The 72,089-nt window shown below is 36.5% G+C and overlaps 4 protein-coding genes across 5 annotated transcripts; 2 read left to right on the top strand and 2 right to left on the bottom strand.

Annotated features, from left to right (window-relative positions):
• The first annotated feature begins 20,270 nt into the window (after positions 1–20,270).
• On the top strand, positions 20,271–28,232 carry LOC132626046 (uncharacterized). The gene is made up of 9 exons (XM_060340767.1): positions 20,271–20,732; positions 22,720–22,825; positions 23,246–23,338; positions 23,421–23,616; positions 24,751–24,929; positions 25,958–26,208; positions 26,693–26,862; positions 27,669–27,844; positions 27,915–28,232. The coding sequence occupies exons 1-8, from the start codon at positions 20,393–20,395 to the stop codon at positions 27,834–27,836; spliced, it is 1,503 nt and encodes a 500-aa protein (XP_060196750.1). The 5' UTR covers positions 20,271–20,392; the 3' UTR covers positions 27,837–27,844; positions 27,915–28,232.
• A 913-nt stretch (positions 28,233–29,145) lies between these two features.
• Positions 29,146–36,743, top strand: LOC132626045 (uncharacterized). The gene is made up of 9 exons (XM_060340766.1): positions 29,146–29,365; positions 31,542–31,860; positions 32,712–32,837; positions 32,916–32,955; positions 33,046–33,128; positions 34,116–34,184; positions 34,298–34,351; positions 34,676–34,804; positions 34,960–36,743. Exons 2-9 carry the CDS (start codon positions 31,591–31,593, stop codon positions 36,472–36,474), a joined length of 2,286 nt encoding a protein of 761 aa, XP_060196749.1. The 5' UTR covers positions 29,146–29,365; positions 31,542–31,590; the 3' UTR covers positions 36,475–36,743.
• Positions 36,744–37,621: 878 nt separating this feature from the next.
• Positions 37,622–43,684, bottom strand: LOC132626047 (uncharacterized). Its single transcript, XM_060340768.1, has 4 exons — positions 43,282–43,684; positions 40,203–40,271; positions 38,322–38,494; positions 37,622–37,955 (listed from the first exon to the last, which is right to left on the bottom strand). Exons 1-4 carry the CDS (start codon positions 43,583–43,585, stop codon positions 37,761–37,763), a joined length of 741 nt encoding a protein of 246 aa, XP_060196751.1. The 5' UTR covers positions 43,586–43,684; the 3' UTR covers positions 37,622–37,760.
• Positions 43,685–47,148: 3,464 nt separating this feature from the next.
• LOC132626044 (E3 ubiquitin-protein ligase BRE1-like 2) lies at positions 47,149–61,632 on the bottom strand. Of its 2 annotated transcripts, XM_060340763.1 has the most exons (19): positions 61,276–61,632; positions 55,833–55,994; positions 55,647–55,734; positions 55,312–55,542; positions 55,026–55,193; positions 53,934–54,127; positions 53,773–53,856; positions 53,541–53,660; positions 53,273–53,459; positions 53,034–53,194; positions 52,619–52,690; positions 52,469–52,545; positions 51,966–52,160; positions 50,544–50,616; positions 50,376–50,462; positions 50,116–50,253; positions 49,831–50,033; positions 48,656–48,818; positions 47,149–47,970 (listed from the first exon to the last, which is right to left on the bottom strand). In XM_060340763.1, the coding sequence occupies exons 1-19, from the start codon at positions 61,387–61,389 to the stop codon at positions 47,839–47,841; spliced, it is 2,649 nt and encodes an 882-aa protein (XP_060196746.1). In that variant the 5' UTR covers positions 61,390–61,632; the 3' UTR covers positions 47,149–47,838. The 2 variants fall into 2 exon arrangements, with proteins under 2 accessions (XP_060196746.1, XP_060196747.1); XM_060340764.1 differs by lacking the exon at positions 61,276–61,632 and having other exon boundaries at positions 55,647–55,730; positions 55,833–55,943.
• Positions 61,633–72,089: the final 10,457 nt, after the last annotated feature.

Genomic DNA, 72,089 nt, shown 5'->3' with positions numbered 1-72,089 from the left:
AGGGATCCAAAACTTTAAAATGACATCTAAACCCCAATTATTTCATAATGACACCTAACTTGGATTTATGGGATGTTACATTTCCCCCCCCCCCCCCCCCCCCCTTAGGATCATTCGTCCTCGAATGTTGAAGTAGAGTTCGCTCTGAGGTGGAGGTCAACGTTCTCACTTGCATCAGCTATAATTTACTTTACTTACTTGCAATTTGACTCGTTCATTAAAACTGAACCTACTTGAATTGCGCAACTCATCCTTCTTCTTTTGTGGCAAAACTTATGCTCGTGCTCAAGGTCGCCCTTTTTCTTATTATCTGTCTGTCTACTCATTCTTCACACTTTATCATTCTTGTTGTCTTCTCAACCTCCGTCCTTTACATTCTTATGTGCTCTTTTGTCCAGTACTTACCACATACTTTTATCTAATTTTGATCCCTTCTTCTTGTTATTCAGAAATTCTTGTTCTCTTCGATCTCCACGTATCTTTCTTACGTTTCACAGATATCCCAGGCCTTTGTATTCTTGGAGTTTACTTATTCTTATTCTTCCTCCCTTAAATATTACCTTAAGACTGGTCACATTTTAGCATCATTTGCTTTTTATAGCAGTCGAATTAATCTTTGCAGTACTTTATCTTTCAACTAGTTTAACACCGAAATGTCTCGCTTAATTTCTCTTTCCTTCAATTGGACTTCTGGCACTTGGCTAACTAATTGTAATTCTTGTACTTATATCAAAAACACCTCAAATCTCTTCTTTAATGATTCCTTTCCTTCAATTTACTCTTAAAGTTTCTGATACTTAGTTCGCCTAATAATTTAGGGGTGAATTCAGAAGTTTTCCTTTGTTTGTAACCTTCATTCATCCCTTTTCCAATAAAAGCCATCATGTTGTTGTTCCACAAGGTTTCATTGTCACCCGCTTATTCCAATGAAACGTGGTATCCTTTGGTCATTTCCTTTGGGGTTCTGCTTCAGCTTTTAACCTTTGCCCAACTCTCACTTAATAAGTCTTTCCCATAGTTTGACGCATGTCATTTCGGTTTATCAATCAAGCAGATCTCTTAATATCTTAAATTTTCATCTCTTTTATTTATATCCTTGAATCCTTTACTATCTCTATTCATGTCCTTCGCTCTTATGCTCCCTGGTTAAAAGCAATCAGTCCCTAGTTCTGACTCCCGTCCAGCGAATGTATTGTATCCCGCAGTCAAACTCCTTACATAGCTTTGTTACCCTGCCGATACATTTCATATCTTGCTGCCGTATCCATTCTTACTTCACGTTTCTTTTATTTACCAAACTCTTTAGTTTATTCCTTTCTGTATCATTACGGGAAACATTTTGTATCTTCTACCTCGGAATTCAATTGCATCAATATCCTTAGCTTGTATGATGAATCCATATTCCAATGGTTATGTCATGTTTATACCTCAATCCTAGTATACCTCCGTATGTGTGTCTTTATTGTTCTGTTTCTTAAGTATAACAATAGCCTTTCTCGGTTCGCTTCTGTCTGTCTTATTTACTGGTCAATGTCTGAAAATTCAAATTGCTTTCTCGAATATGTATCTGCCTTGCTAATACGATTACTTTCCCTTTTGTTAGTTCCCTTTCTCAATAATGGTTTCATTTTCCTTTACGTATACTTCTTCTGACGTCGCATATTTATAGAGTAGATTAGGCTCCTATTGACTTCTTCTTTCTGATAACTTCCCCCCTTTTAGGGGTATCTTCACTGTAATATTCTCCGAAACTTCACTTTATTATAGTTTTGGTTCCTATCGTCCCATTCTCTCATGATTTTTCTCTTACTGACAATTCAGCCTTCTTTCACCCGTATCTCTCTTATCGAAGTAATTTCCTCTCACGTAAGGCTAATATCAATATTCACTGCTGTTTTTCTTCCCTATGTCTATCTAAACAGGTATACTTTCTCTAGTAGTCATCAGATGCCTTAATTGTCTTACCGAATTTCTGGAGTTTCTAATTCTCATCATGATACTTCATTAATATTGATTACCTTTCACACTTTTATAATGTTCATCCCCTATATTTTGTCCAAGCATCATTGCCGTAGTTTATTATTGCACCAAGGGTATCCCTTCCTAAATTCGTTTTATCAAACTGACTTTTCGCTAGTTTACCAACTGGAATCTTATAGCTTGCCATTTTTGTTATTTCCAATTCTTACCGTTGTCCCACACATATCGAGTCGTCAACTCCCTGTATCTCACTCTTCTTTCACTTACTTCTTGTCATAATGTCCTCATGTTATTGACATCCATTCTATGGCCTCGCTAGGGGTCTTGAAATCACATTTTCGTATATAGTGTCGAATATGCCCGGGGTTAAAGGAGGGTTAGTTCAGGAGTCTATTTGCTCAGAGATTGAATATAGCTATAGTTTCATTTGCCACCTCCCACTCCTATTTTCCAGTTGCGTCTACACTCATCTGCATAACATACTGCTTATAATAAATAATAGCCAAGCTAATTGGAAACGCAGCACAGTTAGTCCCCTAATAAAATTTAGTATACCTGCTTGGTTTCGTAACTCTGGATAACGTAAGGATCTATAATTCCCCTTGAATCAATCTTGGGCATCTATATACTATGTGACCTTTTCTTCCGCACCAATAACATTCCTTAGCATCACTCGGACATTGCCCATAATGCACTTGCCCACATTGGTGGCACAGCGACTGAAGTTCCTCGGGGCATTCTCTGGCTCTATGGCCCATGGCTCTAGATCCAGAACATAACTCGGTATCGCGTAACATAACTCGATATCACGTAACATAACTCGGTATCGCATAAACATGTCCCATCATCATACCTCCTCCTGCATTATTGACAGCGCAGTCTAATACTTCCAACATTGCTTTGTGTTTTCCTTAATTCTACCCGGGAGCTTCGATCTGTCACGTCAGTCCAGTTTCCTGTTAGCAGTACTTTTCTTTGATATCCACATTACTTAAAAAGGGAACCAATATGAGAAAATAAAAATTCAAATACCTACGACTTCGCTCTAACGCACGATCTATATTTCAAGGAAGGTAACATCCTAAATTCCCTGTAGCCTCCTGATTAAAAATGTGGCGCGCTACACATTTATAATCAAGACTCTACTAGACACGGCTTATAGACATCCCTAGGACAGACCTGCTCTGATACCAAGTTTGTCACACCCCAACCTTGGATGGGTGTGGCCAGCACCTGGCACCCAAAGGCCCGAGCGAACGAACTATGATATCTGAACTTTATCACATGAACCGTAGGCCGACATGCCCGCCGCATGACAATAGTAAAAATGAAACGTGACAACCTGCAAGCAGAAAGGCCCAACAATACATATATACATATCCAAGGCCGACAAGCCATAACCGAGAAAGACAACTATCTAGAAGGCCGACAAGGCCAAACAGAACATGCACTGACTGATAGTCTGTAAGCCTCTAAGAGTACCAAGATGTGTCAACTGGTCGGGACAGGGCCCCACCATACCCTGAACCATATATATATATATATATATATATGTGTGTGTGTGTGTGTGTGTGTGTGTGTGTATGTGCATGCATCCTACCCAATGACTCTGACCAATAACTCCGGAGAAGTGGAGCGCGACAACCAACTACTGAACTCTTATACCCTACTAGGGAGGCGCACCTGCCTGGCTATCTGCACCTATGGGCATGATCACAACGCACAAAAGGGCGTCTGTACGACAGACATACCGAGTATATGAGGCGGTAAGCATAAGCATAAAGTATGTAAACAACATGAAAAGAGATGTAGAGACAACCTGAAACTGGGAACAAGGCCACTGAGGGCAACCATAACCATAATATGAATATAAATGTATGCACGTAAATTCATTCCTCACTGTGGAGGCATATATCATATCATATAATAATAATAATAATAGTAATAATAATAATAATAATAATAATAATAATAATAATAATAATTAATCCCTCTGTGGGGTGAGCTCATCATCATAACATCATCTCGACCCAACTGATCGGTGACATGCCCAGCTACGTGCCTATCCACCCGTCTATGACACAGTGCGGTAGAGAAAGAAATACATCTAGGTGAACATCTATGTGCCTACCCGACCGACTAATAAGAGGTTCCATGTTAATAACTCAATCAATTCTTCGAAAATATATTATATTACCTTCATTGGGGAAATGAATAACTGAAAGAAAGGCAATCAATTAGTTATTCGTCAAAGTTTCATTTATTCAATGACCATGCCTAGATACCCGAAAACCGGTTTTCCCGAAAAAGTCAAAACGATATACCCAGCAAGCTCCGGCTCGAAAGCAAGAAGCAAGGGCGCAGCAGCTGCGCGAAAGCCGTCACGAGTGAGCAGCTGCTTCTCCTAAAGACTGGGCTCCCAAGGTACCATGACATATCTGAAATGGTAGTAATTAGTGAAATAAAAAGACTTATACAAACTATAGATATTTGGACTAGAGTTGACAAACAAACAAAACCAGCAATATACTTTATTAGTATCGAATAGAAATCTAAATGGGGCGCAACCCCAGAACCAGAAGTAGTAGGATTGATTCTCATAATAATAAAATAAATAAATATGTCGAAATGTTTTTTCAAAAATTATCGAATTCAAAAAAAATGTCGTGGCTCGGTAATGATAATAAATACATATATATAAGTGCAATGCAAGACCGACCTCAAGAGAGATATCATGGAAAGAGTCGGAGTGACCTATCGTCGTGATACTCCGACCATCGTTATTTTCGCTACATTCATCATTCTTAATCAATAGGCCAAAGAAATACAAGTACAGGGAATTATCTTCTTATGAATTATACACGAAGCCGAAGTTAGCAAAACTCTTATGAAATATGATCGACAAAAATTTTACCAGAAAGAGTGTACCAACGGGAGGTTTGTCACCTTTGAGCAATCGACAAGAAGATAAGGATTAACTCAATTAATGGAAGTTCAATCAACTCAACTTTGACGTGAAGAGTACCGTAACAAATATCATTCTTCATTTGGTAAACAAGAGGGATACGAAATGTCAAAGGTCCTTCAACAAAATCTATTCATGAGAAAAGAGTAAGCTTAACCATTTTGGAACATAATCGACATAAGTTGAACGGAAAGTCTTCGAATTGATAACAACTAGGAGATATGGAACGTGGAACATACTTTTATACAAGTCACAGATGAAGTATGGTCAGCTCAATTGTCTTGGAACACGATCGATCCAAGTTAATGGAACAAATTTTCAATGACGGGTCATTTGAAATCTAGTCATGCCACAAAGAGAATAGAAAGCCCTACATACCTTGTTGAAGAGAATCCCGTCACACGAGCTCTAGTATCCTTTAAAACTGATTATCCACATTACATGAACAATTCGGGATCAATTCCAGGTTCATTCCTTGTAGGAACTTTCATTGAGACATTTTGTCGAACAACTTGTGGCCATAAGTTTATAGAGTCATTTGTAGTTCAATTCCTCCATATAAAACTACCATTTTCTTCTCACTTACTCCTAATCCTCATTATAAATCCATCTATACTCCATAACTCCAAGAAATGAAATTAAACCTTATGAAACAGTCTAAAAAATCAAGTATGTCCATAAGAGTTCATAAAAGATTCATAAGGACTTGTCCTAGGGAATTCTCCTTCTGATTTCTATGTAAAACACTTGTAGCTTAGGAGGATAATTAATATGAGGAAACATACCTTACTTTATGAAAAATACCCCATCACCAATATTACTTCAAGTTGAAGAATCCTTCCGAAAAGCGAAACGACAGAGAAACGACAATTCTACGAGTACCACGTGATTACTTACGTTATAATTACCTGTTTAGCTCTTGGACCTGGTCATGATTCATGGAGGAGAGTTTGAGAGAGTGTAGGAGATGTATAAGGTTTGGAGTTTGGGAGAAATGAAGTTCCAATTCGTTTTGGGGACTTATTATATGAGATGATTTAAGTTGCCACTGACCATGCCCTGTGTCCCGCGGCAGTTTGCATCCTTAGACGGAAATATGAATATTTCTCTACTCTAACTTTGTATTAACAAACGGTTAAATGCGATGGAAACTAGATGCGATGGAAACTAGACTTTTAGATCTTCAATTTGGTGGGTGGATCATCCCATAACTCCTATTAGATTGAGAGAAAAGTTGTGCGACATCTGACCCTAAATTCCAACAAATTTACAACCATAACTTGCGACGACTTTCGCCGACTTCCTTATTATAACCCGTTTGACTTAAAAACTTAACATACGACTCTAATATTATTTAAATAACCTCATGATATTACCTTATTGTCATATTAGCCATCCTACAATACGATGACGCATTAAAACACGAGGTGTAACAAAATGGATAAAGGTATTAGGGTTGTGTTCCCAAATAAAAGGTAATGCAGTTGGTTCGTTAATCTAACTTATTCATTTGCCACCATGTTTTGGACAAAGGTTTATTTTTTGTTTCACCGAATGTTTTCCAGCAAAATCGATAATTTTCATTCTAAGTTTTTCCAAGCCTTAGAATGTGAAAAACTTGAACTACCAATTTTATCCTAAGTTGGCTTTGCTATTCCTAGCTCAAGCCATCAGATGGGGTTTAAAGCCCCAAATCCCCACTAATTGTTCTTTTCCTAACTCTTATTTTCTTTTCCAAGCAAAATGAAGATATTTAGGCACATTTAATGTTGACAACCATTAAAAGACTTTGAGTAATGAAGAACAACTAGAAAACAACTATGGCAAATAAAATAGCTTAGATATCAAGACCCATTTACATAACCAACATATTTTGGTCTCACAACCCTAGCTAATATTCATAGCTACTCATATTCAATAAAGTAAAGACAATGAATAAATAAAACTTCATAGAAACTTACAAAGTTATGGAAAGATAAAGCCAAAAAGGGAAGATTCTTCTATTAAAAGCCTCCAACAACCAATATTTAATGTTATCAATGTTAGGAGACAAAACCTGAGTAAAGAATATCCATTACAAAACCCTAGGTATGTATTTATAGTGGTCCAAATGTGAAAGAATAATTTTGACAAAATTGCCCCGGTGTCAAGAAATACAGACCGTAAAACAGAATTACGGTCCGTGAAATGTAGCTCCCACTATAGAATTGTAGTTCTTCAAAATTAGGTCTTCCCTTTACGCTCCACTTTTACGGACCGTGAAACAAAAACACGGTCCGTAATTCTCCCCCGTAGAACAACTTTTCATTTTAGAACTATTTGTTGCAGATTATACGGTGGGCTTCACGGACTGTAGAATTGTTTTACAGTCCGTAAAAGTGTCTTCCTTAATCATGCTTCTGTTGAAGTTTGGGATGGAAATACGGTCCGTAGAGCATTTCACGGTCTGTATAATCCACCGTGAATACTCCCATGTGTCTGCACTTTCTGAACTTCATTTTCTTTGGCCCTTTTCATGCTATATTTCATGTATTTGCAATCACATGACAAAAATACCTACAACAAGGTAATTAACATTAGAAATGGCACAAAGTTACTTGAAAAAAAGTAAAACTTTACGTACAAAGGCACAAAATGTGCCGTATTTCTACGGCACATCAACACCCCCAACTAAAAGTCTTTTCTTGTCCTCAAGCAACTTAAAATGACACTTACGACTTCACAACAAACAATCAATCATTACAAAGTATCTATGACTACAATGAGGATAACAATTAGTTATGAGCATGTTTTCAAGGCAAAACTCCCCTCAATTTCCTTTGAAAAATCTTGTGTAGCAACTCAAGGGTAAAAGATTAGTCATGCTGCTTCATTTAATGACACAATGTTATTAGCTTAAAGGAAGCGATCCAGAAGTGTTTTTTGAACTAAATATTGCAATCCATGCGGCCTCACAAAGACCAAAGAAAGTCCCTATTCACACACATTTACAACGACAGAAGGGACAAAAGACAAAAGAGAAGAGAACAACTCACACTCACAAGGATGTAAAAGTGCACTAATGCGGTACCAAAGGCTTGCCCTCCAAGTATTTCTCCAATAATATAAACACACTTAGTTTGAAATCAATTAAGACTTGCGGGACGTAATGTTAATGCTTTTGGCTAAGGTAGGGTAAATTTTTGGAAATAGTGACTCAAAACCTCCTTAAGCGCACCCTTCCTCCACGAATTCACCTATTTTTTTTCATTTTTCATTCCCTCCTTTTTGCCTTCCCTTTATTCACAAATCTTTTTCATTTTTGTTTTTGTTTTTTGACATGTCAAGGAAGGTTTAATCCCCAATTTCATTCATTCTTCCTTCCCTAGAACCATTTTTTCCATGTTGTTTTCACCTTTTCAGAGCCTTCCACATCACTACTTTCCTAACCACCCCCAATTTTGGATTTTTTAGCCTTAGTAGTACTTTCAATGCACTTAAGGAAGTAAGGTACCAAAAGATTGATATATGACAAACAAAGGGGGTAAAGCTTGTAATATGGGTGTAAAACAAAAGGCTATAGGCTCCAATGGGGTTGACTAGGGACAAATTACTAGGATAGGCAATTTAGGGCACAAAAGAGGTACACTAAGAAAGCCTAACATCCTTTTTCAAACCAAGCATAGTTTAGGATTTCGCCTTGAAACCCTTTCCAAGAAAGTTGTAGACTCCACTAATACATAAGACGTAACACAAAACCTCACAACACATGGCACAACGATAATTTCACTAATTCAACATTACTTCCCCACCGAGTGCTTAAGGCAATAAATCATTACAACTTGATTCTAATGCGCAAAAAGTCACCAAATGAGTCATTCATGCTATTCATTCACCGCTCAAGTATTTATGCACAGCTAAAAATTTTGGAGGGAACAATACCATTTCCAAAACATAAGTAACACAAACATGCCATAAACTAAATAAACTAACATCACATAAGTCATTACACTTTGCAACACTTGACTAAACAAAATACTACCTAAATATTTCAGGTTCAACATAAATTAAACGCCCTAGGGAAAAGAACAATGAATAAAATCCGAGGGGAGTATACTAACATATATACGTGAGATACAAGAAAATGAGCTACCTCACCCCTAACCAAAAGTCATGAATTGTCCCCAATGCATAATAAAGTGAAAACAGAGGGTAAGAGCTCCCTGAGGTGCACTAGGCATTGTGATCATCTCGAGGTGTCTCCACCTTAGTAGTGTGGGAAGGAACTAGGTCGATAACTGAATCAGTGACCTTGGTAGGTGGGGCTGAATGGCTCGGGCCTATCAAATCTGCCTCTAGAGCAAGAGTGAGACCTTCAAGTGGGGTGGAATGACTGGCCAGGGTCTCATCTGCTATCGATGTACTAGAAGAAGCCCCGGTATGGTGTGTTTCAAATCGGGAGCATTGAATGGCTCTCCTAAAGTCCACTTCTTCATCCACGTACTTATCCTCTTAGTCCTTCTCGGTCCTCTTCTTCTTTTCTCTACCATCCGGTGATGTCGGGATCTCTTCTAACAAATTCACAATGTGTCCTATCTCTAACTCCACCATCGGTGCCAAAATCGCACTTCCCAAAATCCCCATATCTCTCGCCTGCATTGCCAACATGTCATACATCAATTTGTTCAACTTTTCTTGGAACTTCCCCATATCAGTTGTGGGACCTTCTTTTGCCAACTCAGCAAACTCATCTCGAGTCCATAAATTCTTGAGTGAAGTTGTTGATATAAATTTTCAATGGACTCCTTCAACTATTTCAAGTCATGCTCGATCTCCCGAGTCAAGAATGGCTGCAATGGGCTCAATACTGTAATGACCCATTTGGTCGTTATAGCGCTTTTGACCCATTTACCACCTTTGACCCTTTTTCGAGCCCTATTAGTATGATTTTGAACTGCAGGGATGGGTGTTATGATCCATGAGGTGATCGGGCAAGCTTTATGAAGACTTATGTGAAATAGAGCCTTAAAATGAAAAATGTTTGACCAATAGTTGACTTTTGGGTAAATGACCTTTTTTGGAAATCCGTCAATACTGAGAGGTTTGGATAGTCGATTATAACTTGGTGGGATGTTCAGTTTGATTCTCGAGGCACTCAGGAGCGTTTCAGGTTATTGGTTGGAAAGTTGGTCTTTGGCCATTGGGTGTTGACCTGGTCGAATATACCTCCATTGGGAATCCCGAGACTACGAGTGAGTCTGTAGAGTATTTTTATGTATGATTGCATATCTGGTTTGTATGTGTGAGATCTCAGGTGATTGTTGGATTTTGGGATTAAATTAATGAAAAACTAGGTTTTTTCTGGTGTCTAGTGTCAGCCGTAGCGGCACTATATGTGTGGTAGCGGTCCATTGTAGCGAGGACTGGCCGCTATAGCGAGTTGTAAGGAACCGTGGTGAGTCACCACAGCGGACGGGGATCCGCTGTAGCATACTCGTGGTGGCGCGCATAGGGGTGCTTTACCTGATGCTTGACCGCTGCAGCGAATGACCAGGACTAGTATCTTATTTAATGCCTAGTTAAACCCCTTAATTTCCTATCCCCGCGTTTATTGTTCCTAAGCATCTTTGAGGCGATTTGAGAAGGTTCTTAGCTGATTTCTCTCGAGGGTAAGTTCTATAACCTAGATTTCATTCAATTTCTTTCCTTAAGCATGAAGCCATGATAGAAAATCTATAAAACTTAACAAGGAAGATGGGGTTTGATGCTTACTTTAAGTTTTAGTCTTTCAAAATGAGGTTTGTTGATAGATGTGGCTAATCTAAGCATGAAATTTGATAAATTAGTGACAAATAGGCTTGAATCATCCATTTATGTTGATGAATTGAAAGATTGAAAGTTAGCGTTTATACCAAAACTTAGGGTTTTGACTTGAGTGATGAAATTTACCTAATGTTTAGTTAATTTAGAAATTGAAGAGTAGAATTGTACATCTAGAATGTTGGGTTACCAATTTCACCCTTGAAATACCCGTTTTGCCCTTGTGGGCCCGTTCTCTCCCTTTCCATAGTTGATTTTGATTCGAAAGATAGTATTACTAGTTCACCTCAAACTAGTTCTAGTTGATGAGAGTTACTTCGGAAGCAAAAAAGTAAAGTCAAATTTCTCTGGGGTATTATCTCAATTCTAATAAAATACAACGCTCGGTAGCCAAGTAGGTTACAGCTTACCTTATGGTTAGACTTTGGTTTGCGAAGTATATGTAGAGTTAATGATTGTTCAGGAAAGCATGTTACGCCTTCGGGTATAAAGTTGGGATGGATTACCTAGGTTGGTATTGTTGTTTGATTGTGGGCTTGTTGCTTTGTTGTGATCTATTGGCTTGTTGCCACGTGTGTGATATTAGACTTGATACTTGGTCGCCTTATCATGATTGTGAAACTGCTATCCCTCACTTATTGGGCATTATCTTGATAGAGGAAAGAACTTGACTTATTATTGATATTGAGATATATGTCCATGTGTGGCACGATTGATTTTATATGTTATCATTGATCATTGATATTATTCATAGCATTCATTCTCATATTTCATGATACACTGATGTGAGCTGAGACTTGGTATTGATGATGATGAGAGAGCTGAAAGGCCGATGCCTGAGGTCCTTACTGGGATCGAGAGAGTGTCTGATGCCCGAGGTCTTTGTCGTGATTGTGAGAGTGGTACATGGATTTTGCGGGTCCCCTATAGGTCATGACTGTCGAGGCATGGAGGTATTCCGCCCAGAGCATGTGTGTGCGGAGATTACATTGGCTATTGCATTGTATATGCACTTATTTTTACATTCACTTACTTGTTGGATTCAGACTTGATATTTCTGTACTTGAGTTGTTATTCTTGGACTTTATTGTGTTTATACATGATTGTAAGCATGTCTATTCTTCAGTCTCTTACTTTATATGTGTTAGCCAACTATTGTGGGCCTATGATACCTACCAGTAAATAGTGTTTATACTGATACTACCTTGTTGCATTCTTTTATGAGTGCAGAATACGTGATAGGTTCCACATACACTCCTCGCGACTAATTCTTGAGGCTTGGTTGTTGAGTGTCTAGGGTGAATGCTTGATGGATCTGAAACCCGGAGAATCTTTCTTATTACTTGTCCTTTCTTATATTCTGAGACCGTATTTCATATTTTGAGACTTGTATTATTCCAGACTTGTAGTTGAGTAGTAGTGGCTCTTGTACTGTATTTAGACCAGTTCCTTAAGGTTGTATTAGTATTGTATTCCGCACTTATTTATATTTACATTTAAGACTTATATTTCTATTGTCCTATTTATTTTATTATTGCTGAATTAATGATTTGGGAAAAGGTTCGTCTACCAAGGTGGGAATTGATAGGTGCCTGCATGACTAAGCAATTTTGGGTCGTGACAAATACCCTTTCCACCTGTTCATTAGCCTGATCTGTCCTCGCCATATAGTCTCTGAAAGTCTCAATGTTAAGGGTAACCAATCAACTAGATGACAGGGCTACCAGTGTGGGCTAAACTACTGGTTGTGTAGGGCTGGCTGAGGAGGTAGGGGCCTCAGAAGAGCGAGGTGCCTCAATGATGAGTGGTGCCTCAACGGTGGCACCACTAGCAGACTCAAGGGTGGCATCAGGAAACGGCGCAACTTGTGACTCAGCCGATCTGACACATTTTTAGCTGCAGATTGTGGACCCTGAAGTTGCTCATCTTTCCTCTTCAATATGTTGTACACATGCTCGGCTTTGATGATATGATCTCTGAAATAAATCTGAGCCACACTTGCCCTGCAGAGTAGCTGAGTGATGAGGCATGGGAAGATCAATGAAGTATGTGGTTGTATACCACGCAATTGGAATTCTTCGGCAATTAGAAGCCCCAAGTTGATCTTATATTAGGACATGATGGCCGCTAGGAGTATTGCTCTATTCGGAGTGAGCGAATTATCTACCTGAGTGGGATATATGCGGTTGGTTATGACAGTTCACCAAAATTTGGCCTCATGTGTGAGGTCCCTTTTGTAGATTTGGGCCTTTGGGTTGGTGGCCCATGGTGGATTGGCTCGAGCTATCACTGAGGCTACCCATGGCAACTGAGTTAACTTGGCAGCCTCAACATCCCCAAGTTTGTTGTCAAGCTCATGTGTGGTGGCTGGTGCGACATAATCTGTTCCAAAATAAAAGGAGTTGATGGCTTCCAGTGAGGTGTCACCTTTCACCCCTCGAACCTCAACCTTATCAAACCGCTTGGGTTGCTTTTTTCGTTGAGATTTGTTTTGAAACTTAACTATAGCTACCCCATACAAACCATAAAACTCATAAACCAACACTAGGCAATAATCTCCCAGCGGGTTATCAAGGAATTGCCAATTATAGTACTGCAAGATGTCTCGGATGTTGGGAAATGCCTCTAAACCATGGAAGCTTATGTGATTTTCTTCCCATATGCTTCTCTGTGGTTTTCCTTCTGCCTTGACCAGTTCTAAAGCTTGCTTGAACAACTCCTTCCACCTTTCAACCGAGAACCGGATGGCATTTTCAGATCGCTCTTTTATTCACACCTCTTGGAGTCTCATAGTTTCGGGGCTGGCCGAGTGACCACGAGTTAGCTGTTCAGGGTGGTTGGTCAGTCGACATCACTCTTGTTCAGTATTGTCATCACTAGCATTTGTTGAACATAAAGATTATCCCCCCTCTTCAGACTGGGAGGAATCCTCTTCGGCGTCAGTGGGATAATACTTAAGGCAGGATGCTCTTTTTGGTCAGCCATTACACATGCCACTACCAGCTTGTTGTGATGCTCCCTTCTTAATCGCATTTTTCTTTAGGGCCATACCTAATTGAGGAAATTCATTATAACCAAATGAAACTATTTTTGGTATTTTCTTATAATTGAAAACAAGAAAAGAAGCTAAAGAAAGGAAAAGAAAACAAAGCAGAAACTAAAGCGCAAAAGTTTGTTCTTCGGATTCAGGTGGGATTATCGGGCTATAAAACATTTCACGGTCCATAGAAATATTTTACGGTCTGTAAATCCCATGGTAATTCTATAACAAAAATGCATTTTTTTGGACTTCAATTTCCGGTGGAGTTTTACCGACTGTAAATCCCACCGTATTTTTTCAACAGAAATGAAATTTTCAACAATTGTTTCATGGTGGAATTTCACGGTCCGTAAATCAGATTTACGATCCATAAAACACATTGTATACTTGGATCAGAAAGTAAGTTTCAGAAGTTAGTTTTACGATGTATTTTACAGTTCATAAAAAGTTTTGCGGCTCGTGAAATCCTTCGTATAATCATTGAATATCAAAATTTCCCTTAAGGATTGATCAACATGGGAAATTCATATACTCAATGTTTGACTTGATCAACTTGTTATTCCAAAAAACTCAAATTAAACTTTTAACTTGAACACCCCACAACATGAGCACACAATCACATGAATTTATGCATACACACATTCACACGATGGGGAATTTAATTACTCAGGGTTACTCAGACTTCACCCAAGTCCAATTCTCATAGAATCATTTCATCGAACAGTTAGCGGGCATAGCTAACTTCACTCTATTTCTGAAGATAGAGTTTGAAATGCCCTCCGACTCAGTTCGAATAATGACCAATTCATTCACACAAACATCACACAAACCAAAGCTGAACCCCCACTAGAAAAAAGATTCAGATTTAAAGAACGAACCCATAAAAGGTTGAAATTCAAAAGTTTCAAAAACTACACGGGACTCTCAGTTGCAAAGATACCATTTTCACACCCCTATTACCCCTCAATATTATGACAAGAAAGCAGTTGTACCACAGAGAGGAAAGGATGAAACATCAACATACCTATTATGCTGTCACGCCTTGAAATATGGCCTATGCGTAACACAACACTCGTTGCCTGACTGCATGAGATTGAGCGAATCACATAGCTTGCTGAATCAATATGGGGCAGGAGTTGATGTGGAACATAATATAAATGTGCATGGCTTGTGAGCATGGAATTTAATAATCATAAAGTCTTAAAATATATTAATGTATCATGAATGCGAAAATAGTCAAAAAGCATAATAAGTACTAATCCAACACTAGCTATACTTCTCTGAACATCTGACATGACATAACTGACAAGTCTATGAAACCTCTGACACGAGCCTGTCTGCAAAATTATTTATCGAGACAAGGCCTCCAGTATACCTTAACTACATAACTAACATAAATGTAAGTAAAGACAAAATCCCGAATGAGATGGGGCTCACCAAAGGCTAATACGAGAAATATCCTAATGAGCAGATCTATCGTCTTGTGAATCAATACCTGCATCGTGAAATGCAGGCCCCGAGGAATTAAAAGGGGACGTCAGTACATTTGAATTGTACTGGTATGTAAAGCAACTGAATGAACAAGAATAGGACATGAAATAATAGAACTGAAACTGGAATTGAAACTGTGAGCTGAAAATGAACATGAGCATCATCTGACTTGAATATATGTATGTATGTGTATATATATATATATATAACTCATTATACATATATATATATATATATATATATATATATATATATATATATATATATATATATATATATATATATATATATAATGAGTTAAACATTTTAAGTGGGAGAGTCTTAGTATAACCGACATGTAACCATCATGTGAGCATGTGGCGTCTGATCTCTGCCTGATCAACTAAGTCATTTCGTACCTTGTCGTGGTACAAGAGATGAACATGGCATGAATGGATCTAATAACCCGCAATGGGTAAACATGAAGGTATCGTCCTAACTGGGCGAAGCGATCCTTGTAATATGCTGACAAACAGAGTTTCAGGTTGTCTGAGCCTTCTCAGTAATCTTTACTACTCCCAAAACATGAACATAGATATAGTTGGCTTAGAAGCCCATGATTTTCATAACATGACTTGTAAACATGATTCGTAAGTAGAATATAGCATGAACATGTATATATATATATATATATAGTATAACGTTATGAGAATGTGGTAGCATGTAGAGTTTCATGAAAATAAGCATAATAGTCCATATCTTGCATTTAAGAGCCCATGGAATGTAAAGTATAGGTTTTCATGGATTACTAACAGATTCTCAATAACCAAAATGGAATTTTAAGACCACAATAACGAATTATTAATACAATCATGGCATATCATGGTACATGCACTTAGGGTTATTATGAACATGAGTAAAAACCCTAGGTTTGGTGAAACTTCATATTCTCATGGAAGAACGTAGCGTGGGGAAAAACAACAATGTTCCCACACATAGATATAACCTCTACATACCATCGCTCCGAAACTTGTAATAGAACTCGTATCTTAAAGAAGGATTCCAAAAGCTTGAACCTTGAGATAGGAAACCCAAGGTTAGGAACAATAAATTTCTATTTAGAATTCACGGATATATGTTAGAATTAGGAACAATGAATTTCTATTTAGAATTCATGGATATATGTTAGAATTTACTTGAAAGGCTTGGAATAGACTTACCTTGGTATTTTGAATTTATGGGAGGAGAAAACCTTCATCCTAGGGCTTGAGAATACAAAAAATAGAATAAAAAACTGAAAACGTGTATTTATACTTTTGCTGCGTCGGTACTTATACAGTCCACTTATACTAGCCATATTTATATGTACTGTTCATATAAACTGACCGTACATAACTTGTCAAATTCCAGTAGCTGAGATAAAATCCACACCTTGATACGGACCAAAAGTACGGCCCATATTTATTCATACGGTTGGAAGTACGGCCTGTACAATAATGTATGGTCTGTATTGTTATTACGGCCTGTATAATATAGCCATACTTGGCAAACAGAAACTTAGATCTTTTGGGGTCCAAGTACGAGCATTTGTACGGCTCGTATAAATTTATATAGTCCGTGTAACTAGGCATAAAAATTGATATTTCACTGAACTGAAGCGAATTTAATTCTAACACTCCCCGTCTTGTTTTCTAAGTCCTTAAATCATGAACATAGCTTAGTTTAAAGGTACGAGGTGTTACAACATCTCCCACTTGGGATATTTTTTCCTCAAATGATGGGTCATGGTTAAGAGTGCAACTGGGCATGGCTTGAGTACGTGAACGTGGAACGTGAATCGTGAAACGTGAAGCATGAATATGTAAGGGACATGACATGGATACAGACGGTATTTACCCTGAATGTTCTTTGCTTGCTTCTAAAACAAATGCGGATATCTGGATTTTATGTCCTCTTCGGCTTCTCATGTAGCCTCTTCGGCTTTCTGACATCTCCATAGCACTTTTACTAAGGCTATTTCCTTAGTTCTCAATTTGCAAACCTAACGATCAAGAATAGCCACAGGGATCTCCTCATAAGTTAGGCCATCTTTAACCGTTATAGTGTCAGCAGGAACAACCAACGACGGGTCTCCCACATACTTTCTCAACATGGATACATGAAACACTAGGTGTACATCAACTAATTCTTGTGGCAACTCAAGCTCATAAGCCACTTGACCAACCCTTCGCAGGATTCTGTATGGTCTGATATATCTAGGAAAAAGTTTCCCTTTCTGCCAAATCTCATCACACCTTTCATAGGTGAAACCTTTAAAAACACCCAATCATCAACTTGAAATTCTAGGTCTCTATGTTGCCCATCCGCTTAGGACTTCTAGCGACTTTGAGTCATTCTCAAACGCTCTTAAATTAACTTGACTTTCTCCATAGCCTGATAGACCAAATCTGGTCCTAGCAATTATACTTCACCAACTACCAACCAATGGGTGATCTATAACTTCTCCCATATAGAGCTTCAAACGATATCATCTTAATACCAGCATGATAACTGTTATTATAAGCAAATTCAATGAGAGAAAAAATGATCATCCCAATTACCTTTGAAATCTAGGACATATGCTCTCAACATGTCCTCAAGAGTATGAATTGTATGCTCTGCCTGGCCATCTGTCTGAGGATGAAAAGTTGTGCTGAGGTTTACCTTGGTATCCAATCCTTTCTGAAAAGATTTCCAAAAGTTTGTCATAAACTAAGCACCATGGTCTGAAATAATGGACACTGAGGTCCCATGAAGTCTGACAATTTCCTGAATATACAACTTGGCATAATCTTCTACTGAATCGGTGGTCTTGACTGGCAAAAAGTGCGCTGAATTGGTAAGTTGGTCCACAATCACCCAAATTGAGTCGTGTCTCCGAAATGAACGGGGTAGACCCGTTATAAAGTCCACATTTATCATTTCCTATTTCCACATCGGAATATCAATATTTTGGGCTAAGTCACCAGGCCTCTGGTGCTCGGCTTTCACTTCCTAACAATTTCGACATTTAGCCACAAAATCTGCTACATTCGTCTTTATGTCATTCCACCAATAAATTTCCTTGAGGTCATGATACCTCTTTGTGGAACTAGGGTGAATGGAATATCTGGAACTGTGAGTTGCTGACATGATTCACTCTTTAAGCCCATCTACATCTGGAACACATAATTTGCCTCGGTACCTCAAGGTACCACCATATCCCCCTTGTTCAAAACCCATTGTCTTATGCTTGTGAATGCCCTCTTTCAGCTACAATAAAAAGGGATTATCAAACTGCTTCTCCTTCACTTTGGCTAGTAAGAAGGAAAACCTCTGTTCTGAACAACAACTCCACCATGTTCGGAGCCTAAGAGTCGAACTCCTAACTTGCCAAGCGGTGAACTTTTCTTGTCATAATTCCTTTATCTGCCACAATGTGAGCTAAACTTCCCATGGATCGCCGACTAAGAGCATCGGCTACTACATTCTCTTTCCCTGGGTGGTAGAGGATATCTACATTATAATCCTTAAGCAATTCGAGCCATCTCCTCTGCCTAAGATTTAACTCCCTTTGCTTGAAAATATACTACAGACTTTTGTGATCTGTGAAAATATCTATATGCACTCCATACAAATAGTGACGCCATATCTTAAGTGCGAAAACCACTACTGCCAATTGTAAGTCATGAGTCGGATAATTCTTTTCATAAGCCTTAGTTATCGTGATGCATAAGCTACAACCTTACCATGCTGCATTAAGACACATCCTAGACCAATTCCCGAAGCATCATAATAAACCAAAAACCCTTCGGTTCCCCGTGGTAGTGTCAAAACTGGAGCAGAAGTCAACATCTTCTTCAACACCTCAAAACTTCGCTCACATGCATTTGACCATTGAAATTTGATCTTTTTCTGAGTCAACTTTGTCAACGGAGCGGAGATAGAGGAGAATACCTCTACGAAACGCCTATAATAGCCTACCAGACCCAAGTAACTTCTTATAACAGATACTGAGGTGGGTCTAATAAAGAAATAAATTAAAATAAAATAAGGGACTTTCCACTATTTAAACATTATAATGACACTTTAATACATCATATGAGAGTCCCATCAACTACACACATGATCCAAAGAGTTTTAGGACAAGTAATGGTCCTCAAATCACTAATATTTGTCTAAAAGACAATAGATAAATAAAATAAAATAAAATAAATAACCTTGATACTCCCTCCGTTTCAATTAATGTAAACTTTTTCGGAATACGAGGGTCAAACTTTTTAACTTTGATCGTAAATATTGACATAAATTTTTAAAGTTTATAAAAATAAAATTTATATATTTAGATATTATATAAAAAATACTATAAGTCATCATAATTTGCAATTCATATCATTTCGAAAAACTCTAAGGAAAACGTGGTGAAAAAATCACTTCGTAGACTCTCTAAATAGTAATAGGCTCACATAAATTGAAACAGAGGCAGTACTATTATAATAACACGTTAATGTATCATATGAGAGTCCTTAAACATATATTTAAATAGAATTAGTGATTATAGGACCATCATTTTTCCTTAAAACTCTTTAGACAAAAATATATATTTTTCTTGGTGCCGAACGCACGCCCTGAGTTGAAATTGTTAAAATTTCAGAAATATACAAATTGGTCACTTACATTGCAAAACAATACTTCAAAACTTACATTGCGAAAAATAGCCCAAAATATACAAACATATAGTCATATACAAACATATATAGACACTTATAACCAACATATACAAACATATATACATAGAGAGAGAGCGAGAGAAAGTGAGAGGGAGAAAATTTTGAGTCATTTTTTTTAAGAATTAAAAGAATAAGTCAATTTTGATAGCATTATTGTCCCAATAAACAACAACAATAACATCATACCCAATTGAATTCCACAATGTGAGGTCTGGCGAGGGTAAAATATACGCAGCGGTTTTATTGTCCCAACGAACATACTGTGTAATTTTCTCAAATCAAAATACAAAAATAAATTTGTTTAACGAAAATTTCAAATATCCGTTTATCATAATTTCCACACTCCCGACTAATAAAACCGCCGGTTACCTCCTCTTTCCACCGGAAAAAATGACCGGAAAATCCTCTTCCGATCTCAATAACCACCACACTAATCTCGTCCTCAAATACGGCGTCGCATCACGAATCATTCTAATCTCCTTAATACTTCTCTGGCGATCACTAATCAGCCCTTACGACACCTCCGCTTCAATTAACCCTAGCTGCCTTAACGGTTCGGTTTCCGGTTTGCGGCCGGTTCGGTTTCCGAGATTGGCATCGGCGATAGAGGATAGTATTGTTTGGGATAGTGTGTATTTTGTACGGATTGCGGAGTGTGGATATGAGTATGAACAGACATATGCTTTTTTGCCTTTAGTTCCGATTTGTATTTCTCTGCTTTCGCGAACAGGTAATTCTCTTTTTTCAATTATTTCAATTTTCGGATGCTACTTTGAGCCCGTTTGGATTGGCTTACAGCTTAAAGCTGTTTGCAGCTTATAAGCTGAAAAAAATAAGTTAGGGTAGTCCAACTTATTTTTTTTGGCTTATAAGCTGTTTTCAGCTTATAAGCTGCTTTAGATAAACTAAGTCAAATGGGTCCAATTATTTTTTTGAGCTTATTTTAAGCATAAAATGACTTTAAGCTGGCCAGCCAAACACTCAAAAAAGCTGAAAACAGCTTATAAGCCAACTTATAAGCCAATCCAAACGGGCTCTTTGTTGATTAATAATTACATATTAGTATAAATGCATGCAAAGGCGTATCAATAAAATTAGTGGCCTAAAACCAAATTTTAATATGAGATATATACACATACCCAAAAATAAAGCCGGCGAACTCTCTCTACTGGAAAATACTCCGCCGGTTCGGTTTCCGAGATTAGCATCGGCGATAGAGGATAATATTGTTTGGGATAGTGTGTATTTTGTACGTATTGCGGAGTGTGGATATGAATATGAACACACATATGCTTTTTTGCCTCATGAACAGGTAAATCTCTCTTTTTAATTTTCTGACGTCATTTTTGTTTATTAATGATGACATATAATAAACATATGCAGGAGCGTCTTAATAAAATTAGTGGCCTTAAATATATACACATACAGAGAAATATATTCTCGGACTGGTAACTTTCTCTCCCCGCCGGTAAAAATGGACGGAAAATCGTCCTCCGATCTCAATCACCACACTAATCTCAGCTTTTGAAAATTATTACGCCAGGCAGCCCAATTTACAATATTATACAACATTATAGTTGAGGGGAAAGCATGATACATAATGTATCAACCCTGTATAAAAGTGTATAAAAGGTGTTTATACACAAATATGAGCTAAACCCCTGTAACAAACTCAAAGTATGGGCTACACGGCGTAATAGAGGGTAATTTTTCCTTTTTCCAGTTATTTGAATTATCTGATGCCACTCTGTGGATTAATAATAGGGAAATTACAGCCAAATACCCTTCGGCCATCTAGTTTACAAAATATATACACAATGTATAGGTAATGTATAGTTTATACACAACATATACATGCCTATACATAGAATATGCATACCTATACAACCGAAGTGTATAGGTAGTTTATATATACTTCGGCCATGTTTGGCAAGCTAGATGGCCGAAGGGTACAATTACGAAGTGTATAGTGTTTACAGGCACGCATTTTTAATTGTAAATATTGTGAAGTTCTTTTCTTTATTCCTTCAAAATTTTAGTTTTTGCTGGTTTGGCAGTAAAAGTTCTTTTTGCATTAACTCAAATTTAGAAGCTTTTGCAATTGCTGTTGGACCTAAATTTTAGGCTTTGTTCCAAAAGGCAATTTGCATTTGTTATCAAATTTGAAGCATAGAAATGTGTATGTGTGGTTAATTTTTGTCAATGCAAAATTTTAAATGCTTCATTAGCTAATTACACCAAATACTTAATGAAGTGCTCGATAAAACTTTAAAAAAGTACTTTTTTTTTTAGAAGTACTTCTTGAAAAGCAGGTGCACTCCCAAACAGGCTGTAAGAGGGACTGTGGAAGCAACAGGATATTCACACGACAGAATCTAAATAGGACTAGAAAGAGAACTTTTAATTATTTGAACGTACCAACTAGTTTGAAGTCGGATTGTTAGCTTCCACCCATGTTCTAGCTCTTCTGAGAGCTCGATATGCCTCAATTTTTTGTCTCCTTCCTTGGCATTTTATAGTATGGACATAGATAAACGCGAAATCACTGATCTGTTACACGTCATGCTTCAAAAATATTATGTTGCTCATTAAGAATGGTGCTCATTGTGTAGGTATTTTTCGTTTTCCTATTTTCCTGTTTTCCTGGAAAGGTTGGCATTTTTTCCTTAATTGTTACTTGTTAGATTGAAAAAGTTATGGAATGTTTGTTTTTGCAGTGTTTGCCCCATTGATACCTTTTATCGGACAGAGAGCTGTTCTCGGATTATCTGGTTATGTGCTTAATAACTTTGCATTTGTTTTGGCTGCTTTTTATCTTTACAGGTAATGTCCTATGCTGGATAGTATCTTATTTAGCTATTCAATTAATAGATGTTAAGTAAACACACGTTCATGTTAATGATGTTTGCTCTTTTTATAAGCTCGATAATCCATTATGGGTTTTAATCATCTCTAAGGAACTTGCAGCTGTGTCAATTTTGTTTTAGTATTACTTCTTTATGAAAGTATGCTATTGGGTGGTATGTAGAATTTTTACTGTGGAATCAGTTAAAGACTTTGAAGAGATGTTGACCATCGATGCAGGAAAATGAAAGATCTGTTGAAACTTGTATTTAAGACCCTTGTTGATATCACAGATAGTTGTATCTCGCTATCTTTGGTTTTCCGGACATTTGCACATTTATGAAGGAATTTATTTCCTTTTTTAATCTGCTTAATATTCTTTACGTTCTTGGTTCACAGACTTTCAGCTATTATTTTGAAGGATTCAGAGCTGGCATTGAGAGCTTCAATATTGTTTTGCCTTAATCCCGCCTCCATATTCTACTCATCAATGTATTTTCTTCTGCCTTGCCTTGCATTCGTCTCATATTGTGATGACTTGCATCTGAGTATGTTCTATCCTTTTTGTTCACAGATATACTGAGAGCATGTATGCGTTGTGTTCCATTGGAGGATTGTATTATCTCATGAGGGGTTCAAATAACGTCGCAACACTTTGGCTTGCTCTCTGTGGATTTGCAAGGTCGAATGGAGTGCTTAATGCTGGCTATATTTGTTTCCAGACAATGCACAAATCCTATAAAGCAGCTTTTGTTAGAAAACATGCTGGTGTAAGTTTTGCTCTGTTGCTGTTCTTCCTTTGATCGATGCAACTTCTTTCTGGATCAGTGCTTAGTATTCTTAAATCGAATTTCTATATGGAGAAAAGCGGCGGAGGGTCATAGTAAATTAAGCTGCACTGCTTTACTGTGAGTTCGCAAAAGCTGTAGTTGGCACACTACTTCCCAAGGGCTTCAGGGAGTATTATTTAACCTGGCATGCCATGAGTGGTAATAAAATATACTCATGGATGAGGGCTCAAGTGGGGTGGGTTACTTAATGGATCATCCATGAAACAAAGCCAGATGAGCCTGTCAGGCTTTTCAACCATGTTTCTAAAGGAGTTACTATTATTACTTTAACCTCAAGAAGGTCAACCCTGAGACCAGAGGCTTCTAATGTGACATATAAAAAGAAGAAGGTAGAGTAGAGAGACTAAGGCCAAAGGACAAAAAGGAAAGGAATTAGTATTGAGATTAACACCTTATTATCTACATGCTTTTGTATTACTATGCCAAAGTTAATGCAGAAAAGGTCAACTTTCCTCCATTTCCACCCTCTTTATTCCTCTCTATATCTCCCTCAAAAAGTTATTTAATCTCAAAAGCCTTACTCCTCCTATCCCTATGCTTTTCATAAATCAGTTTTCTTCTTTTTCTCTAAACTGTCTTATCACCAATATGCTTGTTATATCCCATCTTTGTAAACCTAATGGTGGTTGAGCACAGTTGTTTTGGAGTCTCCTGCTCCTCATAGAACTATCTCCTTGTCATATTATGTTACACTATTTGACTGGACATGGGTGTTTAAATTGTTAGTTTGACTGTTATAGCATTTTTATTGATAGTTAAAAGAACATAAATTCTTGAAATCTGTTAGATTTGTTATAAATTAATTTATCAAAAATAATCTGTTAACTTTTTTGGGACGTCCCAATAGAAAACAAACACATATATAGGGAGTATGTTAGGTTTCAGTGGCTTGCGTTATGTTTTCTTCATAGTTTTCATGATTATGAACTATCAATTTGTTTGAGCATTAATAGTTCTTCTCGAAATTCGACAAATACAGCAAATAGCAGTAGAGAAAGTGATATTTTAGTTGTTTGAGATTCAACTCAGACGAAATCTTCCACATGTTGCCAGGTGACCTTGCTGGTTCTTCTTTCTGGGGCTTTGCGTAGCTTATTTATCTTTTTCCCATTTATTGCTTTTCAAGCCTATGGGTACTACAATATGTGTGTGGGAGGCACTTCAGATGAAATGAGGCCTTGGTGCAAGGCAAGACTTCCTTTACTCTACAACTATATTCAAAGTCGTTATTGGTATGTTGGTACCTTTTCTACCTTTTCAAACTCTTAACTTGCCACTTCAACATTAAATTTGATTTGGTAGATATCAAATTACAGTTTTATCTTATTGTGCTGAAACGTCGGGTGTAAGATTGTTTTCTTTTTAAGGCTAATACCGGAAGAATTTTCAATTTCTTCCCTTACTAAAAGAAAAAAAGGATTTTCAATTTCTTGTACTTCTAGAAAGTCCTAATACCCTAGAATAACTACTTTGTCCTATCCTCAAGGTTAATAATTAAAAAGATCATAAGGCTAAGTTTTAAAAAGTACCTTGATCACATTCCAATCTCCCACTTTTAGCCATTTATATAATATTCTTTTTTTTTTTTTTTGCTTATTTTTGTGCTAAAATTCTTTTAGTTATATTTAAATTTGAACCAATGTATTTGAAGTGAGATGCCACTTGGGGTGGGGCTCTGGTGGGCTCCTAAGAGTGGATATATGAACATCTTTCTAGAAAAAGGGTAATTTATCAGGGGTGATTGGTCGGGCCAAGTGACCACCAGTTACTCACCCTGTGTGGCTGTGTTTAATATCTTTGGCGAGGAAAGGTGATGTGGGCCCTATATTGTAGCTTTACCAAAGTTTTCCACATTGTGTTGCCAGATCCTAGTCACAGGAAATAGGTTCATGTAAAGGCACATTGTTGCTTTAACTGATTTGTCATAGCCAAGATAGTAATGTTGTTGGTAGATCTCATTCTCATGCATTATTTTATCATTTCACACAAACAACAACAACAACATACCTAGTATAATCGCACCAGGTGGGGTCTGGGGAGGGTAGAGTGCACGCAGACCTTACCCCTACCTTTTGACGGGTATGGAGGCTGTTTCCGATAGACCCCCGGCTCAAGGATAACTTTCCCCACCCACCCACACACACACACACGCCAAAAAAAAAAAAAAAGAAAAAAAAAAGGAGAACGCCAGTATCCTCATCTAAACACAATGTCGATTGCCGTCAAGAAGAGGCTAACTTTGGTGTTTCTTCTGTCTCAGGGAAGTGGGTTTCTTAAAGTATTTTCAAGTAAAACAAATTCCAAATTTTGTTCTTGCATCCCCAATATTATCTCTTGCAGTCTGCACAATCATACATTATGTGAAGTTATGGCCTGAGGTTTTTGTATCACTTGGCTTTCGGGCGTCCTCTCCAAACAAAGAACTTGCTGCTTCATCCATTCCTCGGGGGAGAAGTGCAGGATCCAAGAGCGTTGGCTTTCCATCTGAAAACAGATCTGACGCCAGGCAAGGTATAGCTTGATACATAATCATTTTCCAAAAGACGTATGTGTTTATCATGTACAGAAGGCAGGTTTTGGTGTTTCTGATTAAAATTCAAGACTGGACATCTTTTTCTCGGTCTAGTATATTGGCACTACTCAATATTGCTAGTTGGTAATATAAAGATGGTATACTGGTTATGATTGAACATTTTCAATATTGTGTGGTTATGCATTGAGTTCGGAGTTTGGATTCAATATTGTGCAGCCGTGTTTCCTTTCAATGTTTGCGTCTCATTTGAACTCTAATTTTTGCTCTGATGATCTCCTTGTTCATCTTGCTGCACTTCGTGATGAGATGTACATTGTTATCTGTGAATTCATATGATTTTATCGCTCTCCAACTCATAAAAATGAGTGGCAGTATGTTCCATCACATTCCTCTGGAACTCTATTTCAAAATTTTGAATTGAAATGTGAAGACAATGCTCATTGTGTACTTCACATGTGATAGGTGATTCTCTTAGACGGCGGAAACCAACTGTGAGAGAAGAGAACTATGTCGCACAGCCATCAGAAGATGAAGCATCAGAGAACTCAGGATTTAAACCCGTTATTATTGTTCCCTTCATTCTACACCTTGTGTTCATGGTTGCAGCAGCTTTTTTTGTCATGCACGTACAGGTCAGCTAACCTCTTTTCCTTTTCTGAAGTGACGTCATCCCTAGGACTGTATTTACCTAGCTTTTGGTATGATGGTGTGATAACTCTTGTTGGACTGAATCTTTCCCTTTTGTATTTCCAATTTGCCTAACCCTTTCCTTAATGATAAAATTCCAAATAAAACTGGTTTTTGTATCTAAAAAAAGTTCTGATCGTCAGTACTCCATCCTTCCAACTTATAAGACATATTGTACAACCAATCTTCTTTTCTCTTTTCCTTTTTACTTGGGGAGTAATTGCAACAAGGAATTTTTGCTTCCATATTGTACTTTTACCCTTTCTACCTATTCCAAGTCCTTTTGCTCAGTCGAAGATTAGATTTTTGAGTAATGAATAGGTTTTTTCTCTTTTACTTTGTAGAAGATGGTTAGAGAATCTCTGCCACGCGCTAATTAAGTTCTGCAAAATCTTGAATTATTTGAAATTGAAAGACTCTGTGCGGTAACGAAAGAAGGAAAAGTTTTTGTAAACAAACCAGTGAGTAAATTAACTTCTTCTGGGAGTTTGATGTCTTAAGAACATTGAGCTCTTCAGCTGATAAGCTTCTTTCCTTTTCTAGTAACAGACATAGTTTATACTTTCTTGCTTGCATCGTCCTCTGGCACGAAATTTTTGTCTCCCTTTTCTGCTCACTTATCCTTTTGTGCATCAACTGTGAATCTAGTTGATTGAAAGTTGTAGTTTCATCTCAAGTTAGGAAGTCATTTGACCTAAGGTAAACACGCTAGGCAAAATTGTGTTTGACTCTCTTCCGACCACTTTGACAGGTTTCAACACGATTCTTATCTGCCAGCCCTCCTCTCTATTGGTTTGGATCATATGTCATGGCATCTCCTCGTCTTAGCAAGGGATGGGGATACATTATTTGGACATATTGTGCATCTTACATCTTGCTCGGGAGTTTGCTCTTCTCTAATTTCTACCCCTTCACCTGAGATGCGTGGTAACTTTCCAGTAACTTAAGCTGAACTTTCTTTTTGTCTGATTCACCATAATCTGCTCCTTTTTTGAAGTATCCGATGGCTACCTGGCGACAGCATCAGCTAAATCCAGTTTTGAAGGATAAAAGTTTTAGCCTATGATGAGCTGGATATGAAGATGAATTGTTGAGCATTTTGCTTTCTTCATCTCCAGTTTGACATAGTTGTGTGATTTGACATGAACTAGAATTATTCAATTGATGTCTACCATGGATGTCGCAAAACCAATTTTGCTTTGCATACATAACAGTTTGTAAATTCACAGTGATAGTTGTCACCATGGACAATGGAGGATGAGATGCCATGCTTATTAGATGGTAAAATTCACAACTAGCCACTTTTTGTGCCCAATATCATGAAGTTTCATGTGGAATTTGAAATTGTATGACAATGGCTATTTTCCAAAAGACATGACCGAAAATGGCCAGTGAAACTGTAAGATGAATATACAATAAAATATCCCGAATTATAGACTATTCCTCAAGGAAAAATCTGAATTTCCAAGTTTTTGCTAAAGAAAAACAACAAGGAAAAATGAAAATAAACTGGAAAGAATAATTCTTTCTTGAGAAAATGGACTCTTTTAAATTCACCATCTCATACTCTTTTTCCGAGGGTCGTAGATCAACAATAAAGTTGTTTCTGTGTAACCATTATGAGTTTTGAGTTGTGAAATTAGTTATTTATGCTTGCGCTAGGTATACTGGTACATTACACTACTTGAGGTGCGGCCTTCTCTCGATTTTTGTGAATGTGATGATTCGTGTACCGAGAAAAAATATCAATTGGACAATTTTCCCAATGACATGGTTGCAATAATGTAAAATTGGTCACTCGTACAATCCAATGCCATTATAATCAAATTTTATCATATTCATGTGTCAACTGGTTTTTATAAGATAAAAAAAAGACTAATCTTAACTAAGAAGTAAACAAATTAAGAGAATGACAAAAATTGTACTTATGTTTGAGTAATTTTGGTCCTTTAAATTTACAAAGATTTCTGAAAATATCAGAAAAATTTCGTCAAATATTTAAAAACTATAATAAAATACACTACACTAAAACATGTACCTCCATAGGTGAATTCTCGCTTAAACTTTTTTCACATTTAAGTCAAATCTATCGTACAAAATTTGTTAATTATTTGACGAATATAAAAAAGTGCCATTTTTGACAAATTGAAGGGACCAAAAGAGTTCATAAATATATCTAAGATGACTACTTTAAATCTACCCCAAAATGAAGGACCATTTTTGTTATTCTCTCTAAAAAAAAAAAAATTAGCATATGTTTCAAGAAACTTTGTATTAAACATCAAAGAGAAAAGAAAGAAAAAACAACGAATGGAATTATAAACCCCTCTTTCATTACCCTCAAAAAACCCATAATCCTTCACTTGGCACTTACAATTGTCATTTTTCAATCCAAAACCCCACCATGTATTTGCTTCTGTAGAGTACAGTTCAAGCGATTCTCTTAAGGTTTTGCATCTTTCCTTTTTTGTAAATATTTTTTTTTGTGCATTTGGGTGCAAAATAGTTCTTGGGTTTTTGATATTGAGGGATTTGCATCTCTCCTTCCTGGTAAAAATATGTTTTTTTGTGTTTTTGGGTGAAAAAACCAACATGGGTTTTTGATATTTAAGGATTTGCATCTTTCCTTTTTGGTAAAAATGTGATATTTGTGCATTTGGGTGAAAAATACTATTTGGGTTTTTGATATTTAAGGATTTGCATCTTTCCTTTTTGGTAAAAATGTGATTTTTGTGCATTTGGGTGTAAAAACCGACATGGGTTTTTTGATATTTAAGGATTTGCATCTTTCCTTTTTGGTAAAAATATGTTTTTTTGTGCTTTGGGGTGAAAAAACCAACATGGGTTTCTGATATTTAAGGATTTGCATCTTTCCTTTTTGGTAAAAATATGTTTTTTTGTGCTTTTGGGTGAAAAAACCAACATGGGTTTTTGATATTTAAGGATTTGCATCTTTCCTTTTTGGTAAAAATATGTTTTCTTGTGCATTTGGGTGAAAAATACTACTTGGGGTTTTGATATTTAAGGATTTGCATCTTTCCTTTTTGGTAAAAGTATGTTTTTTTGTGCATTTGGGTGAAAAATACTATTTGGGTTTTTGATATTTAAGGATTTGCATCTTTCCTTTTTGGTAAAAGTATGTTTTTTTGTGCATTTGGGTGAAAAATACTATTTGGGTTTTTGATATTTAAGGATTTGCATCTTTCCTTTTTGGTAAAAATGTGATTTTTGTGCATTTGGGTGTCAAAACCGACATGGGTTTTTTGATATTTAAGGATTTGCTTCTCTCCTTATTGGTAAAAATGTGATTTTTGTGCGTTTGGGTGTCAAAACCGACATGGGTTTTTTGATATTTAAGGTTTTATTGGGTAATGTGTGGTTTGTTGTTGAAGTGTTATAGATTTCATTTGTTTTTATATAAAGCCAAGATTCGGTTTTTGTTGTTTAATTGAATTATTTTTCTTTGTTCATGTGATATTCTAAATATATGCTTCTTCATTGCTGTGTTAAATGGTTTGGTTTTGAAAATGGAAGTTTGAATGTTGTGGATTTTGCTTCATTTATGTTTGAGGAAAGTGGAAAGTTCAGTTCTTGATATTACAATCTGTTTGATTGCGATTAGTTGATGGATATGACCTAGACATTCTTACTATCCCCATCTGTTCATGAAGAGTTGTTTGCTATGTTAGCTTTAGGGGAAAAAGAAAACAAAAAACTATGTATGTGAACTAGATTTATAGCATGTTCGGTCAAGCTTCTGGAAAGCCAAAAGTGCTTATTTTAGAGAGTAGGTGTTTGCCCAAGCTTTTAGGGAAAACAATGGTTTTGAGCAGTAGTAGAAACTGTTTTTCAGAAGCTGAAAGAAATAGTTTCCCCCTATAAGCACTTTTGGAACCTTGGTCAAGCACAAATTGCTATTTTAATATTGACAAAAGTGCTTGCTAGATTGATTTGTAAATCTCCAAAAGTATTTTTTTTGGAAAACACTGCTGACAAAAAGAACTTCTCAGAATAAGCAGATTTTAAGAGGTTGGCAAAACAAGCTATTGGACTGGTATTAGGGTGTCTACACTTTTAAATGTTTGTTTTGAGTTTTACGTATGTTTAAGAGCATCTTCTGAAGTTAATGTTTCTATAGCAGTTATAGTAGAAATCAGGGTTCAAATATGCATCTATTAGTGCATAGTAGTATTCTGTAATTTTTTATGTGCTTTTTATGCATTCAAACATCAGCATTGTAAACTTATGTATATTGAATAAAGTAATCGTAGTTGATTAGGAACTGCGCTGTACGAGAAACTCTTTTCTGCTTAAGATTTCTGTAACATTTGAATGATTTTTTGAAACCTTTTTGAAGATGAGTTTTTAAAATTAACCATTTTCAACTGAAAAATCTTTTGCACTCACAAATTTCACTTTTTTCTCAAGTTAAATGCCAAACACAACTTCAATTTCCAAATACCTTTTTTCAACTTAACTTCAAATACTACTTTTTTTTCAAATATCACAGTTTAATGTCCAAACACCTACGTAGATTCTAGGCCTTTTTCTTGAATCTCTGGTTTGTTTTTAATTTGTCTACGATACCCATTGGATTGATTTCTTGACCATAAATGTATTGCAGGTGTTAGTATACCGAATACCAGGTGTGCTTAAAAGGCTTAAAAGGAAGCATGAGCACAAAAATTGAGCAGGCGTCTAGCCGCGCTTCATCTGCAACACCATTGAGTGGCCCAAAGATCTCTATGTTTGCCAATAAAACTGGATTTGTGATACCAAAAAACAAGTTAGCAGGTTCATTGGTTCCGGTATTTCGAGTAGGAAAAAAAGGTAGTGATTCTGTAAATGAAGATAGCACTAAACAGGTGCAAAGGAAAACCAAGTGGGGCCCTGATCTCACACAGGATACAACTGTCAGGAAAGCAAGAGCCTTGGCATATCAGGTGCTTCAGAATGCTTTGAAATCTACAGTTACCAGTTTTTAAAAAAAATGCTTTGAAATCTAGTTACACTTTCTGTTCTTTTTTATGATTTTTCTTGAAATTGAGAAATATATGTGTAAGTAATACTTTCTAAAAAGAATATGTGTAGGTAGTAAGGAATAAGTATTTTCTAGTCATTTTTTTGGTTTATTCGTTCCATTAGGAGTCCTTGCATCAGAAATACAAACCTTTATATTCTTCATCCAACAAATACAAACTGACAATAACTCCAATCTCAACATTGTAGTGATGTATTGAGATTACGCTATTTTAGAAAAGAATTTTGTTTTGTGCTCCTTCAGTCTATGCATGAGTTTTGCCATAGATATACAAAAGAATCATAACAGTGGCACACCTTCTCTAAGAAATCCAAAAACATGGGCAAGAGCACTTCAAAGCACAATCATAAAAGATCACTTTAACCATGTTAGAATATAGATTATGCGTAAGTGCACAATTACATACGTATATATGCAATATGCGTATGCATATGCATATGCTACATTGATCCAAAAGCTGTAAATAAACTTGTCATTTACTGATAAAAACAACTGTAAACATATATTTGTGCGACATGAGGATCACCAGCATCCTAATCACTAACCCCACCCCCACTCCCAAATAGAAAAATGTTTTCCAGGCATTTATGGCCCTAATTATATGGGAAGGAGTCTTATTTCTTGGTGGCAATTAATAATATCCCTTTGTCCATTGGGTCATAAAAGTCAGTGTAATTCTGTGTGAATGGCTTTTATCAATTTCCTACTCCAGGTGCCACTAAGTGATATTGCTGCCTTACAAATTTTGGGCAGAGTCGTGTGGATCAAATAACACAACTACTGAGTTCTAGGAGTTTGGAGGGAGAAGTCAGCAAAGACTCATTACCCGACTCTCCTGCTAAAGATTACGAGTCTTCAGATCATCATCCTACTGATGAGGTAAAATTACTTATCAGATTTTTTAGTTGCAAATTTTGCATGGAGTAGTTCAAAAACTGACATCTTCTGTGGATGTAGAGTGTGGAATTACTGGAACTTGAAAGACGGGAAGCCATTGGTATGTTGTGATTGATCCCTTGCGTCACTGACTGTTACTTTTCTCTTATCAAATGAGCCATACAACTTACATGTTTTTATTTATATTCAGGGGAGATCCTAAAACTGAATCCGAGTTATAAGCCACCTGCTGGTTATAAGCCTGTACCAAAGGAGGCAAAAATACCAGTACCTGTAAGTTTAATCCAGTTTTCTGGCACTTGGTCTTTTTGTTTTTCTTTTTGTTCCTATAGTTCCCCCTTTGGGTTCTGTGAGTTGAGTTTAAATTTTTGAATTCTTATCAACTGGATAAAGATTAAGGATCATCATTGTATTATATTACACTCTACAACTTCTCATCGGCTTAAAATTACTACTCTATTTAACTCTAGTTGCCATCTTATAAGACTTGAATACGCTTTTATATTGATACGAATGATGGCTGGCCTTGCAATACAATTTAGACAAACTATGGATTAACGGGAGATTTATGGAGAAAATTGTCATTAGTTGTCCTCCTCCTCCCACTATTCCTTTGCTTCCACAACAAAAGGAGCAGGTTTAAATGTGAAATGGAAGATGTGCACTTATTCATTGTCGTTTCTTTTCTTTTATACTGGTTCTGACTGCCATGAGTTGGGTGTTGCTTAATTGATGTTCTAATTTATTTTAATGATTCAATTTAGTTATGATGTGTCCTTTAAAGCCGTGTTGTGCTCTCTAAGAGGGAAATTGAATTTGGTATTCACCTGGCTAAGCATCTCTTGTTTGGGAATAAGGCGTAGTTGTTGTTGTAGTCGGTAACTCTATATCCAGATTGTGTAGAATGTTCGTGATATATTCCTGAAATGCTACGTATAAATGATTTCATTTGTTTTGACTTATTGTTAAAACGACTCCTGGGAGTTCTTCAATGTAAATCATGCAGGATGTGGAAACTGTGAGACCTTTATTTGGCATTGTAAAGGGAACAATTCTTTGTGCTATTTAAGGTCAAGCTGTACGATACAAACTTAAAACTTTGGAACATATAGTAATTAAGAGCCATGACATTATTTTTTACTGACTTTGTTATCCTTATTCTATCTATTACTCACTAATTTCCTGTAAGACTAGCCATAATTCTGACCGAAAGGGAAGTGATAGATCCTCCTGAGACATCTCTATTTATTCTCATTGCAGATCAAAGAACATCCTGGGTACAATTTTATTGGTTTGATTTTTGGCCCCGCTCATAAGCAACTGGAAAAGGTAATTATCTCTAGCATCCAAGACTTTGAAGTTCTACTTATTTTAGTAGATTGCATGGTAGTCAAAAAGAGTTCCTGGTCAATATTTAGTTGTTTCTGATTACTGAAAACCAGGAAACTGGAGCTCAAGTAAAGGTTTATGGTACTAAAGCAGATACCGGAGAGAAGGTAATGCCCCTAATTCAATCCATCATTTATATTTTTTAGACTGGGTTGGACATCTATAAACTGGAGTTTTATGCAATCTATGTCTACTTGCTCCAAGTAATAACTATGTTGCTCTGACTCTCCAAAAATGCCATTGCACCCGTGTCTGATATTCCAAAAATGCACTACTTTTGGAGGATCCGACATGCAAAAGCCCACATTGTTGAAGAGCCCGAGCAGCATAGAGTATTATATCATCATGTCTGGACTGTCAATCTTCGACATATTCCTGTTGTTCACCTTGATATCTTGAAAATTGACCTGTGTGTTTTAATCTGTCCCCAGGTAGAAGTTACTTCTGGTGAAAATGACTCTGGTGCTTATGATGAAATGTATATCCAAGTATCAGCTGAGACATATGAAAAGGTTGATGCTGCAGTTGCTTTAATTGAACTGCTGGTTACCCGAGTTTCAGTAAGTAAACAGTACTATGACGTGTTGTACTTGATATTTTTGTAAATATTATTGTGGCAATTCAGCTTTCTTTTTTTGTGCAATACATTTTTCTTAAAACTTTGTTTGTTTTTTTGTTTTGTGTCATAAAGTTGTAAGTGCCATTTGATTCTCAGGTGACTCCAGCGGCCACAACTACGAAAACGGCAGATGATGGAGAAACTATTTCTAGTGAAGCAACTCCTGGCCCAACGCCCCCTCCTGTACTAAATCAAGGGGTGGCTCAACCAGTTGTGGGGTCACAACCTCCTCAACTACAAGGTCATTTCCAGCCATACCAAGGGCAATGGTTTCCTGGACCGACATCTCAGAATCCAGTACCTCCCTTTCCAGGACCCATTAACTCCGGGAACCCGCACCAAGTATCACCATCATCACCCTTTGGTCCACCACAGGGTATGCAAGATGGATTCAGTTCGGTTCCCCGAAACCCTTTTGTTCACTCTAGCCCACAGGCACCTCTAATGCGTCAGCAGCCGTACATGCCTTCCGCTCATTTTGGACAAATTGGTGGACTTAGACATCCAATACCACCTCAATCCAATATGACTCCGCCTCAATTTTCTCAGGGCCAACCGAGTCCAACAGGGTTTCCGCAAGCTGTCAGACCAGTTATGTCTTCATTGCCTCAGCCAGACCGACCATTGACCCCAGCTGGGAACTCTCCTGGATGGTCACAGCCACCATGGAACACCCAGACAGGTCAAGGTCCAAGCAACATGGGTCCCACCATAGTTTCTCCTCAAGGAAGTCATCATCTTGGTTCACGACCAATGAATGTCGCTGCAGCTCCGCATGTAGATGTTTTCCGGGGGGCATCTGGACCCGCTCCATCAGCGCATATGCCTCCTCCATTGCATCCATCTTCGGGATCTACCCCCGCACATTTCTTGAACCACTCTGTGTCTAGTGGACAACCAGTCAATCCAAGTCTCGCACCTAATCCAATTCCTGGAAGTTCTCTTAATATTAATTCCACGAGACCTACTTCCTTTGGAACTCCAAAACCACTGCAGCCCAGTAGCGATTTTACATTCCAGCCTCGCCATCCACAGAATCCAGTCTCTCCAGCCACGGCTTCCAGGCTAATTGGTCAATTTGGATCTCAGGAACTTTCACCTTCAAACCAAATGATGCGACCTCATCTACGACCAGCAATAGACAATCCAAATCGCCCACCTGTCATTCAAGGATTCCAAAGACCCCAGCCAGGACCACCTATGTCACTTGACTTGGCTCGAGGACCTGCGGGCCCTCTCCCTCAATTTAGGCACCCGACATTTTCGAATCAGGGTCTAGCTTCACCTACTGGCCCTCAAATGCAACCAATGAACTTTAGGCCAGCTCCAAATCATGTAGGTTCTTTCCCTCCTAGAGGGAACTCCATGCCTCTTCAGCAAAATAATCCAAATCCCCTGCTTCGACCACAGAACTTTGAGGCTCCCAATAATGTCTTCTTTCGGCATGGTAGGCCTGCCTCTAGCTCTGTTGGAGCAAATCAAATATATGACCCTTTTTCACCCACTTCTGTCCCTCGACATCCTCGTCCTAGTGGCAATCCAGCTATGGCAGGAAAACAAGAGAGTGATCCTGAATACGAAGACTTGATGGCATCTGTTGGAGTTAAATGATTCAAGCTGTAGATTGCTGTTTGATCGTCGAATTGATCGTTAACCTTGATATGCATTTTTTCTTACTGGGGTCCATAGAGACAGTAACTAACCCCTTCAATTCTCCTTTCTTGTATTGCAGAAAATGCTTTTTGATAGATATATTTTATAGGAAAAGCAATGTGTTTTAGGAAACAGCTCTTATGGATGGTGCATATCCTTATTTGCTTGGTGCCTACTTGTTGAAGGAATTTTGGGTTGGTGGATATAGTAGTATTATTTTGAACTAAGAGGTGTTTGTTTACTACCTTACTATGTGGGGTTTATAATGCAGGTATTGTTTATGAGGTCAATCGTGACGCATGCAGGACTGTCACTCCAGAAAAATAATACAGTGAATGTTATGCTCTTATTCTCATATTGCTAATACATGTATATGTCCTATCTTGTATAAAAATAATACTTAGATTCTAGTAAGTTATACTATAATTTATTACAACGTTTGAATGGAACAAGTATCTCTTCACAGCAATATTCACTTTGATAAAAACTGATATTGAGTTTACTAAGGCTTAAAGTAATGCAGAAGAAGCTAGTCAACAACCTTCAGTTTGCTGGATTTATAATGCGCATTTCCTTTAATCTTCTTGTTTTTCTTTTTTTAAGAATCAAGAGATTTCCAATGGCCAGTTAGTGCACAATTTGAAACTCGACGAACAATGAACCTGCACCCTTACTCTTCTCTACTTAAAATATCAAACTTTTGTTCACATCATGCCTTGCTCTCTTCCCGGTAAACGGCAACCCTGGGGCCAAAGGCATATCTTTTGCACTTCCAACCCTACTTAAGTATCAAACTTTGTTCACATCATGCTTTGCTCTCTTACCAGTAAACGGCCAAGCCAACAGCATATCTTTTGCACTTCCAGCCACCATAATCCGTTCAATCTACACCTACTTATTACATAGGTTCAACACCATCTTAAGTCTCATGTAACACGAGTTCTCTGATGTCAGTCATGCTCGTCGGAAGATGCTCAACCATAGGCACGCCAGTCGGTCAGCTCTTCCTTGTAGGTGTTAAGGGGGGGCGGGGAACAGGTTTTGGCACCCTCTTTTTTCATGTACTTGAGGAATGGGAGATTGGATAAGCATGGAAAATATCGCATTAGAAAATGATTTCTTGATATAGATTTCTTGATATAGTTTGAATTCTGTAAGTCTAGGACCATTGCACAAGTTTTTCTTGCTTATGTACAAAAGGAGAAGAAATACATACAAAAAGGGAGTTCAACATGACACTTAAATCAGACAGAAGGACCTGATCTAAGTACCCTCTCTAGTTTTTCAGCCTTTGCATAGTCAGTTTCTGTTAGAGGACCAGCCGGGAAAGGGGTGATCTCGACAATAAGATGTGGCGTAGGGAGCTCATCAAACAACGCTCTCACGTTGTTGCAACAGACACTTTCTCCATGAGCACTCTCCCTCCTAATTTGACAACCCTGGAGAAAACAATAAAAACTTAGGAAATGTTGCACACAGAATTATGTTTTTTCTTTTTTTGTTTGTTTTTTTTGAAACTGGTAATGTTGAAAAGAATATGTTATTCATATTCCGAAATACTCCCTCTGTCCCAATTTACGTGATGGTGTTTGATTGGGCATGGAATTTAAGAAAGTAAGACTGATTGTTGAAATTTGTGATATAGATATGTGTGGCTATAAATATCTCATTAAGGGTAAAATAGGCATTTTGAAAGTTACATTATAACTAATTATAGAAAGATGTCATTCATTTCTGTACTGACTAATAAGGAAAGAGCATACATAAATTGGGACGGAGGAAAAAAATTCTGAACCTCTCATTACCTTGTGAGAAGTGGCATCTCTAAAGTGGTCATCATCTGATAGCAAGGAAGCAATGGATTTGAGAAGGCGTCGTCCTTCAGGTTTGGAAGGTACCCTGTAATTTCGACGTAGGGTCCCCTTAGTGGTAGGGTGCCATTTGCTCACTAATTTCCTTCTATCAGTAGCTTCCTTCTCTGTTAAAACAAGAATATCATTAAATTCTCTATTTACTAAGTGGCTGAATTTTGGAAGAAAATGCTCAGAAAAAAATAACTGATCTGAAGATAAACAGCAACTACATTTATATGTAACTAAGAGAGCCAAATTTATCAAATATTAATCTACGTACGACCAATGGCTATATTGGGGTAAAGGTACCAAGTGGCATTGTCAAAAGTAACTAGTTGTACAAGCAACAATCATCTATGAAGACGCAATTTTTTCTTTTTGATAAACCTGTTGTTCGAGCCAAGCTTGCACGCACCTCGACTAATTTCACCAGATACCTGCTACCTCCAACAGGTACCGGGTAACTCTGTCCACATAGGCTTAGACAGATGGGAAGATATTACCTAGTGTTTTGTCTCCGCTGAGATTTGAACTTGAAACCTCATGGTTCTCCCACTTCATTGACCACTAGGCTTCACCCTTGGGTGCGAGACACAAATATATTTTCGATAAACATGATTATATTGAGAACATTCAAATTCTCTCTATATGTACGAATAGACTTGCTTCACTTTGTTCTCCCTTTCCATTGATCCTCATTTTCATCCATTTACAACTGCTTTCACCCAAAGAATGAAAAAGGAAGTGGGAATTGGTGTTGTTCTATGGCAATGTAAGACTGCACAAAGGAATCAATATTTCTGCGAGGACTCACACGTATTTGGTATTTTCCGCAAGGAGCCTACTTGTTCTATCCAAAGGGAAAAAAAACAATAAGGACCAAGTTATATCAAAATTTGATGTATTAGGTAAATGAGCTGTTAGTATAAGTTCATGCATAAAAGTAAAATTAAGTTCGAAAATTGAAGTTGCCTGTGTTCTTGCTAATTTTCTTTCTAAATCTTACCAATGCTTACAAACTCCAGATTGGCATATATTTTGCATCCTTAATTATCACCCTCGCAAAATACATACTACCTATGACACTGGGAAATCAAGCTTTTTCTCCCACCTCAGCTTCACAAATGGAAGGAGGGCGAGAGTGTAGCGCACACACTATAAATTATATGAACTCCAAACTTTCCAAGATTTTAAGCTGAATCAAGAAATAAGGGGTCACTGAAACCTCAGAACATGTAAGTCTGATCCAATCCACTCTCTACAGGAGTGAGCTGATAGAGAAGGATTAAGGATGGACCAAGTGAAGGAGGGAGCTACATTCAATAGCAACCAAGCTCTTACGCAGCAGAGGTAGAGGGACGCAAGGGGTTCATCCGAATCCACACTGTATATACAAGGTCAAAAAAAATTATTTATGTTATATATAGTAGATATTGAATTTTCCTTGGCTTCTCCGTGTGTTGCGTCTTAATGTTTTGAATTTCCTTGGTGAAAGTCCTGGCTCCACCACTGCTCTTTAAGGATTTAAAGTTGAGGCTTGAGAGCTAAAAACCCCATCAATAAATGGTTTATATCCTACTAGTACCTCGGTTTTCCTACAACATTGATTAACCAGTTCGTCATGTAAGTAATACTCCTATCACTTGCCGCAAAAACCAAAAGGAAGAAAAACAGAACCACTCGAACTTCCTACGAAGCCATTATTTTCTAAAAGTACGCCTAGTCAGAAGTTGTTCATCAGCATATCAGCACATCAAATTATACAGTATAATCCTTCATTCCTAACGCACAAATACAAACAAATGTAGATGTATCAAAGAACACTTCACAAACCTGGTTTGCTTTGTAACTCCTCAAACCATTTGGCGAAACCCAAATCAGCACTCCCATCAGTCTCCAAATCTACAACCAAAACACATAGCATATCAAACTAAAAGACTCAAAAAACCACAGGTTTCAAATAAACAAAAAAAACAACCCCATTTCTCATTAATGCACAACAAATCAAGCTAAAAAGACTCTAAAAACCACAGTTCCCAAATAAACAAACAGCCCCATTTCTCATTAACACATTACAAATCAAGCTAAAAACCCAAAAACCACAATTCCCATATAAACAAAACAAACCTCATTTCTCATTAACAATTAACAAATCAAGCTAGAAGACTCAAAAACCACAGTTCCCAAATAAACAAAACAATCCCATTCTCATTAGCACATTACAATCAAGCTAAAAGACTCAAACAAATTTTTTAAGTAAACGAAACAACCCCATTCTCATTAGCACATTACAAATCAGGCTCAAAGATTCAAAAACCCCACAGTTCCCAAGTAAACAAAACAACTCCATTTGTCATTAACACATTACAAATCAAGCTAAAGACTCATAATTCTACAACGAAAACACATAACAAATCAGCTAAAAGGCACAAAAAGAACACTTCCCAAGTAAACTAAACAATCCCATTTCTCATTAGCACATTACAAATCAAGTTAAAGACTCAAAAACCATACTTTCTCACATAAGAAAAGACCCCATTTCCATTAACACATTACTGGTTTACAACTCAACCTAAAAGACTCAAAAACTATAGTTCCCAACCCTTACCCACCCACCCCCCCCCCACCCCACCCCCAAATAACTCAAGCTAAAGACTCAAATATCATACTTTCCCACATAACAAAACAACACCATTTCCCATTCTTGATGTTTAACAACAAGAATACCTGATAAAAGTGGATTAGAAGGAGATCCAGCTAAACATGCTTTCAAGAGTGAATAAACTACACAAACTCTACCAGCCCATAAAAAAGGAGCGTCAAGCAAAGTAGCATGAATGTTTGTTGTCCCAGTTTTAGCACTACCAACAATCAATGAGCTCCTTTTGTTACCCAAATAAAACTTGTAATCAAGATTGGGTAACAAAGGAGAGGTGAAAAAGGTCATATTTTTAGAGAAAAAGTTGTTTCTTGAAATGGGTTGAGATGAAAACACTCATTAACAAGCTAAAACACTCAAAACCACACTTCCCAAATAGATAAAAACAACCCCATTTCTCATTAACAATAACAAATCAAACAAAAAGATTCGAAACCCCACAGTTCCCAAGTAAACAAACAACCCCATTTCTCATTAAAACATAACAAATCAATCTGAAGACACAAATACCATACCTTCCCACATAAGGAACAATGCTATTTCCCATTCTTGATAAATCTACAAGCACACACATAAAAAATCAAGCTAAAAGACTCAAGAGATCGCACTTCCCAAATAAACAAAACAACCCCATTTCTCACTTTAACATATTACATAAAGCTAAAGACTCAAATAGCATACTTCCCCACATAAGAAAACAACCCCATTCTCATTAACAATAACAAATCAAGCAAAAAGATTCAAGAACCACACAGTTCCCAAGCAAAAAAAAACAACCCCATTTCTCATTAAAACATTACAAATCAAGCTAAAACACTCAAAACCACAATTCCAAATTAGATAAAAACTACCCCATTTCTCATTAACCATAACAAATCAAGCAAAAAGATTCAAAAACCCCACAGTTCCCAACTAAACAAAACAACCCCATTTCTCATTAACACATGACAAATCAAGCTACAACACTCAAAACCACACTTCCCCACATAAGAAAACAATTCCATTCTCATTAACACTTAACAATTCAAGCTAAAAGACTCAAAAACCACAGTCCCCAAATAAACAAAACAACCCCCCTCTTTTTTAGCACATTATAAATCAAGCTAAAACACTTAAAAACCACACTTCCCAAATAGATAAAACAATCCAATTTCTCATTAACAATAACATAGTTCCCAAGTAAACAAAACAACCCCATTTCTCACTAACACACAACAAACCAAGCAAAAGACTCACACACCATACTTCTCCACATAAGAAAACAACCTCATTTCCCATTCTTGATAAATATACAATCAAAACACATAACAAATCAAGCTAAAAGACACAAAAAATTCACATTTCCCAAATAACCAAAACAACCCCATTTCTCATTAGAACATAAAATCAAGCTAAAAGACTAAAACACCAACACTTACCAAATAAGCAAAACAACCTCATTTCTCACTAACACATTAAAAATCAAGCTAAAGACTCAAATACAATACTTCCCCACATAAGAAAACAACCTCATTTCCCATTCTTGATAAACCTACAACCAAAACACATAAAAATCAAGCTAAAAGACACAAAAAAATCACAATTCCCAAGCTAAAAGCACATAAAAGAAACAAAACAACCCCATTTCTCATTAAACATAACATACCAAACTAAAGACTAAAAAACCATTCTTTTCCACATAATATAACAACCCCATTACTCATTCTTGATGTGAAAAAACCAAAAATACCTGAGACGAGTGGATTAGAAGGAGATCCAGCTAAGCCAGCTTTCAAGAGTGCATAAAATACACAAACTCTACCAGCCCACAAAACAGGTGCTTCCCATTTCTCATTAGAACATAAAATCAAGCTAAAAGACTAAGACACCAACACTTACCAAATAAGCAAAACAACCCCATTTCTCATTAACACATTAAAAATCAAGCTAAAAGACTGAAAACCCATACTTCACCACATAAGAAAACAGCCCCATTTACCATTCTTGATTAACTCTACAACCAAAACACATGAAATATCAAAGCTAAAAGACTAAAAAAAAAACACTTCCCAAGTAAACAAAACAACCCCATTTCTCATTAACACATCACAAATCAAACTAAAGACTCAAATATGATACTTCCCCACATAAATCAAAACAACCCCATTTCTCATTAATACACAACAAACCAAGCATAAGACTCACACACCATACTTCTCCACATAAATTAAAACAGCCCCATTTCCTATTCTTGATGTTTAACAACACAAATACCTGAGACAAGAGGATTAGAAGGAGATCCAGCTAAACCAGCTTTCAAGAGTGCATAAAATACACAAACTCTACCAGCCCACAAAACAGGAGCTTCAAGCAAAGTGGCATGAATGGTTGTTTTCCCAGCTTTAACACTCAATGAACTCCTTTTGTTTCCCAAATAAAACTTGTAATCAAGACTGGGTAAAAAAGATTTGGGTAACAAAGGAGAAGTGAAAAAGTTTAGATTTTTGAGTAAAAAATTGTTTCTTGAAATTGGTTGAGATGAAAATGTGAAGGAATTGGTTGTAGTTTGTAGAATCATTGCTTTGATTGGATTTTTGGAAAGTGAAATAAAGTCAGTGAGTGAAGATTTTAGCAAGTTCTTTGAGGTTCGTGGCTTTATAGATATACTTTAAAATGATGTCATTTTAGAGTTATTATTGACATTCAGAATGAGTTTCAGCTGAGTAGATGGGAGAAAAGGACAAAAATGTAAGATTGTAGGTTCAAAATAGTCCCTTAACTATGCACTTAACGGTTTTAGTCTTTTAAGTTTGTTACAAGTTAACAAAAACGGTCCCTTAACTATGACCTTAACTATGAGAGTAGATTCAAAATAGTCCCTTAACTATGCACTTAACGGTTTTGGTCCTTTAAGTTTGCCATAAGTTGACAGTTTTAGTCTCGACAAAATATTCATCGAACTCTATTTGTTAGATTTGACGAGCACTATGAAAAAAAGGGAAAAATTAGTGAGAACTCTATATCGGTCAAATAACTCGGGACAAAACCGACGGACGTTAGTCGGTTATAGGAAAAAACTGAGGAAAAACCTACAGACTTGATAATGTAAAAAAATAGTGTCTCAGAGCACAAAGACCGACGGATTCTGTCGATTAACATCGAGGGAGTTCATTCGCTAAGTAAAATACACTAGATTCGTTTTTACTGAAAATTAGAGAAAACTAAATACTTCCAGTGTAGTGATTCTTTTTTTTTAAATAGTTTCCGCACATTTTTCCTCAAAAATAACCGATGGACTTCCGTTGGTTTTCGTAAAAAACAATAAAAATTAAAAAAAAAAAAAAAGTGTCCCTCGATTTTATCCATCGATTTCCGTCCATCGTTTTTTTCGCTTGTTTTTGGTAGTGACAACTTTTTTAGTTTCTGCTATTTCTAATTTATTTCTAAAGTCTAGTGTATTTTATTTAGTCGATGTATTTCCTCAGTTTTAATCGATAGAGTCTGTCGGTCTTTGTGTTTCAAGACACCATTTTTTGACATTATCAAACCGTTAAGTGCATACTGAAGGGACTATTTTTAACCAACCCTCATAGTTAAGGGACCATTTTGTCAACTTATGGCAAACTTAAAGGACCAAAACCGTTAAGTGCATAGTTAAGGGACTATTTTGAACCTACTCTCATAGTTAAGAGACCATTTTTGTTAACTTGTAACAAACTTAAAGGACTAAAACCGTTAAGTGCATAGTTAAGGGACTATTTTGAACCTACTATCATAATTAAGGGATCATTTTTATCCTTTTCTCGAGTAGATGGTGTCCCTTGATATTTTTATAGTATGGATAAACTTAAGGTTGATAATTAAATGAATAAATACAAAAATGAAGTATACAGTGGGACCCATCCACAAGGCTTGAATTTGTTAGTCCTCCTCACATCTATTATAAATTAAGGGTGTGTTCCGTATGGATATTTTCTAATTTTCTCACGTTCTTTTAGTCAAAAAATTTAAAAAATATTTTCTTTAGAAAAATAAATTATTCAAAAATAAAAAAAATGACTTTCCTAATAAAAGTAGAGGAAACAAGTCTGTAAGTGTATTTTACCAACCACCCAACTCACCCCTAACCACTCCCACCCACCCACCCTTGCTCCACCTCCTAGCAAAAAAAAATATATATATATTTTTTGCACCACCCCACCCCCATCCGCAATCAAACCCCACCCCTGCCCCACCCCGAATCCATCCTCACCCCACCCACCCCCAACCCCCTCGCAAAAAAAATTAATTTTGTTTTGAAAAAAAAGTTTTGAATTTTTTGTTTTTTGCACCACCCCACCCCCACTCTCCACCCCAAAATTAATGTTGTTTTAAATAAAAAGTTTTGAATTTTTTTTTTTGTTTTTTGCACCACCCTACTCCCCCACCTCCACCCCCTGCCAAAAAAAATTAATTTTGTTTTGAAAAAAAAGTTTTGAATTTTTTTTTTTTTGGTTTTTTGCACCACCCTCCCCCCAAAAAAAATTAATTTTGTTTTGAAAAAAGTTTTGAATTTTTTTTTTTGTTTTGATTTTTGCCCCACCCCCACCCCCCCTTTCCGACACCCCACCACCCTCTCCAAAAAAAATTAGGGGTGGGGAGGTGGTTGTGGGGGTTGGTGTGGTATGGGTCTACACCGAGGGGAGGGGGATGTGGTGGTTTAGAAAATCCAGAAAAAAATTAAATACTTCAAAAAAAAAATTAGGGGTGGGGTGGGAGTGGGGGTGAGGTGGGGTTGGGGTGGGGGTGGAGTTGTTGGGGATTGAGTGTGTATTTTCTCTGAAAATGTTTTCTACCAACCAAACGAACATGAAAAAATAAGTAAAAAATTCACTTATTTTCCACTACACAAACGAACATAAGAAAATAAGTGGAAATTCACTTATTTTCCAAGAACACATTTTTCCTCCATACCGAACACACCCTAAAAAGCATTTTGATACATTCTACATATTTTTAATTTAAGACCACATATATGTGGTAACTACTGCTCTTTTTTTCCCAAACTGCTTCATCGTGGCTTTTTCGCTTTCGTTATCTTCATTTTCATACTACTTTGGTCTGTTTGTCCTTATCTGTTTTTTTTTTTTTTGTCATGCTTTCTCTTGAGCCGAGGGTCTTTCGGAAACAGTCTTACTGGGTAAAGTCTACGTACACTTTACCCTCCCCAAACCTCACCTTATGGGATTTCACTAGATATGTTATTGTTATAAGATTCAAAAGTCTTCTTTAATTTCTTAACTCTGAATGAGAAGAATACAGTTATAACTTGTAATATACTCCCTCCCTCCATTCTAATTTATATGATGCACTTTGATTGGTACGAAACTCTTTTAAGGAAATGACTTTGAAACTCGTGCTCTAAAATAAACCATAGATATTTAATTGACTATAAATCATCACATTAATGAAAACTCTAAAATTTAAAATTAAATTGTTTCTAAATATAAAAAGATATCGTCCTTTTTTTTAAGACAAATTAAAAAAAATGCATCACATAAATTGGATCAATAAAAGTACATTTTCTTTAATATTCTATTACACAAAGATAGGAAGTTAGACTTCCTTTTGATACCCTGATTAGAAATCTGGTGGTACTTTTACTCTATAAAAAAATTGGTCTAATTTGATGTTACCATTCTTTAAAAAAAAAAAAAAGGCCTACTTTCAAACCAAAGATAAAGATGATTCCCTTGCTCCAAATGTATAAACTTTTGGAGTACAACTCTCAACATCCATAATTAACAAAAGCTATTTTTTTCCCTTTCAAAGAATGTAAGTTATGTACACTAACTGTGAATTTAACATCATCAGTTTAATTTAACTGATTATAACAAGTTATTGCTCTATTTTTCAAATTACCATATCAAAATTGCTATGAAAATTCACTTTTATAAGTCAACTTCACGTGATAATGTAAACACTCTACCCACCAACAATTCACATAACTTAAACTGTTTTTATTTTTTTGTTACCTAAGATAAAATGTTTCTCCTCCACAACACTTCATCAATGAACTAAACAAAAGGCAACCACCTCAAAAGCAGGTAACAGAGTTGGCAAATGTACAAATGTACAAAGAGAAACATATACAACAATGCCTCAATCCCAAACAAGTAGAAATCAACTTTTTGAATTCCACTTTTTCACTGTTAATCTTATAACTGCGCCACAAGAACATGAAACTTCTTTTCTTCCAAGTGAAAATTACATTATGCTACTTCTGTACATCACAGTACCCTGTTAATGCCCTTTGTTTATACAAATATTTTTGGTAAAACTTAAGAGCAAATGGGACCATATAGAAGCCTGCCAAAAAAGAAAAATACAGGGGAAAAAATAACATAAAGAAGCCTGACATCTCACTAAGCTACATTGTTGCTATAATAATCTCATAAAAGATGTTCCAAAAAAAAAAAAAAAAAACCACTACTTGATAAAGCTTTAGACTGTTTGTCATAAAAACAATTGAAAGAAGACCTGCTAAATCAAGGAATTAAGAGAGAAATGTGGAGAAAGGGAAAAAAAAAAAGACTACATAAAGAGAGACTAAAGGAAGAGATGTGGGGAAGCAAAAAAAAAAAGACTATAACTATATAAAGAGAAATTTGAGTAAAGAGACGTGGAGAGAAAAAATGGGGGCACCCCAAAGGTGGGAAGGGAAAACAAAAGGTAGCACTTTGTTCTTCACAAGGGTATGAATTATTGACCCGACTAGGCTTCTCAAACGACACCCTCAGAGAACACAACAATGTACATGTTTAGCAAGCTGCAGCAGTGACCGAGTTTTGGTCAGATTTTCACGAAACGAACATCGTTTTGCCCAAAAGCAGTTCCACAAGCAGGACACTTGCGATGCCGGATCTCTAAATTTCTCTGGATGCATGGATTGCAGAACAGATGATAACATTTTGTGATTACGACCTGCCAAATATTTAAACAACAAAGATCAGGTTCATTTTAACCAAACTCTAGCTTGCTCCGTAAAATCACCAGCAATACACCAATACAGCATTAGCTATAGCAGCAACTAATACAATAAGCCAGGGGTCGGATGAATACAATAATAGACGCCTGTTGGCATCTACAAGAAGAAACTTCTAAATTTACAAAGCCAACATGGCCTTAAACTTTATAAATAGACAATATTGCTCTAAATGGTTGAAGGGGCATCTATAAACGAAATATTCACAAAAAATAAAACCACCCAGAGAGACACCCTGCTCTTGCTTTCAACCTTTACTCCCAAATAGAGAAGGCAATTGAGCATCTCTTTTTTTTTTATTTTTATAAGTAATAATATTTTATAAATGCTAAAACAGCACTAACACAGTGCGTAAAACATTACAGTGTGCAAAGCCGTGATCATATCTAATATGGAATCTACATCATTTATGAAGGCGATGTTGCACTAAAAAGCTAGCAAAGAAATATAATTTTGTTTAAGGCTATGTATGTTGCTATGTGTTTGCCTTACAAAATTCAATTGTTTCTTTCCCTCCAAATATCTTTTCTTCCTGAACTGGATTTACACAATATATGCTTCTTCAAAATTTTCAACCTGAAACCATTACCCACTTCTGGAGCAAAAAAGAATGCATGTACATACCTCTTTTGGCCGATCAAGACACACTCCACACTTGAGAATAGCCTTGGAATCATTTATTTCATCCTGCAGTTTTTGTACAGCAGCCTCGCTACTTGCAGAAGTCAACTCATCAACAGTTTTATTCAACTCCTCTAGCTCTTCATCAAGCTTCTTTTTCTCACTCCTAAATTGACAAATTTCATAAAATCTTGAATCAAGGAACTCATAGAAGATGCATAAACGAACTATTTTCTTCATGAGTGGGAACATTCTACAAGATTAGACATGCAGGCACAGGCCAACTTCCAACACAAGCTTAATCGCAGAATAGACTAAATCGGGACAACTCTAAGCATGCGTTTCGCGTTTGGACATAAAAAATGTAACAATTGAAAAAAAAAAAAAAAAAAAGTAGTATTTTAAAACAGTTAAGAAAGGGTACTTGGAAATCAAGTTGTGTTTGGACATGCATTTAGCTTGAAAAAAAGTTGAAATTTTGTGAGTGGGAAAAAATTTCATTTGAAAAAACTGGTCAGAACCACTTTTTCAAACTTGAAACTCATCTTTAAAAAAAAAAAATCAAAAATCAGGCCAATGTATATACAAATGCTGTTTTGAAATTTTCTTTTGAAAAAATAAGTATGGACAAACGGGTCCTAGAAAAAGTCCTGTCCACAAAGCATTGATCTTTGATCTTCCAGTAACACAAGTTTTGTCCACCTCTATTTAACTATAGTTAACCTGAGATATCTACAGCAGAAAGGTAAAGCCAGGCAACCAGCAGACTGCTTGTTAGCTCACATTCTACAAAAGGCATTGGATTAAAGAATACATATCCACATAAGGCGCTGTCATTGACATTCAACCTCAATTTTGTAAAATATTCCCTACGGATCAAAAAGAGTGTCCACTTAGCCTCTTTTTTTTCCTTGGGTAAAAAAGAGTGTGCACTTATCAAATTAAGAAAGAATTAACCTTTTTTTCCAGATTTGTCCCTATTAAGTGCTATGTGATCAAATCTCAATACCTATTTACTTAGGGGCAGTTTAGTCAAATTACCTTCTTTTTTTCTAGGAGTTGGTATTTTCTTAAGGGGTGTGCAAATGGCTAAGTGGACACTCTTTTTGATCCGGAGGGGTAGCAAACTTTACTGTACATGTGATGAAGTAAAAAAAGTTGGTTGAAAAGAATATCACCTTTCAGTTTCACGTTCCATCTGAATTTCATCCAGCTTTCTCATGAGCTGTTCGTATTCCTTATCAGCGGAGGAAGCAGCAGATCTCAGCCACTTCAATTCCTTATCAGCATCCCCCAATTCCCGCTTTACTGTTTCCAGGGTCAATGCCACGTGTCTATCTTGTTGGGTATAACTTAAAGCTTCTGTAATTTGAACTTTCATCTGCAACATAATGATCATGGTTGAGAAAGAATAAACAATACCCAATTAAGCCTTTACATGCAAAAAAGAGGCAGAAAGCTACCTGGTCTTCACTTTGAGCTATCCTCGTCTTCAGAGATTCAAGATATGTATTAGACTGTTGAAGTTGTGACGTTAATACTTGCTTCCGAGAGAGAAGTAAGCTTTGTTCCTGCTTTATCTTCACGCTCTCAGAAACTAACTGCATTTAAAGCCCAAAAGTAAATATGACTACAAGTCAACTGCATCACTTCCTATGAATAACTACTGGGTAGGATAGTCACTATCACTCATTACAATCAAGGGAAATATGATAATAGAGACCTTTATATTATAATCGTCCCTCTCTGCCAGCATCTGCAGAAGATGTTGATTCTGCGTCTGCATGTCTTCATAGGCTTGACCAATTGTCTAAAATGTAAATGGATCAGAAGAATGGCAACAGAAAGGAAGTAATGCAATAAATTGTAACAAACGCGGCCAGTGGAGTACCTCAATCTCAGATATATAGGTTTCAGACTCCCCTTCTTTTATTTTTATCGCCTCTCTTAGCTCTAAAACACCCCTGCAAGTAAAACTTTTAATACGGGATAAAAACGAGTGGCTCTAATACACAGAGGATCGTTATAATGCACACTGGATAAAGCATATATATACATGTCGACATTCAGTGCAAACAATTTTTAAAAGCGTGCCAGCAGCAGATATGCAATATGGAATAGTCAATAAATTCCAGTAAAATAGAAGACCTCTAGTTCTTCATTCTCAAGAGGGTGTGCATCAATAAGATTGTCCTTCAATATAGATTGGTGTGTACCTTCCCCACCATATATCATACAACTAACAAAAAGTTCCTCCACCTAATTTGGCAAAGAGCTCAAGACCATGTCACACGCAGGTGAGGTAAATGGTTTAATTAAATCATAGGCTCCTTAATATAGATATTGATAAAAAACGAGTTATGCAAAGAACTCAGATCCCTGTAAACAAGGGGTGTCAAATGGGCGGGTTGTGCTGAATCTGGGCGGGTCAATTTACTTTGGCTGAAATGTTTGTGATAAAATAGGGCTAAAAAGCGGGTCACAACCCAACCCACCCAATTCTTACTAAGTTTTAATTTCCTTGTTGGTTCTTTTATAAATTCTTTAGTACCTAATAATACTAGTTTTTTTCTTGATTATTGTTATATATAACATATCAAATTAAAAAGTGACTTTCAAAATATTTTGACAAAATTTCTCATGGGTGAATTTGGGCTACATGTCAGCCTGGGTTTTGATGGGCTGAGCTAATAAGTAGGTGGGTCAATGACCAGCCCAAACTTGGGCGGGTTGGGTGGGTCATGTTTCATGGGCTAATTTGCCACCCCTACTGTTAACCAAAAAAATAAAGAACTCATATCTCTGGGATATCCCCCCAACTGCTTCCGATAGTATGCCCATATCACTGGTGCCGGGACCAGCTTGCGCACACCTCAACTACCTCGACTAATTCCACATGTTATCTGCTACCTCCCACCAGCACAAGTACCGGTAACTCTATCCACCAAGGCTTAGAAAGATGGGTAGAAATATCCTCGTGTTTTTACCTCTGACGGGATTTGAACATGAGACCTCATGGCTTTCAACAAACTTCATTGGCCACTAGGTCAAACCCTTGGGTTCTTCTAAACTAGTGCATTTGAAGGATAGATTCAACTTAATGCAAGGACATATTTATTGTAATAACAAACAGCTAGTACAGAATCACTCAAGAATGGAAGGCGCTGAATAGACGGGCCAATTGTTGTTAATGCAGAAAGAGGAGCACACAATTCATCTCAAATAAGTACTTTCTAGACATTCCAGAAAGGCGCAAAAAAGATCACACGAAAATGCATCATAATTTTAGAAGCAAAGAATCAGAGAAAGGAACCTGTCTTCTGCATCCAGTTCTGCCCGTAGTTGTGCAATTTCTGCCTCAGCAGTGGAAAGCCTCTGCTGACAAGCAGCCTCAGTTTCATTAGCAGATTTCACCCTCAATTCCAGATGATGTTCATTCAAAGCAGCTCTCAAAATTTCAGCTTGCGCGTGCGCTCTTTTCTCCGACTCTCTAATTTCCGATATGTCTCTAACAAAGAGGTCGAACTTATTGTGAATACACGAGACAATCAATCAAGTGAAAACAAACTCTTTTTTTATAACCAAGAAATCCCAAAGACCAGCCAACACAATTCGAAACTCAGTGGATAATCGGCCCGCCCCTCTACCCTCATTGAGCCCGTGAAATCGTTTCATTACTTATTCATTCACAACGTTTTCTTGTCACCAAAAGAACACTAGCACATATAACACACACAACCATATGCATAGACCAATGAGTCGAAATCCCAACTGCAATTGAAATGTATATACATGAAAACCAAAAAATTAAACTACCTGTTATCATAAATTTGCTGGCCAAGCATGTCCAAGAAGATTTGACGTTCCTGTTTGTCCCTCTGCATCTTCTCAGTCTGCAAGAACTCATACTGATAAGGACAGAACTTGGTAACAAAAATAAGCAAAAGTATATGCTGAAAAACTTACAAGTTCCTTTAGTGTTCGGATCTCCCCAGTCTGGTGAGCAACTTTACCGATCAAGCCTTTATGCTCAATAGCCTACAGCAATAAGTGGCACGCATTCCAGAATTAAAAACAAAATCACTTGAAATAAATCTTGCCTTGATGTTCTCTATCATTTCAGTTCCCCTTTTTTGGGCTCCCGGGGAAGGGACAAGGAAAACCAGAGAGAAGTGGGGTTAATAGTTTTGACCTTTCACTAGGAACACTTTGCTGATACTAAAAAATAACAGGCAGCATTGCTACAATATGTTCACTGGTGTGGTTGGGAAAAGATCCAACGACACTCAAACCCCCAGTCTTCCAAGTTAAGAAAATGAATTCCTATTTATTAACAGAGAAGTAATCAGATATAAATTGTGTCAGGGCACCAAGACTTAACCTTTCTTCCCAAAGAATCTTGCAATGACCGTCTTTCTTCACGTAAGGAAACAGCTTCTTGAGCAGTCTCCTTCCAACGATTCAGCTGAGCTTCCATCATTCCTATTTCTTTTGATAAAGCAGAGCCCATTATCTGAAACTCCTTTTTGATGTCTTTCCTTCCTGCAAAAGTCTACCGTCTCATAAGCAGATTATTACATAAATCTAACAACTAAAAATGTGACTTAAAAATACACCGACCTGAATCTTGAATGGCTTCTTCCATTTTGATTTCCAGCTCATTTTTTTCAATTATGAATCTGTGAATGCAATGCTCCAATTCCTCAATCCTTGACTCGGAGTTATCAACTGCTTTCTTTGCTGCATCCACAGCCTCTGCTTTCACAACCAGTTCTTTCTCCCTTCGTCCGATGAAAGACCTGTCAGCCTGAATTTAATTTTAAGCAAAGACGCCATGCTAGGATACCATCAAAACCACAATGATACACGAAAAGTAATGTAGCTTAACCTGAAGAGTCTCGGTCAGAGCTTTGTATCGTTCTGCCTCAGCATTCCAATGGTGAAGTTGATCATTGCGTAAGGTATAAGCACGAGATGAAGACACATATCTGTCTTCCTTTAGTTCATTCTATATGGACAGAAAATCAAAATTTAGCCTCACGACATATGGAAGCACTTGACCATATAATTTCAAATAAAGTTCTAAATTTTACTGAATCCACGGAACACTTGTTGAATACCTGAAGATCCTGCAACTGCTTTAACAAATGTAGATTATCTTCCTGGGCATCTTGAAGCTCAGAGAGGCGGTCCTCTTTCAGTATCTGCAATCAAAATCATCATTTCTAAATGTGCATACATCACGCAGGCAAGACACGAGGGTGAGTTACAGTCTCTGTACCTTTGCCTCTTCTATAGACTCCTTCAGTTCCCGCACACCTTTCGTTCGGTCTGTATGCTTCTCAGGTGACATACTTCCATTCACTGCATTTGGAACTGTTTCCTGCCCCCCAGACACCACATCTTTCTGCATTTTCAAAGTAACTAGCTTCCTTCTACTATCTTCAAGTGCCATCATGCTTTCCTCCAGCTCACCTTTTACCATTAGCAATGAATACATATTCAAGGGACAGTGGCAATTTGATCAAAAGATGTTAAGTCAATACAGATAGTGCACATCCATGTCATCATATGCAATGCCTGAAGTTAGAGGTGGAAAAATCAGCCCATAAAATGACCCGCCCAACCCGCTTAGGTTCAGGAAATGACCCGCTTATTTTATTAACTCAGCCCATTTTGAAGGGGAGTCTTGGAGCAACGGTAAAGCTGTCTCCCCCCACTGCCTTTTTAGCCCGTTATGACCCACCCAATTCAGCCCATTTGAAAACTGGGTTGATATGCAGTCCAAATTGACCCATGTAAAACTTTGTCTAATTATTTTTAATTATTTAATATTTTATAGTCATAGTAAAAAGGGAAAAAATTATTAGGTACATACACAAATTATAAGAAAACAAACAAAGAATTTAAAACTTAGTAATAATTGTGTGTCTGTGGGGGGGGGGGGGGGGGGGGTTACGACCTGATTTTTAGCCATTTCAGCCAAAGTAACTTTTGTGCGGGTCATTTTAACCTGCCCAAATTCAGCCCAACCCGTCCATTTGACACCCCTACCTGAAGTTAAACACTACATATCCAATTTGGACAGCCATTTACCAAACACCAATCAATTTGATATCAAAGTTGAACGCTATTTCACAGTACTAAATGTACTCAAAATCTTACATAAGGTACGTGTATGAGCTGAAAAACCGATATGCACATCCATCCCGTCATACACAATGTATAAAGCTAAACATTACAAACCAACTCGGATAGCCACGTACATACGCCCCAGAATTTGATATCAATGTTGATCTCTAACGCAGAATACCTATAGTACTCAAGAGATCTCATATACTGTGTTCGTGCATGAAATAAATGTTGCAAATACCTTCAAGACGTTTTAACTCAGATCGATCCAATGACTGCCTTTGATTACAAGCTTCAATTGCATCAGCATATTCTTTGTGTTTCAAATGCAGAGCATCAATCACTCCATGGAGATAATTAGCCTCTTCTTTCATCATATCATCAATCTTACCGAGAAGAATGATTGCATCTGAAAATCTCAATGATAAAATAATCAGATTAGACCTGATACAAGCACCATTCATTCCAAAGGCAACTAACACTTGCAATGTAATTAGAGAATAAAGAGGTCTTTCCAGGTTCCCAACCTTCTGCGGATGACTTTCCTTCCAAAAGATGAGCAAAATTTTCGGTTTTAATTCGCTGAGCATCAATAGCTTTCTCCAACGATTTCATCAATTCAAGAGTAGAAGCGTGACGCAGATCAAGAGCTTCTCTGATATTCACAGAGGATCCGGCATTCTCATTGCCCGGAACGGCATTGGTTTTCAACACCCTACACAGGAATATCTCCTCCGCAGGACATGATGGAATTGAACCTAAATGTTTTTAGAAATCAACGAGTTATTCTCATTACAACCCAAAAGAGCTTATCTTTTCTACATACAGAAACCCAAATTCACTTATACTTCTAACAGCCAACCTCGAGAATAATCTTGTTGATCCATGCTTTGCAAAGCCATTTGATCTGCACCACTGCGTGCCCCAAGGATAATCAGATCATCATCTAGCTACATGGAGTTATTTGGAAGATCGTCAAAACGACGCAAATCAAGACTATTTAGACCATTCAGACACCAGACTATTAGTGGATAAGTAAAGAAGTTACCTGATTCCAGATCCGATTTAATGTAACCAAGAAGTCATCATAAGAAGCTTGTTTGTCCCTTAATTCTTTCATTTTGGCTTCAAGATCATGCAACTTATGTTTCTGCGCGTCTAACTGTTGTACTAGTTTTTGATTTTGATACTGGAGAATTGCAGCATCAACCTGCCAAGAAAAGAAACTCAAACTATCATCCATTTTTTATAAGTTCTATACAATTCTGGAACCCATCCTATACCTTCAACTCATCCACATATGACAAGGACAATGAAACTCTCAATAACATTATTTACAAATTAAATACCATGTTTCATGCATCAAGAGTTATTTATTTCTCAAGCACAAGCAGAGGAAAAAAGTTTGTACATCAGGTTAGACGAAGATAATAAAGAATGAGGTGTAATTTAATTTTACCTTTCTTATATTGAGCCATCCATTAAGCAAAAACGCACATATGTTGACCAGAACGGGTAATTGACAAGTGCAAAAGTAAGAGTGTTTCTTCTGCGTCACACAAACGCACATATATATGCACTCTGGTATTTTTGCAACAGATGCATCTAAAGGAAACTGAATCTGCGCCAAAGTTGCACCATTAAAGTTTTTGCCAATTTTATATTTTTTTGAAAGGCGAGTTGTTGTTAGACTATTCTAGGAAGAACATCACAAGCTAACCAAGATTAGTCACCTAATTGTCACTCATCACAAGTTTAGTCACCTAATTGTCACACTCATCACAAGGCTTAGTAAGCTCTGTGCTGACAAGGAATTTAGTTTATGCCCATCAAAAAATTAACTAAAGAGCAAGGCGTTCATACTACCGCTTAAAGGAATTAAAAAGGCATTCAGATAATTAAATGACACCATGAGCTGGATTTTCCTTAAAAGGTAGATATTCGAATCAAAACCAACCCATATTTCCCAATTATAAAATTCACCCAATGTCCATTTCTTTAACATGGTATCAGAGCCAGGCCCATTCCTATTCATTGTTTCCGATGTTGGGCCCCTATCTTTTATTGTCCATGCTCCAGAGGACTGGCCTCCTGGAAGAGAGGGGGGGGGGGGGGGGTTGTGGGATGGGTACATTGACTCCTTATGTGGTCTTTGGTAATCCTCCCTCATGAGCTAGCTTTTGGGGCTTGAGTTAGCCCAAGGTCCATTTCTAGAAAATTCATATCTAAAGTCCACTCAGCCTCACATAGCCCAAGGTCAATTTCTAGGAAATTCATATCTAAAGTCCACTCAGCCTCACACTCATTATAACCAACAAAACTGTAATCTGTCCTCCTTTGTGGACCATTGTCCACTTCCCTTCTTTACCAACCTTCTACATAACCATACCAAATCAAAAAAATTATTAATTTAGCATGGACGACGTACCTAGTTACCAACATATGTTATGATAAAAGAATGAATGGCATGGGAATTAACAGTAACTCTCCTCTCAAACCCCCGAGCTACAAAAACTTCCACATGAGCAGCCATTCATTTGGAGCGAGAATCTGACTGTTGATAACAGTAACTCTAGACTTAAAGGAATGTAGTCCATGTTTGTAGCTCCCTCTTTTCCTAGTAGGATGGCTATGAGATGTGTTTGTTTTGAAATACTAAAAAGTGAAAATTTCTTACTATGATTGGTTACTGCAACTCTCTCCTCAAACAAAATTTAGATCGATCCAAAATTAAGTAAATAAAATGTATGGTGATTTAGTTCCATCCTAAATTTGGCCAAGCCAAACAGAATTATGATGTTGGCAAACAAGAAGTAAATGAAGTCCAACTTTGAATGAAGTTTAGCAATTCAAAATTGAGTTCTTAAAAGATTCAATTGTCTCCAACTGAATTTGCAATTCAAAATTGAGTTCTTAGAGATTCAATTGTAAAATCCTTTATTAGTTATTACTCCGTACTCACTACACCACATTAACCTAGGACTTCAGTTGTATCAAATTGATACAACAACAAATCAAATTGATAATCAGTTGAATTTAATTTCATCAGAACTTCTTACCATAAAATTAATTGAACCATTTCATAATTTTTTAGCAGAAAGTCACTTCGTGTTGCTAGAGTATTAGCAATACATTTATATAAATGGTGAGGGGGACTAATAGTATGACCACATCATTTGTCATTAATAAAATGCCTAAAACATTTAAATACATAGCAATCGACAAGGATGCACTTTTGGGAAAGCATAAACACAATCGCCCAAAAAGGAATTTTTTTTCACAAGAAAAGAAAAAGGGAATGTTTAAGATAGATGTTTCTGCACTTCCATAACTTCTACAACTTTTTTCAATAATGCCAATGTCCAGTCAGTTTGTGTGAATCCCGACTAATCCACAGGAGGTATAGGGAATGTTTAACATAAATGTTTTTGTACTTCAATAACTTTACAACTTCTTTCAATAATGGCAGTGTCCAGTCGACCTGTGATGCGACTAATCCACCGGGGCACCTGTTATCTTCCACCGGTACCATAAAAATGTTTGTATTGAGTAACTCCACCTACCATAGACTTAGGCACATAAGAAGAATTACCAAATAAAGCTTCTATTGGGATTCAAACCTTGTTTCCCTAGGTCATCCGCTTGGGACAGTAACTTCTACGACTTTATTCCACGGTTTAAAATATTTTCACCCTACCGGATCGGAAAGGCGAGGGTGAGAAAGAGATAGAGAGAGCCTTTCGAGTTATTCTACTTATATCGGTTATTCTCAAAAGATATTATACATCAACAATCACTTTTTTTTTTTATTAGCGCCGGGTGTCCGAGTCTCTTTGAGCCCCGACTAATCCCGGAGGTGCACAGGCCCTCGGCAAGGAGTTTCCCGCAAGTGCACCACGGGTAATTCAGGGTTTCCCCAGTCCGATGGCCCTCAGAAATTGTTTGCACCTAGCGGGTTTCGAACTTGAGACCTTGAAAGGGAGCACCCCAAGGCTCAAGTCAATTGTCACCAGGCCAACCCCTGAGGGTTATACATCAACAATCACTTGACATTGAGCATTTAGTTTAACCAGAACATCCAAAATACCGAACTTAAAAGAGAAGCTAATACGCACATGTATAGGAAACAGATAAGGCAAGGACTCTAAGCAACAGAAAATAAGATTACAATATCTGGCAAAAAGAACCTCAAGAGAGAGAAAACAACCATGGAATCACAACCTAGTTAAACTTTTTTTTAATTTCAAGATCAACTCTTTCCATATAATTAACTTAAACACAAAATAGCTAGGGTTCTACCAACCTAGGGTAAGGGAGATGGAAAAAGGTCATTTAGTTTTTGTGCCTCAGTTAGGATGACCAAGGTTCCCGTTCCAACTTCATTGGCGTTAGGCTGCGGCCTTAGGATATGTTTTTCATCACTTGCTCTCTATAGAAAATAGTACCCAATTGGTAATTCATAATTACGTGCAACTAAAAAGAGCATCACCTTGAACAATCTCTCCTCAAAATCACAACTTTACGGATCATAAAGCCCTAATTTAGGTTTTATAGCAAAAACACTAACTTCCCTTCTCACAGCGCAAATTACCACACTATAATTCATCCATAAACTGAAAACCAGCCAGATCAACAAGCCCTTTTCTTTTTTGATAAAGATGCATTAAGTGGGAATGATCCTTGAACCTCTGGGAAAATAACTTAGCTCTCAACCAAGTGCACCACTAAGCCTTTTGTACAATCCCTTTTCATAAAAAAATAAAATTAAAAATCAGCAAACCAAGTAAAGAACAAAAATTTATATCTCCTTGTGCTAAAAGAGATGGAACCACACATGAAAGGGTCATTCTTTTTTCAACTGTGGAACCCTAAAAAGCATATGTAACTAACTAAGCTAACATACAAAAACAACAACTTCAATTCCAACTTCATTCCCTATGGCCTAAGGATGTGCTTTCCATCACTTGCTACAACAACGTACTAGTGCGAGGGCAGGATGTTCGCAGACCTTACCCCTACTTTTGTGAGGGTAGAGAGGTTGTTTCCGATAGACCCTCTGCTCAAAAGACTTTTCATCACTTGCTCTATGTAGAAAATAGTACCCAATTGGTAATTCTTAATTACGTGCACTAAAAAAACGCATCACCTTGAGAAAAATCTCCTCAAGATCACAACTTTATGGCTCATAAAGACCTAATTTTAGGTTTTAGAGAAAAAACACTAACTCCCCTTCTCATGGCATAAATTACCACACTATAATTCACCCATAAAACTAAATACTAGTCAGATCAACAAGCCCTTTTCATCAAAAGTAAAGCTAAAATCAACACGCCAAATAAAGAACAAAATTTATATCTCCTTACACTAAAAAAGATAGAACCTCCGAAAAGGGCCAAATAAAGAACAAAATTTTATATCTCCTTACACTAAAAAAGATAGAACCTCCAATGAAAAGGGTCATTCTTTTTTCAACTATCTAACCCTAAAAAAGCATACAACAACAACAACCCAATGAAATCCCACATCGTGGGGTCTGGGGAGGGTAGAGTGTACGCAGACCTTGCTCCTACCAAGGTAGGATGGCTGTTTCCGACTAACCCTAAAAAAGCATATGTAACCAAAATCACTAACTTCCCTTCTCATGGCATAAATTACCACACTATAATTCAGCCATAAAACTAAAAACTAGTCAGATCAACAAGCCCTTTTCATCAAAAGTAAACCTAAAAATCAACAAACCAAATAAAGAACAAAAATTTATATCTCCTTACACTAAAAGAGATACAAGTACAACCACAAATGAAAAGGTTCATTCTTTTTTCAACTATGGAACCCCAAAAAGCAGATGTAACTAACTAAGCTAACATACAGAAACAACAACTTCAATTCATACTTCATTCGCTATGGCCTTAGGATGTGCTTTTGATCACTTGCTCTATATAGAAAATAGTACCCAATTGATAATTCGTAATTACGTGCATTTAAGAAGAGCATCCCTTGATTCCTCAAGGTCATAACTTTATGGCTCATAAAGCCCTAATTGTAAGTTTTATAGCAAAAACACTAACTTCCCTTCTCATGTCATAAATCACCACACTCTAATTCAACCATAAAACTGAACACTAGTCAGATCGACAAGCCCTTCTCATAAAAAATAAAGCTAAATATCAACAAATAAATAAAGAACAAAAATTTATATCCACACATGAAAAGGGTCATTCTTTTTTTTTTTTTTTTTTTTTTAAATTGTGGAACCCTACAAAACACATATAACTAACTAAACCAACATACAAAAACAACAACTTTATTACAAAACAACCACAAAAATTGAATTAAGGCATTAAATGAAAAGGGTCATTCTTTTTTCAATTGAGGAACCCTAAAAACACATGTAACTAACTAAACTTAACATACAAAAACAACAACTTTAATTACAAAAATAACCATAAAAATAGAATTAAGGGCATTAATGAAAAGGGAAAAAAGCTTACAGCTTTATTATCATTAGAAGTTTTAGAATGTCTAGCCATGGTTGGTGATGAAAATACAGAATTGATATGAGGTCTCTTTTTTTGAGGCTCATCAGATGTAGCAGAGTTCTCCATTTATATCTTTAATATGAATTTCATCAACCCAACTTTAAAAAGATTACAATTTCCAATTCAAGAAACTTCAAATTCTTGAAATCAAAAGTGAAAAAAATCAAGAAAATGATGAAAAGAAGAAAACCAAGAAAGGGGGTAGTGGGGTGGGATTGGTGGGGTGGGGTGGGGTGGTTTAGGGGGGTGGGTGGGTGTTGAAGAAGAGAAGTACACTGAAAATGGAGGAACTGTTTTTGTGCTTTTTTTGTGTCGATGAGAGAGAAAGCTCAAGTTGGAAAAAAAATTGGAAGTTTGTGATGTTTAGGGAATTTGGATCTTGAAAGATTTGGATTTGGGCTTTTGTAAATATTTGAATTATTGGGCCTAGCCTAAATTTATCCTTTTTTTCCTCATTGGGAAGATTTTACTAGTAGGATCTTTCAGTCATTTTCTTGCGCGGATTACTCTTTAAACAAGCTGATCTTTAATTTTTTTCCCCTCAAATTGCTGGTCTTTAATTTTTATCTTTCCCTTAAAAAAGTGGGGGCTAAAAATACTCATAAGTTCTGGATTCGAACTCAGCTCAATAAAAAAAAAAAAAATCGCAAGGTAAGGCTTCGCAAAAGTGAGGCCTTAGTTACATTTTTTTGAGCGGATTGCCCTTCTTTTGGGGTGATTTTTAAATTTTGCCCCTCATATTTGTGGTCTTTAAGTTTTGCCCTTCGCTTGGATACCTGAGGTTCTGGGTTCGAACACCCGCTCAGGCATAAAAAATTTGCAAGGCAAGGCTGGGGGAGTGTATGCCGGATCCGGCATACAGTCCTTAAGGAAAAACTAAAGTTACACCAGAGGGGGCAGACTTTGCTTTAAGGCATATATATATATTTTATTTACTTTTCAAGGCAAACTTTTAGTTATGCCTTAAAGAAAAGTTCTGCCTTTTGGGCATATTTTTAGTTATGCCTTAACTAAAAGTGTGCCCCATAAGACATAAGGCAGAACTTTTCCTTAAGGCATAACTAAAAGTTTGTCTTATAAGGCAAAATCTATACCTTAAGGAAAAGTTCTGCCTTATGGGGCATACTTGTGGTTGTGCCTTAATTAAAAGTTTGCCCCATAAAACATAGTTCCTTAAGAAAAAATTCTACCTCATAAGGCATAACTAAATCATGCCTTGAGGAAAAGTTATGCCCCCTCCGGCATAACTTTAGTTTTTCCTTAAGGACTGTATGCCGGATCCGGCATACACTCCCCCCAGTCCTGTCTTGCTAAATTATTTTTTATTTTATGCCTGAGCAGGGGTTCGAACCCAGAACCTCAGGTATCCAAGCGAAGGGCAAAACTTAAGAATCACAAATATGAGGTTCAAAATTTAAAGACCACAAATATGAGTGGCAAAATTTAAAACCCATCCCAAAAGAAGGGCAATTCATTCCCCCTTAGTTATGTTGTAATTCCAAGTTAGGCCTTATAAGGCATAACTTCTGTAGTTCTAAGTTATGCCGGAGAAGGGTAAAATTATGCCTTAAGGCATTAACTTCTATATAGAAACTATGTATGCTTTACGATTTTTTTTTTTTACTCTGCTGGGATTCTACAGATTTTTGCTTGAATAGGCCTAATTTGCTACGAAATTCTGCCTTGCGAATTTTTTTTATACTCTATTGGAATTCGAAGCCAGAATCTCAAGAGTATTTTCGACCTCTTAAAGTGCCGAAGGACAAAAATTAAAGACCGGCAATTTGAGGATCAAAAATTAAAGACCACCTCCGAATAAGGCCATTTGTGCAAATGACCCTCTTTCAGTGGCACCATGTAATGTTTATCTATTGGCCTAATTTATCATTTTTCCAAAGTCGAAAAATTTCATGAATAGAATCTTTCGATGACACTGTTTAACTTCTATCTATTCGGCCTAATTTATCATTTTTTCTAATTTGGGAAATTTCGTGAGTATGTTTTCAGTGACACTATGCAACGTCTATCTATTAAGCCTAATTTATCATTTCTCCTAACGTGGCAAATTTTACGAGTAGGATCTTTCAATCGCACTATTTAGCTTCTATCTATTGGGCCTAATTTTTTTTCCTAACTGAAATATTTCACGAGTAGGATCTTTTTGTGATGTTATTTAACTTCTATCTATTGGGCCTAATTTATCTTTTTTCCATAATTGGGATGATTTGTACGAATAGGATCTTTTAGTGACACCATTTAATGTTTATCCATTGGGCCTAATTTACCGTTTTTCCTAATATGGCAAAATTTACGAGTAGGATCTTTCAGTATCACTATGTAACGTCTATCTATTGGGCCTAATTTATCATTTTTCCTAACGTGGCAAATTTTGCGAGTAGTATCTTTCAATGACACTATTTAACGTTTATCTATTGGACCTAATTTATCAGTTTTCCTACCTTGACAAATTTTACGAGTAGGATCTTTCAGTGACATTATTTAACTTTTATCTTTGGGCCTAATTTATCTCTTTTTCCTAACTAGGAAGATTTCTTGAGTAGGATCTTTCAATGACACTATTTAACTTCAATCAATTTGACCTAATTTATCGTTTTTTCTGACTTCGCAAATTTTGCGAGTAGAATCTTTCAATGACACTGCGTAACGTCTATCTATTAGGCCTAATTTATCATTTTTCCTAATGTGACAAATTTGGGCAATTTGCATGATTTCCCTTAGTCGGGGGTGGTCTTTAATTTTTGTTCCTCAAATTGTTGGTCTTTAATTTTTGCCCTTCTCTAAAATACTCCAGGTTCAGGGTTCGAATCCCGACTCAGTCAAAAAAAAAAAAACAAGATGGAGTTTCGTAGCAAAATTAGGCCTATTCAGGCAGGCCTAACTTTTGTAGAATTCCAGTAAAGTAAAAATAAAACTCTGCATTAAGGCAAATTCTGCCTTATAAGGCAGATTTTTTTACGAAGCCTTGTCTTGCGATTTTTTTTTTATACTGAGCGGGGGTTCGAACCTAGAACCTCGGGATATTTTTGACCACTATTTTAAGTGAAGGGCAAAAATTAAAGACCAGGAATTTGAAGGGCAAAAATTAAAGACCAGCGCCTTTGAAGGGAAATCCGTGCAAAATTACGAGTAGGATCTTTTTTTTTTTTTTAGAGTCCCAATATGTACGTATTGCGCTTGAGGTGCTTGGTCTTTTCTGTCCATTACGCCCATAAACATAGGTAATGCCATGCATGGGCGGAGCCACCTTAGGCGAAGGGTGGTCAGGTGCACACCCTTCGCCGGTAAATTTCACGGTATACATAAGTTAAATGTTCGCTATTATGAGTATATATTTAATTTTGCACACCCTTAACACAAGTGAAAAGAAAATTTGCACACCCTTTGCCTAATTTCCGGCTCCGCCACTGATGCCATGTGACCTTTCATAAACTAAAATCAAGAAAAGAAAAAAGCAAGCAAACCAAGATCCAAAATGTTACAAAATAGTCACAACTATTTTTAACCAAAATCTAAGGAATAATTAACTAAAATAGTCCTCTCTTTCATTCTTTAGCCATCACTCCCCTTAGGATTCCCGGCAGCTTCTTCTTAAGGATCTATTCGAAGTCATTTTTAGTGTTTTCCCTATTTTTCACAAATTCAGCTCGATTGAACCGATGTGTCTCTAGGATAACAACAACTTCTAGCTTTCGTCCTTAAAGGACAGAATCCTTGGCAGATTGTTGAAGCTCCTTGACATTATTTGTGACCACTTTGAGTTCAGTTTTGCTTTCTTGTTTCTCCTTGTTCTCTGTTGAGGCCTTCAACATGTCATAGACATCGGATCCAGAAAGAAAAGTGAGCGGGACATCAACTATAATGCTGCCTGAAACTTCTGATGTAAACTCTCAGCATGTGAAGCATCCTTGCCAAGTTTTTTGACAAATTTAGCTACTTTGGGACTGTTTTTGACAGAGTTACCAAGCAATTTTACTAGTGGCTCCACAACGAACCTCATTAGTACATTTTTTGCCATTGTAATGTGTTGATGGAAGAGAATGAGCACGCAGTGGGAAATTCTGCAAAATGAGCCGTGGAAAATGTTCAAAAAATCCACAAGTAGGATCTTTCAACGACACTATTTAACTTCTATCTATTGGGCTTAATTTATCTTTTTTTCTAACCGGAAATATGTCACGAGTAGGATCTTTCAGTGAAACTATTTAATTTCTAACTCCGTTAACGAGACTTGTACGAAAACGGATATTTTAAGTTTAATAAATAAAATTTGGACAAAAATACTCTCTGATCTAAAATAGCGGACCTTAACCGTTCGTCCGTAATTAAATGCTTTAAGATTCCATTTGAAGATTTCACATTTGGATCTTAAAAGATTTAATTTGGGCTTTTGAAAATATTGAATTGTTAGGCCTAAATTTATCTCCTTTTTTCTAATTGGGAAGATTCCACGAGTAGGATCTTTCAGTAACATTATTTAACTTCTATCTATTGACCTAATTTATATTTTTTCTTAACTTGGAAAAGTTTACGAGTAGGACCATTAAGTGACACTTTAACTTCTATCTATTGGGCCTAATTTATCTTTTTCCCTAACTTGAAAATTTTACGAGTGGGATCTTTAGGTGACACTTTAACTTCAATCTATTGGACCTAATTTATCGTTTTTCTGAACTTGAGAAATATCACGAGTAGAATCTTTTAGGGACATTATTTAACTTCTATTTATTGGACTTAATTTATCATTTTTCCTAACTTGACAAATTTTATGAGCAGGATCTTTCAGTGACATTATTTAACTTCTATCTATTCGGCCTAATTTATTTATTTTTCCTAACTAGGAATACTTCATGAGTAGGATTTTTCAGTGATACTATTTAACTTCTATCTATTAGGCCTAATTTATCGTTTTCTCTAACTTGGCAAATTTTTGAGTAGGTTCTTTCAGTGACAGAACTTAACTTATATCTCTGGTGACAGAACTTGTACGAAAACAGATATTTTAAGCTTAATAAACAAAATTTGGACGGTCTCTGATCTAAAATAGCGGGCCTTACCATTCGTCATAATCGAACGCACTGAGATTCCATTTGAAGATTCCGCATTCAAATGAAATATGTTTGTGTTTTTTTGTCAATGGGAGAGAATGTCCAAATTTGAAAAAGAAAAATTGAAAGCTTGTAATGTTTGGTGATTTTGGATCTTAAAATATTTGATTTGGGATTTTGAATATGTTGAGTTATTGGGCCTAAGTTTAATTTTTTCCCTAATTGAAAAAATTTCACTAGCAGGATCTTTTAATATCGAAAGTATCATTATTTAACTTTATGCCTAATTTTATTTTGGGCGTTTGAAGATAATGAGTTCTTGGGCCTAAATTAATTTATTGTCCTAATTGAGAAAATTTCACGAGTAGGATTTTTTAATTTCGTTATTCAACTTTTTTCCTAATTTTATTTTGGGCTTTTGAAAATATTGAGTTTTTGGGCCTAGTTTATCTTTTTTGGGTAATTCGCATGATTGCCCTTCCTTTGGGATGGTCTTTAGTTTTTGCCCCTCAAAATGTTGGTCTTTAATTTTTGCCCTTCGTGTTCCAATTCTGAGCTTCGCGTAGAAATCATGAGGTTCTGGGTTCGAACCCCCGCTCAGGCATAAATTAAAAAAATTCGCAAAGCAAGGCTTGGGTTGTGTGTATGCCGGACCCGACATACACTTCTTAAGGAATAACTAAAGTTATACCGGACCCGACATAACTATAAGTTCCGCCTTATAAGTCAAAGTTTATGCCTTAAGGAAAAGTTTCGCCTTAGGGGCATACTTTTAATTATGCCTTAACTAAAAGTCTGCCCCATAAAACATAACTAAAAGTACGCCCCATACGGCGGAACTTTTCCTTAAGGCATAACTAAAAATTTGCCTTATAAGGCAAAATCATTATCTTAAGGAAAAGTTATGCCTTATAGAGCATACTTTTATTTAAGCTTTAACTAAAAGTCTGCCCCATAAGGCATAACTAAACTATGTCTTAAGGAAAAGTTCTGCCTTATGGGCAGACTTTTAGTTAAGGCTTAACTAAAAGTTTGCCCATAAGGCATAAGTATGCCGGGTCCGGCATAACTTTGGTTATTCCTAACAAGTGTATGATGGGTCCGGCATACACGCGACCCAAGCCTTGCCTTTCGGTTTTTTTTTTTTTAATTTATGCTTGAGCGGGGGTTCGAACCCAGAACCTCAGGTATAAGGCCATTTTTCAAGCGAAAGGCAAAACTTAAAGACCACAAATATGATGGGAAATATTTAAAGACCACCCTAAAAGAAGGGCAATTTGAGCAATTTTTTGATCTTTTTTTCCTAATTGAAAAGATTTCACAAGTATGGTCATCCCCATTTAATATCCTTATTTAGCTTTTATTTTTGTTGACAAAACTTGTGCGAAAATAGATATTTTCAGTTTAACGAACAAACCTTGGATGAAAGACCTTAACTGTTAGGGGTCGTTTGGTAGGCGGGGTAGGATAAACAAGAATATCACATGGATTGGGATATTTCATTGTATTATTTTATCTCAGCTTCTATATGGGATAGTAATCCCACCATTTTAGTACAAGTGATGGATAAGATAATTCAGGGACTAATTAATATCAATAACCAAATGCGGGCTAAAATAATGATACGTCTTATCATGAATATTGATAACCAAATGCAGGATAAAATAATTCTACATCTTATAATGAATATTATCCTTATCCTACCATACCAAAGGATTCCATGGTCCACAATTGAACGTTCAGAGATTCCATTTGCAAATATTGAGTTCTTGGGCCTAATTTATCCTTTTTCCTAAGCGGGAAGATTTCACGAGTAAGATCTTTGAATGTCGATGTTTAACTTTTATTCCTGTTAACAAAATTTGTCTGAAAGTAGATATTTTAAATTTAATGAACAAGCTTTGGATTAACGGCCTTAACGGTTACTCTACGATTGAACATTTTGAGATTTCATTTGAAAATATTGAGTTGTTGGGCCTAAATTTATCTTTTTTCCTAATTGAAAAGATTTCACGAGTAGGATCATCAATGACGTTGTTTAACTTTTGTTCCCGTTAATAAAACTTCTGCAAAAATTGATATGTTAAGTTTAATGAATAAACTTTGGATGAACGACCTTAATTGTTAGTCTACAATTGAACGTTCTGAGCTTTCATTTGAAAATATTGAGTTCTTCGACTTAATATATCTTTTTTCCTATTTGGGAAGATTTCATGAGTAGGATCTTTTAATGTCATTATTTAACTTTTGTTCCCATTAACAGAACTTGTGAAGAAATAGATATTTTAAGTTTAATGAACAAACTTTGGATGAATGACCTTAATCATTAGTCCACTGTTGAACATTCTGAGATTCTATTTTAAAAGATTGATTTTCTGGGCCTAAAAATTATCTTTTTTCTTAATTGCCAAAATTTCACGAGTAGGATTTTTTGAATGTCGTTATTTAACTTTTGTTACATTAACAAAATTTGCATGGAAATAGATACTTTAAGTTTAATGAACAAACTTTGGATGAAAGAGCTTTTTTTTTTTTTTTTCCCACCCCATTTAGGAGGATTTATAGTGTTTCCACACTTCCCCTCCAGTGTGACTCGAACCCAGGACCTACCGGTCGTGGGTGGAGGTGCTTAACCACTGAGCCATCCCTCACTTGTCATGAAAGAGCTTAACTGTTAGTCCACAATTGAATGTTCTGAGATTCCATTTGAACATATTGAGCTTCTGGGCCTAATTTATCTTTTTTCCTAACTAGAAGATTTCACGAGTAAGATCTTTTAATGTCGTTATTTAAATTTTATTCACGTTAACAAAACTTGTTCGAAAATAGACTTTTAAGTTTAATGAACAGACTTTAGATGAACGACCTTAATCGTTAGTCCACAATTGAATATTTTGAGACTCCATTTGAAAATATTGAGTTCTTGCGTCTAAACTTATCTTTTTTACCTAATTGGGAAGATTTCATGAGTACGATATTTTAATGTTGTTATTTAACTTTTATTCACGTTAACAAAACTTGTGCGAAAATAAATATTTTAAGTTTAATGAACAAACTCTGGATGAAAGAGTTTAACTGTTAGTCCATAATTGAACGTTCTGAGATTCCATTTGGATATTTTGCATGCAAATTCAATACATCTCGCTATCAAATGCAGTGGAAATCGCTAAATTTTGCTTGAATTATTGTTTATCGAATTATATTTTGATTATAGATTTAGAAGATTTCACTTTTAAAATCAGTAAGTTTCGTTTAGATTCGCGTTAAAAATCAGTAGATTTTATTTGGACTTTGACAATATTGAGTTATTGGTACTAATTTATCTTTGTTCCTAATCGGGAAATTTCATGAGTAGGATCTTTTAAGGAAAACAACACAAAATATTCCTAAAATGCAAAATATTTATCCGCCCCATGCCCCCTCTAAACTAATTTTGCTTCTTATCCAATCGGCCGAAAATATTTACCCGAGTACCCCTTCGTCCAAAATCCTTCCTCCGTGATATAGTCGCAATATGTTTACATATCATGATGGTATCATGGAAGACTTAGAGAGGGACTGAAGCAGTCCTCCATATACCATATCAATATGTTTATATACGACAATGATATCACAGAGGACCTAGGAGTGTCTCATTAAAGGACTGGAGCAGTCCTCCATATACCATATCAATATGTTTATCTACCACAATGATATCACAGAGGACCTAGGAGTGTCTCATTAAAGGACTGGAGCAGTCCTCCATATACCATATCAATATGTTTATATACCACAATGGTATCATAGAAGTTTTATTTATAAAAGTGTGTCTTTTGAATAAATGAACATGATACCATCTGTGTATAGTTATATACCATGTTGGTATCATAATTATGGGGGCATTTCGGGTGAACAATTTTGGGAGCATGAAAGTAGGAGGGGTATGCGTGCGTAATTATTTTATTTTCAAGGGGCAACGGCGTTCTTTCCCCATCTTTTAATATCATAAATATCATTATTTAACTTTTGTTCCCGTTAACAAAGTTTGGGTCATTTACTCAATTCCTAACTGTAAGTGGCCATCTATCCCATTTCATTCAAAGCTTGTGCAAAAATAGATTTTTTTAAGTTTAATGAACATACTTTGGATGAATGACTTTTAACTGTAAGTCCACAATTGAACGTTCTGAGGCTCCATTTGGAAATTTCGCATTCAAATTCAATACATCTCGCTATCAAATGCGGTGGAAATCGTTAAATTTTGCTTAAATTGTTGTTTATCTAGTTATGTTTTGGTTATAGATTTAACATTCAAAATGAGTAAGTTTCAATCAGATTCCCATATAAAGTTAATAGATTTCATTCGGATTCAAGTATGATAGGTTTTCAAGTGTTTAAACGTTGAACTAGTTTACAACTCCATTCGAGCATGATATACTTTGGAACATTTATATCGTTTTATTTCAGATGTATCGCAAGTCATTGCCTTGAAAGTGATTTCAGATCGACTGTGGTGCAAATCGTTTAGGCCAGTTGCTCCTCAAAGTTTCACAACACTTCCAAACACTTGCACTGGTAGCTTGAAGTTTGAAATTTGCACAAACACAATTGTCCAAAAAGAGGAGGAGAAGAAAGGAGTTTACCTTATCTTTTTTGCTCTATTCAAATATGAACCACATAAGATCATATATATATATATCAAAATATTCAGCTTTTGTCTGCAAACATGTTTTGAAACTTTCAAAGTAATAAAATCCATAAAGACAATGTTAATGAAGGCCATAAAAACAATTCAATAACGTTTTTCAAAATGTTTTCCTTCACTCTGTGTTAGGGTTTACCCTGAATTTCCTATGTTATTTGGATTCTACAATAATTATGTTTTATTTTAAAAAGGATTTCTTGATAGAAAGGTTTTCTTTGTGGAAAAAGATTCTACCATATTTATTCTTTTTTTTGTAGTACAAGTTTTAGACTTCTAAAACTAGAAGATTCTCTTCTCATTCGTAACATAGAAGCATCCGCATTGTAGTCACTAAAGAGTTCTGTTTAAGGGGAGATTATTCTCTCAATAGATTTTAAGTTTTGTGTAGTAGTTTTTTTAAATATGTAGGTCACTTGACCAAACCATATTATAATATTATGTTTTTTAGTATATTTTCTTTGTTGTCTGATATCTCGTTGTTCAAGGTTTGTAAACTTTTAGCTTTCGCATGACGCGCTGATTATTTCGATCCCAACACTATGAAGTGTTAGGTTTTTGGGTTTTCCCTTCCTATGTGGAATTGGATTAATAAAACTCAATCCAATTTGGACCAGACCACTTTTGCCCAAAAATTCCTCTATATATAGGATCAATTCAGGTCTTATTTTTAGAACACAAGAGTGAATTTATAGCAGCCATATAGAGAAAAACGTGAGAGAGAAAACAGATTTTTGTCCAGAAATTTTCTGCTACAGCAGTCCCCTTTAAATTACGTTTCCCGATTCGTTAACCGTTGGATCGTGCTGAAATTTGAACTGGGGGTTCTCAACATCTGGTTCTTTTATTTCAATGGTGAAGATCGGATTTTGTGATTTTTACCTCTAGTTTTCGAGTACGAACAGTAGCTCATTTTTGGGGGGTGATTCCTCTCATTTTCTTCGCTAGTTTTGGTGCTATCTTTTATGTATTGTTGCTCCATGCTTGGATTTGCTGTTGTAGCCATTTGGAGAACATTG

This window comes from Lycium barbarum, chromosome 2 (assembly GCF_019175385.1).
Source record: "Lycium barbarum isolate Lr01 chromosome 2, ASM1917538v2, whole genome shotgun sequence".
Classification (NCBI taxonomy): Eukaryota; Viridiplantae; Streptophyta; class Magnoliopsida; order Solanales; family Solanaceae; genus Lycium; species Lycium barbarum.
This window is presented reverse-complemented; position numbering and strand designations above follow the sequence as displayed.

Coding starts and splice junctions, on each gene's coding strand:
- LOC132626045 (XM_060340766.1), top strand. CDS start 31,591: ATGAGCACAAAAATTGAGCAGGCGTCTAGCCGCGCTTCATCTGCAACA. Junction 31,861..32,711: donor CAAGAGCCTTGGCATATCAG/GTGCTTCAGAAT, acceptor AATTTTGGGCAG/AGTCGTGTGGATCAAATAAC. Junction 33,129..34,115: donor AGGCAAAAATACCAGTACCT/GTAAGTTTAATC, acceptor TTCTCATTGCAG/ATCAAAGAACATCCTGGGTA.
- LOC132626047 (XM_060340768.1), bottom strand. CDS start 43,585: ATGATTCTACAAACTACAACCAATTCCTTCACATTTTCATCTCAACCA. Junction 40,272..43,281: donor TTCTAATCCTCTTGTCTCAG/GTATTTGTGTTG, acceptor TTTTGGTTGTAG/ATTTGGAGACTGATGGGAGT. Junction 37,956..38,321: donor GAGATGCCACTTCTCACAAG/GTAATGAGAGGT, acceptor TGTTTTCTCCAG/GGTTGTCAAATTAGGAGGGA.
- LOC132626046 (XM_060340767.1), top strand. CDS start 20,393: ATGACCGGAAAATCCTCTTCCGATCTCAATAACCACCACACTAATCTC. Junction 20,733..22,719: donor TTCTCTGCTTTCGCGAACAG/GTAATTCTCTTT, acceptor TTGTTTTTGCAG/TGTTTGCCCCATTGATACCT. Junction 22,826..23,245: donor GCTGCTTTTTATCTTTACAG/GTAATGTCCTAT, acceptor CTTGGTTCACAG/ACTTTCAGCTATTATTTTGA.
- LOC132626044 (XM_060340763.1), bottom strand. CDS start 61,389: ATGGAGAACTCTGCTACATCTGATGAGCCTCAAAAAAAGAGACCTCAT. Junction 55,995..61,275: donor CTTCTAATGATAATAAAGCT/GTAAGCTTTTTT, acceptor TTTTCTTGGCAG/GTTGATGCTGCAATTCTCCA. Junction 55,194..55,311: donor AGGAAAGTCATCCGCAGAAG/GTTGGGAACCTG, acceptor TGAGATTTTCAG/ATGCAATCATTCTTCTCGGT.